At 35.7% G+C, this 72,089-nt stretch overlaps 3 protein-coding genes and 2 long non-coding RNA genes across 6 annotated transcripts; 4 read left to right on the top strand and 1 right to left on the bottom strand.

Moving 5' to 3' along the window:
* Positions 1–8,557: 8,557 nt before the first annotated feature.
* LOC145674859 (uncharacterized) lies at positions 8,558–23,529 on the top strand. The gene is made up of 2 exons (XM_081745094.1): positions 8,558–9,344; positions 18,145–23,529. The coding sequence occupies exons 1-2, from the start codon at positions 8,980–8,982 to the stop codon at positions 18,569–18,571; spliced, it is 792 nt and encodes a 263-aa protein (XP_081601220.1). The 5' UTR covers positions 8,558–8,979; the 3' UTR covers positions 18,572–23,529.
* A 5,341-nt stretch (positions 23,530–28,870) lies between these two features.
* On the top strand, positions 28,871–35,059 carry LOC145675917 (uncharacterized). Its single transcript, XR_014129239.1, has 2 exons — positions 28,871–30,116; positions 31,651–35,059. It is a non-coding gene; the product is annotated as an uncharacterized LOC145675917 (long non-coding RNA).
* On the top strand, positions 31,964–32,638 carry LOC145675381 (zinc finger BED domain-containing protein 4-like). Its single transcript, XM_081745783.1, has one exon. It carries the CDS (start codon positions 31,964–31,966, stop codon positions 32,636–32,638), a length of 675 nt encoding a protein of 224 aa, XP_081601909.1.
* A 5,321-nt stretch (positions 35,060–40,380) lies between the features above and the next one.
* On the bottom strand, positions 40,381–41,055 carry LOC145675380 (uncharacterized). Its single transcript, XM_081745782.1, has one exon. It carries the CDS (start codon positions 41,053–41,055, stop codon positions 40,381–40,383), a length of 675 nt encoding a protein of 224 aa, XP_081601908.1.
* Positions 41,056–44,290: 3,235 nt separating this feature from the next.
* LOC145675944 (uncharacterized) lies at positions 44,291–65,049 on the top strand. Of its 2 annotated transcripts, XR_014129246.1 has the most exons (4): positions 44,291–44,345; positions 59,797–60,038; positions 61,836–62,007; positions 64,917–65,049. It is a non-coding gene; the product is annotated as an uncharacterized LOC145675944 (long non-coding RNA). The 2 variants fall into 2 exon arrangements; XR_014129247.1 differs by lacking the exons at positions 44,291–44,345; positions 59,797–60,038 and having other exon boundaries at positions 61,715–62,007.
* The last annotated feature ends 7,040 nt before the right edge of the window (positions 65,050–72,089 follow it).

Here is a 72,089-nt window from a genome sequence, read left to right as displayed (position 1 = left end):
AAGATTGATAATCCTTGACGTTGTGGCGAAATGTATTGAATAAGTAATCTTTCGAGTTAGTGTTGCTCATGGAATTAAAATTTTAGTGAGAACTAACGTATGTATCGTAAATAATACAATTTAGTTCGAAACCACAAGAACGATTATCGTGAATATCAATCGTAATGGCAGCGTATAATGAATGAGTCAACGAAAAAATCGAGTGTGAACAATATATGTGATTATACATTCTGAATGTTCATGATGTACCAATACGTTCAATTAACTTAACTAATCTCTTTAGTAAATAATCCTAATATTAATGAAAGTATAGTAAAATATTCGCAGAAACACAAGCATATTGGAGTTTATCTGAATTTATTGGATTACAAGTAATTTGACAGTAAATCCTGCAAAGAGGAAGCGTGAGACAACATAATCCGCATGTAGGGATGAATTCGCAATCGCCGCATTAAGAAGACAAAGCTGCTAGAAATCCTTCTAAACAGAATTACTCCAAGTTCCCCCCTTGAATCCCCTGTAATTGAAGTTTAGTGCAGTGATGTATTCACTGAACCAACGTTTGCTAAGCGGTAGTGTATTACCAATCTTAAAATAAGCCAGCAATAATATATTATAGTGTTTTCAATTAATCTTACATCATTTTTATATTTTTTTACTATACATATATCAATATGGGCTAAAACGTTTTAAAAATAAATCGAAACAAGTTTATCAACAGAAATATATTTAAAAAGGGTGCACGTAAGTAAATATAGTATGTGAATTAGTTTTGATCAAATAAAATTTATCTTATGTATTTGTTTTGTTTCCAGTTATCTTTTCCGAGTCTCTTGCACGAATCATTACAGGAATTGTTGGTATTATGTACAGGTATTTGTGTACACTCTATAAGTATAAAGATTGGCGTGCCAAGGATGGTGGGTACGCGCGAGCGCAACCTCAGCTTGAATTTGTTTTGGTTTGTGATTTAATTAGGAGGCTTGCATGATTTTTACTCTAAGAACTACCACCTGCAGAGTGAAGTACTTATTTGTTCTAACCACTAAGACCCCTTCAAGATGTAAAATGGTAAACCGAACCTGGCCGGTCATAAGAATGGCTTGCCGAACAGAAACGGACGAGAATCGAACCCAGTCGGGTTATAACGTAATCCAGTTGGTATGCATTACTGAGCAAAAAGTGTACGCAGCAGCTGTAGACACCGAACTCAAAACATGTTAGTAAGTATACAGCTAAAGGAAGTTGCTTGCAAGTTTCAGGTAGTCTAAAAATATCGAGGCTTTGTAGGGTAGAATATAGAGTATGTTAGTTGTGATTAGAAAATATAAACCATATTTGCACCAGTTTAGTCAACGACTTTTTGTCATTTCTTCGGCAACACCGTAATCCCGTTGCTAGAGACCTTCTGTAGTTTCTGGTCAAAAATTGTGACACATGGTTTCAACAGATTTCTTTTTAAATCTTAAGTTACACTGCTCTAGGAGTTTTCCAGATATCGAAACAAACAATAGTCTAACAGTGCCATGTCCGTGCTATACGGTAGCAAGACAGCTTTCGGCCAGTTGGTGCGTGTGTGGCTTTAGGCTTTCTACGCCTGCTGTATAACACGTGCTTTCATACAATTTGCCTTATGTTGTACTTGCATGCAATATTTTAGATGATACGCAGAGCGTCATAGCATCACTGGCAGTTCGTTAGCTTATTGGCTTGCTGCCAGCGTAAAACTCTTGACTCAAGCTTAAATGGAACACTGAATGCAAGGTGTCACCCATGTAACTTTGTTACTGGAAACCAGTTTGTGGTATGCTTGCAGGCTTTCCAGCCAAACCGGATGCAAGCTTATCGATTTCCAATGCAAGTTTACAGTATGCAGTTTGCAAGTTGTCTTTTCTCGTATGGTCATCTATTCTGAACCGAGTTTTCTCAGTTTCTGACAGGTCAAGTATGTAAGCGCACTACTGATGTTAGCCTGGTTTACTACACTCTTGCTGTTGATAAGTTCCAGCCGTTTAATTTGAATTCCTAGGCACACTCGTATTAAGTGTCGACAATGTCCGAGTCTGTCGTTCTGCCCGACATCATCAGTTCGTGGTGCAAGATACTCTTTCAATTCCACAAAACGCACAGCTTAATCTACAGTGGTGATGTGTAAGCTTTGCCAGAGATTGTAGAACTTCTGGTCTCTTTGACTTCAATCTTTCCCGTATATTGATGTTGTAGGTTATCAGCTTTTCCTCACTTGTGATCAACTGTATCAGAAATGGTTCGAATTCGTTACGTTTCAGTAAGATTTTCAGATAAAATTTAATCGTGTATAATTCTTTGAGTCAGCTCATATACCATTAAAGTGTCGTGCTCTTTTTTTCTACCTAGCTTTATCCAAATGACTTATTACTATTTGATGATGGATATTAGGTCATTGGTAATGTCATTAGCGCCGATCACATTTCTGGACTTCTCCCAGAATATCATCCACTTTTTCTGTGGTTGGTCGCTCACAGGGAGTTGCATTCTGAACATCAAAATTTCTGAAACGAAAGCGACTGAAGTATGTGTTTATTTTTTTAACGTATCTTGATCATAAACAACATTAATTTCTTTGCAGGCCTTCGCAACATTTACATCTTTATCGCAATAATATCGTAAGATGTAATGTAGCTTTGCCGAAAGCACACATACTTTCACGACATATCTTACGTCTGAATGCGAGAATTTCGATACATTTTCCATATACCTGCTTCAACCGTCGGCTAACGAATGATGTTAAGCCTTACTCGCTGAGACTTATATACCATGAGATTTGGGATACTCACACCATCTTTTGTGCAAAAGGCTCACTACTTTTGAGCTACCTGATAGTGAAAAAATGCCTCTGTTGCATCTTAGGACTTGAGATTCATAACAGCAAATTATTTTACGTATTCTCTTGGCCCTTTATCAATGCATTTTCTACTACTATACCGCTCAATAAAACGTTTTTTAAAGGAGGAAATGGGAGTACCTCGAGAAAATTCACGGACACGATGTTCTCCACGACAAGGTTACTTGGTCGGGGATGGAACCAAGGACCCTATGCACCAGAGGTATGTGCTCTACCGCTGTGTTTTCCTGTCCCTCATAGCCATGTTCTAATGATCAATGTAGTGGTAGAATATTTTATCAATGTAGTGGTGGATAAAATATGTGGCTCCAGGAGTGCCTGAAGTACATTGCTTAATAAATCTCAAGTGATGTAATGCAAAGTAGATTCAATTTTCTAATACTTAATTTTTTGAAAATATGAAATTCTATGTATCATATTACTTTTGTACTCAAAATGTGAATTATATCTTTTTCATTCCTTTCAGGCAGTGGGGAATTTCGGAATGGATACCATGGACAGTATTGCATGTATCTCAATAACATGCGTGACAGCAGTTTTACAAAAGAGTACTTTAAAAGAAAGTTGGAAGAAGATTGAATGCGGTGTCCTCTACTCTGTGACTATGGGTATCCGTGTAGAACACTGACGCCAATCGTTAAGTCCGAGAGAGAGAGGCTTAGTGGAGATATAAATAATTATTCACAAGAGGACAATAAATGTAGCCGTGTGATTATTTGGAATGTGAAAAGTAAATCTTCGTGTTTTAAGAAGGAGTTGTCTGTATTAGTAGAAACAGTAATTGTAAAGTTTTACATTGTACTAACTTTATAGACTGAAATTGATTTAAACTAGTCGCAGAGTAAACCAATACGCTTATTGAAAGAATATTAACGTGTAACAGATTTGCACTCTTGGCTTCATAGCAAAATATATTATTGTACATTAATTACAACTTGGTAGTGGTGATTATAATGATGAGGCCATGGAAATTGAACGTTTTATGTGAAATGTTTGGATTGTAAAATAAAAAAGAAATAAAAAATTAGTCTATTGAAATGTATGTAAATGTTATTTTAAATCTTCGAAGTTTGACCTTTTTAAATGGCATTATTTTATTTGATTGTATTGCATTTTTAGTATTCTCATTCTATTCTTCTATCCCGTCGGCTAAGTAAGACGATGGGATATAATGTGAAATAAATGTTCAGAGGCATTACATGATATGCATATTCTATCCTGCAGTTGCTTTAGCTAGCTTTAACATGTTAGACGGCTTTATTTTATTCACACTACTCTTAGGAGAGTGAAACTCTAAATATATATCACAGGCTATTATTAACTACATACAGAACTCTCTGGAATTGTCCATATAGATATCAATATAGTTTTTTTCATATAAATATTTTGAGTTTTTGTTGTATGTCATATATGGTGCATTGAGAGTACAAAAGAATCAAGTACTTTGGTTTTTGTTCCTTTTAGATGCAATTCATGTTTGAGATATTTAATTGAGGTTCCTTTCATTGTTTATAGTTTCATATCAAGATATTGTAAATACCTTTTCAATAAAAAAGTTTTGATTCTAACCATGTACATAAAAGTACCTACAAACAGGTTTCTCACTTTCTCAGCTTTCTGAAGACTTGATTCCGTTATGCTATGAAAGTCTCATGATATTCGTAAAAGATCACCAAAAACCAATAAATTTATTTGTTCACGAATTATTGTCATAATGATTTGTTTTGGTTAGCGCATGTCCATAACAAAGGTAAATGATGGCACCAGAAAGATCACTGATTATCTTCTGATATATTCTGCTCTCTTATTTTTTTGAGTATTGTGCATCTATTGTGTGCAAATTTATAATATGCATGCATATACACTTAGCTATATAGCATGAAGACTTCAAGAGCGAAAATCACGCACACGACTGCAAGATGCCCAGAAATGGTTCTTTATTATTATTATTATTATTATTATTATTATTATTATTATTATTATTATTATTATTATTATTATTATTATTATTATTATTATTATTATTATTATATCTAGTTCAATTTAAAGCAAAGGGAATTTGTGGAACTGAGCTCGGGTGTAATACTAGGAGTAGGCGAGATGAAAATGATAGGTTGATGTGGAAAATAACAAGAGTTTGAGAAACACACCCATACCCTATGGTAGGCGGTCTCAACAAGTAGCTTTGAGTCACAATCGCGTAGGAATGGATCGCACTGCATAAAGCCGTTTTTACGATATCAGATGACACATGCTTAAAATGAAGAAGGTGTCCAGTATTTAGAAATTTCCAAGTAAAATCAGTCACGTCACAACAAAAGAGTATGCAGAATAGTTACTTCACTCAGGCGACACAGCTGAAAAGTAATAGTGAAGAACTGACACAGCAAATACGAACACTATGTACAAAGTAATCTTCACAGAAGGAGCAATTGTGGACTGTCAAGGATGAAGTGCTTTTCAATCTTTTCGGAGGTGCTGTTACAGGCTTACAACCTGAAACGTGTCAAGCTAGAAAGGAACAGCAATATTAAGAGAAATTATATAGGTCACTTGTAACCATAGAAATGGTTCACTGCTTCTAATTGTAATCAGAACTAGCTTGTAGTGGACACCTTTAACAAATTAGTATTTTTCGACATCTTGCACGCGTATACACACCACAGCTAACGTGCCTCTTCTCTATGGACACACACGAGTTGGAGAATAGCACCCTATATATATATATATATATATATATATATATATATATATATATATATATATATATATATATATATAACAGTTCTAAGATATTTGCATCAAATTTTGCCGTTTTTAATAGACGTCAGTCAGTCTCCTCTCTCTGACTCGAATTTCTGAAGAGGTACTCGAACTTACATGTGAATTCACGCATGGAATTTCGAGAAATAGGCAGGAAGAAACGTCGTGTGTGGCAATGTTACATGCAAAATTAAAAAAAAAAAGGAAAGACATGCAAATATTGTGAACATACATATTTAAGCGCAAATGTTGACAAAATGGTGGGGTACCTGCGTTCTGGCAGTTACCCAACCTAAATTGTTTATAACTAACTCACTAACTAACTAACTCTATGGCCTATGGAACCCGGAGGTTCAGTGCCGCGTTCACAAAAGCTCTCCACTGACTTCTATCCTTAGCTAATTGCATCCAGTTTCTACTTTGTATTCCTATCTCTGCGAGATCCATCTTAATATTATCCTCTCATCTGCGCCTAGGTCTTCCTAATGGTCGTTTTCCTATGGGTCTACCAGTCAAGACTTTGAAAGCGTTTCTACTTTCTTCCATTCTAGCTACATGACCTGCCCACCTAAGCCTCCTAGACTTGATGACCCTCACATTGTTGGTTAAACCGTATAAACTATGTAGTTCCTCGTTATGAACCTTCTGCCATTCCCCATTCTCGTTTCTCTTGGGCCCGAATATTCTTCTCAGGATCCTGTTCTCAAATACTTTCAGTCTATGTTCTTCCCTCAGAGTAAGCGACCATGTTTATAACATTTAGAAATTTAATCCGCCTTATGCAAGGTCGTTTTGACAAATGATTAGCGTAATGCTAAACGCCCGACATCTGCAGGAAACGTATGTAAGACGAACGCTTTAGTATGGTTCTAATCACAAGCCAGAAGGACTCTGCATATGGCCCAGTTTTCTTTATCATCTCTGACGGGTATTATCATTTCTAATTCATTTTCGTACTCATTGATAATTAAATTGCATCAAAGTGTTCCAAATCACTCATCTTCTGCTCCAACTGATATTTGATTCTTAAATCTGCGTTTTAGTTTGTCTTTTAACAATTCACTTACATGAAGGAGGTTAATGCCAGCACCCCGCCCCATTTTCTCCACACTGACCTAACACTAATTCGAGCTTACAACGACACACTGACCCGCCAGACTGATCCATCACTCAGCACCTATAACGGGGAATTGAACTGCCAGTGTTTCGAAGGATAGCTGGCGTTGTCGGCGGGGAAGGAGTTTTACACGGGAATGACTTATCATACAGTGTTTAGTACTTAGTCCTGTATATGTATACCAAGTTTTATGCCGATCATCGCGTTCTAACCGAAGCATATCCCTTGTTAGAAAAAAATCATATGACTAGTTATATAAAATACAGTCAACGAATTTCAATTTTTTTAAACCTCCAAATTGTTTAAATCCTAGAAGTATATCATTATAAATGAAAATAAAGTAATTTGTCATACTTTTCTTATAATTTGGAAAATAAAATAAAGAAATGGAAATAAATTCCTTCCTGGAAATTGTAATGCAAGAGAACAAAACGGGAATATTCCCGTTTTTTATTTTCCTTTCCACCGGAAATATTCCCACTGCCTATCACTACTCTTGAATGAGTTGACATTGGTAAAAGTTAACATTTTACAAATACAATAAACGAAAAAAAAACTAGTGCAATTTAATTTACGGTGGAAAACAATAATGATATCAAAACAAAAGTGCAAAGAAAACACCAACCACTTTTCGTTCATTGTTACGCATATTATTATTATTATTATTATTATTATTATTAATAATAATAATAATAATAATAATAATAATAATAATAATAATAATATATAAAGTCAGTGGTAGCTCTTGCCTTCAACAAGTATACAACAGTGGCTTTAAACACATTATAAATTTCTAATGGTCTATGTCAGGTCGGGCTTTATATTTGTGAAGAAGGAGAAGAAGAACTAATTTTTTTAATAAGCAATTATTCTGTATCATATTAAAACCTGATCGTATATTTGATTGCAAGTACCGTCTATAATTGCCGGGAGAGTATCCTTGAAATATCGATTAGAGTGGCCGTTATGGCGAGTGCATCGTGCTTAGTTTGTCCTGTGATGACGAGAGTTGTGTGGGGTTTTCTATACATATTTACTAAACTTACACACTTTTTCTTTCCTTTACACGTTCATACATTCCCTTCTTTTTTCTACACCTTTTCCCAGTCATTTTACACTCCTCACTTTTCTCTACTTCTTGTTCTGTTGAACTTGGCCTTCAGCCCCCTTTGTCTGTTCTAAATTCTCTCCTTATTCTATCCTTTTCCTATTGTACCATACTTCTCTCCAAAAAATCACAGAAGAAACAATTAAAGAGAAAGCGCAGGAAAAGTGGTATGAAGAAGGTGTCAAGAAGAGCAGTTTGAAAGGAATATACACATATAAAAGGCGTTATGAGAAAATAAGTTATATGAAGAATGATTTGCGAAGCATTTTACTTTTCAAAGCCAGGTCAGGGAGCCTTGAAACAGGGATAAGATTGAAAAAATTTAAAGAAGTGAACGAAAAATGTCAATTATGTTTTAACGAAGATGAAACATTAGAACACTTATTGTTAAAATGTGAAGAAACCCTAAAAATCAGGGGAAAATGGAAATGGATCGATGAAATGAAAAAGGAAGGAAATTTGGTTAAATTTACTTGGAGGCTAGGCTTTAATGTAAATGCAAGGGAACTAAGTGAGAAAGAAATAAAAAAAAAACAAAGAACTTCTTGAATTTTTGTGGAAAAAGAAAATGGAAAACTCTAAATGAAAAAGGAACAGTACTTACTTTCTCTTTTTTTTTTATTTTTTTCCCCGAACCAAACTTCCGAAGAGAAGGAAGGAAATACCTTGAACCTGAACCTGAACCTGAAATTTGACTTTTCTCCCGATTGCGACTTCTTTTTTCACGTATTTTCGCTTTATCATACTTACTACTTTCTATCTGTTTTATGACTTTGTACACATATTGTTACTTTTTTTATCATTTTTCAACTATTCTAATCTTTACATTTTACACGTTTAATTACCATTCTAAATTACCGATATTCTTGTTCAATACAGTGATAATGATACTATTCAAAACTTTTGTGATGCTAACTACAAACAAACTTTCAATTGCCGAGAGAGCAATTGTGGCCGATGAATAAGAATAAGAGGAAGAAGAACAAGATTGGAAATGTAAAGTTGCTTTTGTGAACGTACTTGTAAATGATTTCATTAACACTGGCAACGTAAAATATAAGGGGAGTATAAGAACAGTGTTAAATTCTTTTTATATTTCAATTCACAATGGCTGGTAAGGCCTCTATTAAGTTGGAATTGATGTGCAAAGAAGAAATTGCTTATGACTTACTTCATGATGATCCGCTCGAAGGGAGAGGGTGGACATACGAACTAAAGAATGACAACAAAGAGTTAATATTATCTACAACGGAAGGAGAGGTATCAGTGGACAAGGATACTGCTATGTGCTCTTTGGATGTGAAACTAAACGTTGATAGGGTGAAACCAGAATTAGCACTAGAAGAAGATCCTGCATTTGAAAGTAATATAGAAACGCTAAGAAAAATTGTGGTTCAGGAGACTTGCGCGTCGTATTCTAATGACTCCCAACAATTAACAACAAAAAGTTTAAATTCAGTTCGGCCAGAAAGGTAATGTTCAATTTTTCATTAACTAATTGGCTCAGATTGATAATACGGTTACATGGTTTAGGAAATTTTGTTGGTTTAATGCAATACTTCACGACAAATATTTAGGTATGGGAGATATCATGAACGTAAGATAGTAGCCTACAATTTGGAAATGACATGAGACACATAGACAAGCTGCATACCAAATAAAAATAATAACAAGATATATACCATCCATACAATTCTTATGTAGTTCATATCTTGATAAAAATAATTATTTCTTTATTATTGGTTACACATTTCTCACTAATTGTTTCACATATTTAAAATATGGGTGCTCGACGATATTGTTTTATTTATATAGAGACTTATGTAAAATAACAAATAATGAGAATGGTAATTATCCTAAAATTCTACAAATGTAAACCTGTAATGTATTATATTCGAACATAAACTTTGGACGTTTGTGATTTTATTTAGGATTTAGCCCAAATGGGTCTAGCCTCATTTTTCCGGTGGGCTTCGAAAGACATAAGTAAAATACAAGATAAAGAATATTTTAACCAACAATGGATGTTCATTATTTGTAGAGGTCCATACATCAGTCCAATTCATAGCTGCACTCATTTTTTGAAGGAAGTCGACTTTTTACATTCCCAGGAATCTTTTTTAGGGTATGGACCTGCATTTCTCAATATGGGATCACTTTAAAGGCTTGGTGAACGTACATAATATATGAATTATTGTAAAAACAACGCTAACCAGCATGTGCTAGATGGACGGTAAAAATAAGATTGCTATGCAGATTAGGGCATTACGCAGAATGTGGGTAAACAAGGATAGCGCAAAATTCTGTATTTAGGATGACGCACATGTCTTACGTGTTGAATGTGTTCTTGTACGTTCCTAAGTATTTTATAGGTAACATGCTGAAAAGCTTTCTTTGCTTGTATATTTGTGTTCCAAAGTAACACAAGACATTAGGGACGTAACTTCTTAATTATATGGATCCCTTCATTCCCAAACATTTTCATAGTTTCATGTTATGATTTGCCACACTAAATTTTGATACTTCATTTCGCTTACAGTGGTTACTAGCTACCTTGACAAGGGGTTACTTTGCACATCGGGCATTACTTCGTACAAAATATGAAGAGAGTTTCACAGTCCTCCGTCAGTAAAACCATGAACTGTATACACGAAGTTTCAACTACCACCTACGATAGAACATGTAACTTTATTTTGGTGTTAATGTTGGGGGTCAGCATCAGTTCTAGTTACAGGGAGAGTTTGTTGTTGTAGTGGTATGGAAAGCAGTCACTGTAAGGACCGCCAAATATTAAAAGAATATCCGTTAATGTTAAGTCAGTTTCGTTATATTATACAACGTAACTTGCATTATACAACGTAGCTAATAACCGTTTGAACATTTTAATACAAATAAATTAGTTAAACGGCGGTTAGGCTTTATGAAGCGCCATTTTGTGCGTAATTAGTTGACAACACAGGTTGTAAGTCATTCATAAAAAATACAGATTAATGAATTGGATTCTAAAACCAAGGGTGCTGACAATCTTTTACAGTTGAGACCTGCAGGGTCCGTGACGATTCGAATGAATCGCTTCTACCCTAAGACCTTACATACCACCGTAGTTGCATGCCTTCGGCATTCAAGTCATGACAAATCAGGGTTAATTTCCGAACCCCAATTGGGCTGTCAACATTCAGGCCTTGAGGAGGCATTTTAAGAAAATAAATATAATGAAGAGGACGACAAGAAATACACCCTGGGAGGAGATTTAATGCTACAGCCCCACATTTCAATTCATCAATTTTTTAATCAATTTTATTACTTCAAGCCCGCTCGTACCTACAAAATTGGTAGGTTTACAAATGTAACCTTTTAAAGAGCGCTAGCTAATACTTATGTGTGACTTACTAGCAATTGCACTTACCTTTATCGAGAATAAAGTCACATCCGAGAGCATTTGTCACAATAGTGAAACACAAAATAACAGTAATATTAACTTGTTCATTAAACATTTTTGTTGTTCAGGGCCTACTCGTACGTAGCAATCTTAATATGTTCTCATAACATAAACCTTAATTTTACCATATACTGTCTAACTGACGTAGGCACTCCGTACTATCGATACATCATAGTATCCGGTGTTTATCGTAGTAAAGGGTACCGTGGAACCGTAAACGGGCTTCCCTTTTTCTTTAGATCGGTTTATGATTCCCGGCACAAGAATACAAGAGTTTTTTTCAAACATCAAAAAGAATAACATTTAATTTACTTTCTTTAAATCCAAATCAAAACCCTTATTATTTTCTATAAATCCAAATCAAAATTAATTATTATATCAAAATCTAAAATCCGAACATCAATTTTATTACTATTATACTTTTCTCTAATTATGCCAAACTTTAAAAGTTAGAACAAAATTTGGAAATTTTAGTCAATTGCCGAATCTGCATATTAGCTGGGACCCAACCAGGCGTCGCACTGGTTTCATCACTTTAATTTTATAACGAAAGTAGGGATGTCCCTAGGGGATGAACTATATTTTAACCTTCAACTCTTCTTAACTTATAATATCGCTTTCTCTGAAGTGAATTAACTTCAGTTATCATTAGTCACCTTGAATCCACATTGACTTTTCATAGTAGACTGCATATATATATCGAACGACGAACAACTCAACGAGCAACTTTATCAAATTCAAGGTTATTGTCAATTACTTTCAATATTATACTAAATTGTGTTTAACTTACAGTATTTTGACGGCCACTTAATCTTACATTACAAATTTCGCATATTTTCTCATTATACAATCACAACATCAGATGAAAAAATTCACTATCTGAAGAGCACATTTTTTTAATTATCCAAAATTTTAACTTTATGATTAATTGTAGTTATTACTAGTACTTCTCTAATTATGTTCGTAATTATCTCTAATTGCCTAACATGTCTCTAAATGCTTGATTGTATGGGGACAGTTAATGTTAATATAAGCATAAAGGAGAATGATTAAAAACTCAAGCAAAATTTGATAATAAAATTTTATTATGAAGTATGGTTCCCAAAACTGGAAAGACCTGAAAAAAAAAAAATACAAAACTTAAACATCCTAATAAGAATTCGATACTGAAGGTCCGCATCCAAAACGGGACAGCCATACTTTTCAAAACTGGTGCTGTATTATTACAATTTCAAAGTCCGAAATCGCGTTCTAAATCAATTACCTGTTTAAAATTTCCAATGCTGTCTTTCGTCTCCTTTCCACATTCATCTTTCATCTCCAAAAGCTGTAAGGAAACCATAAAACATGACATCTAAGTAATCGTACCTGATATTAGAGCGATTTTGATGGTTTCTTGGACTGGTGCGTCAATGGCGGTGGGCACACACTTTGATTCTGAAAAGTAACCTTCGAAATTCGGGGAAATAAACAATAATCCTTTTTCATAATGTAAAAGTTTAAAAGTTCAAATTCGGTATTTGTGATTTCTCATCTCTTCCGGGGTTTAGCCCGAGTTCGGGTGAAGTTCACGCTTTTTTTTTTGTGCCAAGATTTTAATTTTCCATCTGTGCCGGTTACGCTTGTGAGCTGTAATTTAGCACGGTTACGTGTACTTTTCCAGTTAGTTTGTTTAATTTCGGTACTTTTTTCCTTTTTACAGCGTATTTACTAAACTTTCACGTAATAACACACCTTCCTTTACGACGTTTGGTTTTACGCTGCATTGCGATACCTGTCATAAATTTCTTTTTAGGTTTGCGCTTATTGTTACTATATTTTGCCATGTAGTTTACTATATTTAATACAATGTTTGTACGTGATTTCGCTTAAGCTTTTTAGTATTCTTCGAGGTCGTTGTATACTTCTTCCGCATGTTTGACTCGAAATAACCTCGCCTACAGCTCGACTTTAATTTGCATGTAGTTCGTCTTTGACCGAGTTTAGTGCGTTCCGAATTACGCTTACCAAGGCTCTTTCCTTTTATTTTCAACTTATTTCCTACTCCACGCCTAATGTGTGGTTGTGCGTGCTCAGAATACGCTGTACGTGGAGGTCGACGAACATTGTTTTCATCATGAGCAATCAACTGGTCTACATTTTGAGTAGCACTACACTTAAATTTTCGCTCTTTACAATTTCGCAAAAGTGAAGTACTAACTTGAAAATTCAAACATTTCGGCAACTGAAAATTAATAAATGTTGCATCTGATGTACTGATATGATCACGTATGCTCATTTTAATTCTACTGATTATGCTCCTCGAAATCGAGTTTACGTTAATAATGTATTACGAAAACTCAACTGGGTATCATTGGCCTTCTTATTTTCTTCTTAACCTTGCTGTTACATTTCGGTTCTATAACGGAAATATACTTTCGACTACGTGTGCTTTATTGGAAGTGTTACTTTTACGCTTGTTTCCGGTAAACATTTCCGACCGATATTTTATATACGAGACCTTCACTACGTAAAACACAATTCGCTTGGCGGGTCTATTGTGAATTTGAAGTCGTTTCCTTCTACAATACTCAAAGCTGATAAAGTCGGAATAGATTTGCAGCACTAAAATGCAACTTACCTTAGACATACACTGTTACAAAGACAAATTTGAATTTGTTATGTCGCGCAAAACCATTTGCCTGCGACACAAAACCGACAACACTGTAACTTCGTTATCACACAAAATCATCAATTGAACTCTCTAGTCTTCCCTGGCTTTTTCGAGAGGGCGGATACGCGCAACCTGAACGCTACCGCTTATCATGTGTGAAACATCGGTATTCCTTGCCGGCAAAACAATTACATTAGAAACAATTGTCCAGAGGTACGCGTAACGATTCTTCTTTTTAGCTATCTATACACTGCATATTTCCTTTTCCTGACTGTAATCGACTTTCATGTTTATTTGGCACATATCTTTCCCAACTTGGGCCGCCTTGAATTCAAGAGTATTTACGGTTTCTTTTCGCCTTGCACTCTTTTAATTTGTTGGTTTGCCTACACTCAAACTGTGCCGTTCGCATGTATTCATAGAACACAGTGAAACCTTTCTTTCATTCCGCTACACTATTTTTAAACTCAGCAGTTACTGAATCAACATGATTGGCCGCGTTAACTAATTCAGAGCGTACTTCAGTTAAGGAGTTATTGGCTACTTTGATATCATTACGTAAGCTGTCTGCTTTGGCATTCAATTCGCTCTTTCCAATGCTCCCAAATCGTTTCTGTTACAGGGTTTGAAGTTCACCTACTGATTCATGTATTTTTTGTCCTAGACATCCAATATTCATTACCATTTTTGAGCAATGGTTTCTAATTGTTTCTCTAATTCCTCTGTCAACATTGCTTGAAAGTGTTCTAAAACACTAGCCTCCATATTGATATGAATTACGTGCAACTAATTCAAAGTACAAAAACATAAATGTCTGAGTTTAATACGAAAATAAGAAACATGCACTTAAAACATGAAACACTATGAATTTTGATATTACGACCATTACCAACCAATCCTTCTTTTCACAACTCAGGTTTCACTTTGCGAAGTGCTTCAATATAAAATTAACACAGATATAAACTAGTACCATATATAAAATATTTTCTATAACTATTCTATCAGTCCTTGATTCCATTTTGTACTAATACACAATACCACACTCAGCAAGGCCATGTGATAATATTTGAAAAACAGTATCACGTGACAGTTTGTACACAATAACTGCGTCTTCATCAGACTTCCACTCCTTCTGGCTGCTAGGAGTTGGTCATCACTTATATATACTGTACGGAGATAAATTTTTATTGGGTTCCGCCCCTTCTTTAAAAAGTTACACTTGTCTGGTTTTCACTTTCACTTTTTAGCTGCACACGTGTCTAATTAAAGGTTTACTTTTTTCCGCTCGATGCGTCCTGTCCTCTAATTATACTTATTTTCCTTGTTATTTTGTTTCGTTTTCTTTCTTTCTCCTTTGTATTCCTTCTTCTTTAAGCAGAATCTTCTCTCACTCCTTATTTATCGAGAATCCTGCATTCCAGTTCATCACCTTGCCTCCTGCTTTCATAATCTCTCTGGCTTCCTTCTATTTTCTCACCAAAGTCCTGTTCTCTACTTTTATGACCTCTGCTCCTTCCCACCCTATCCTGTGGTTTGTTTCTTTCTGATGCTTGTATATCGCATTGTTGTCCATTTTCAATCTTACATCATCCTGGTGCTGTTTAATCCTTTTTTTGCATTTTTTTGTTTCTCCTATGTAAATTTTGTTACACTCCTCGCATCCTACTTTATATATTAATCCCCCTTGATCTTTGTTCACTATTGCTTTTCTCTTTTTTCTTCTGACTAGTTCAATTATTCTGCTTCTTCTTTTCCTGTACGTCCTAATTCCTGGTTTCCGAAAAATTCTCTGTATGTTCTATGTTTGTTTGCACAGTGAATGTGTTGAAATTGTCACGTGATACTGTTTTCTTTTTACATATTATCAAACAGCGTTGCTCAGTGTGTATTAGTATTAAAACATTTACTGTTATTCATAAATGCACATAAAGGTGCATAGTGTAAATATGTATATATGTGTGTATACTCAATCAGCTGTTTGCTATCCACTCACATCTACATAGAATGAAAAATAAACAAGAAAAATTTTTATAAGCTACATTAATCTCTCTGTTGCCCTCAAGGTCAAAACATATTTCCTTAACTTACATGAAAAATCTACATTACTCATTTCTTGTTTTTATCTGTCACTCTGCTTTATTTTTAATTAATTGTGTTCGCCGAAGATCTGATGGAAATTGACTGTCGACACTAGGCTAATCAGATTCAAAACTCAACACGTTATCTGTATAACTAATGGTATTGTAAAAGCAGTTGTAGGAAGATTGCTATAATTTAATCCGGAAAACGGTCGCCATGTGCTTGAAATCGTGTTCTTTGGTAGTTGTTAGGTTCTTGTAAATATAATCGTAACCTTCAGATTGATTTTCGTCTATTTCCCAAGATTTGTCACTTGTTTATTGCATTTATCCCAGCTTTGCTACGGTAGGGGAACGTAATATTGAGGTCTCAAATATTCAGTAAAAGTCATAATAATAATAATAGTATAGGTAACAAATTCCGTATGAGGACACATTGTATTAAAGCCTGTAAGATAACCGGTAGCGTAAGGCATAAGTTACAAAATAGTCGGGATTGGAGAGAAGTGTCAGGAGCAACAGCACATACCCTCTCGATATGTTCCTACAACTAGCTACATGTTAAAACGGAAAGTTTCCCTACAACGACCTAAATATTATAAAGGAAAGTTACATGTTATAACGGAAAGTTTCGAGGTAATTTTCTTGTAGAAAGTAGGGATTCTGAACTCACAAGAGCCGTAATTACAGTTGTTTTTAAGTAATGGTTATGCTGGCTAAGCTACAGAAGATGTCGAAGGGGTTTCGGGAAAGGGGTTACGTACCATCATGAGACACCTCTACAGCTACTCAAATTTAAACGAAAGATTTCGGCTAATATTTCGTGTAGAATATATTCTACTGTACGTTTTCAGGAAAAAAACTGTAAAAAAAAAAAAAAAAAGAACTGCATATAATTGAAAACTAAAGCTTGTAATAAACTAACTTGTGAAGTTTGCAGATGTAATTAAAAAAGCTTTGCTACAAAAATATATACACAGACCATAATTCAGTGAGCTCTGAAATACAAACTAACAAAACGATGAATAAGATTATGTCTACAGAGCAATTGTTGCTTACACTATTTCTAGAATCGAGATAAGTTTGAGAAATGTTTACGATAGTTTTGGTCTCGTATCGATTCTCATCTCCAAAGCATGACTATAGTGTGAGTTAACCTTGTCCCGTCTCGAATGAAAATGTTTCATCCCGATCTTGTTTGGTTTGTTTTAGAATCGAGATGAGAAATTCGTCTTTTCATGGGCAACATTACACAAAACTAAAATATTTTTTTTTTTTTTTTTTTGCCTAATATCACGTTTCTGCTTGTAATGGTACGACCTGAGCGATAATAAGTTTTTCATTTTTAAATATTCTTCGAGATAAATGTTGTTATTAATAGTATTACTCCTGAAAACTTGATATTTCAAGTGCTGAAACAAACGAGTATTCAAATATTTGAATGTAATGAAGCGTGTGTTATCGCCGATCTATTTCCATCAAAATTCCTAAAGTAAAAAAAAAAAAAAAATGCTTGACGTGTATTCGATCGAAGATCCCCGAGATAACTGGTCAAGCTACTAGACCACTGAACCACGATCACAACGCTGTAAATGATTCGTCTTTAGTCTTGTTACTTTAAATTTCTCTGCCTCAGCTTGGAAAGTTGTATGTAATTTTTTAATTGGTTTCAAAACGCCTTTCGTGTTCCTTTTATGATGATATAAGTGAGTGATCTTCCGTACAGTTTCTATTAATACGTTGAGTTGTTCTTAAACCTTTGGATCGCAAGTTGTTTTTTTCTCCACACGAAACTACAGATAAGACAGATTTAATTCTCATGCTGTGCTTTTGTGTCAAGGCAGCCGACAATACCTGGTCATAGACTTATGTCCGCCACGATATAAATGATAGTTTAATTTGATATAGTGAAACAAACTACAGCAACTTATTTTGAGTCAATAGTGATATGGTACTCCATTTCGTATTTCTACAATATTTAATGTAATAAAACATGTAATATAGCGTAACTTTATCATGTAATATAGCGAATGATTACATGTTTACTTGCTACTTAATCATTATCTCAATTTACATTTCATTGTTTGTTGAATTTGTTACAGGCGCGATAACATCTTTGATTTCCACGGAGAAGGGAATATGTTTACTACATTGAATAAAGACATCTCTCATTCTTATGAGGAATCTGATACTTCGACGCAGTTTGGCAAAGGATTTCATCGATCACGTTTGACAACAAATATGGTGACGCACGAAAGTGAAAAGCGTCGTACGTACCATAATAGTGATAAGGAATTTAGAGTATGTTCAAGTTTCGCTACGCACATGGTGATTCATACAGGAGGAAAACTACACACGTGTCAAGAGTGTGGCATTACATTTAATCAACGTTCAACTTCGGCTACACACATGTTAATCCACACAGGAGAAAAAGTTTACACATGCCAAGAGTGTGGCAAGGCATTTAATCAACGTTCAAATTTGGCTACACACATGTTAATCCACACAGGAGAGAAACCTCACAAGTGACAAGAGTGTGGTAAGGCATTTACTCGTCGTTCACATTTGGCTAGACACATGTTAAAACACACAGGAGAAAAACCTCACACGTGCCAAGAGTGTGGTAAAGCATTTAGGCATCGTTCACATTTGGCTACACACATGTTAATGCACACAGGAGAAAAACCTCACACTTGCCAAGAGTGTGGTGAGGCATTTCATCTACGTTCAACTTTGGCTACACATATGTTAATCCACACAGGAGAAAGGCCTTACACGTGCCAAGAGTGTGGTAAGGCATTTAATCATCGTTCAACTTTGGCTCGACACATGTTAATACACACAGGAGAAAAACCTCACATGTGCCAACAGTGTGGAAAGGCATTTAATCATGGTTCAAATTTCGCTGCACACATGTTAATCCACTCAGGAGAAAAACCTCACATGTGCCAAGAGTGTGGTAAGGCATTTAATCAACGTTCAAATTTGGCTAGACACATGTTAATCCACACAGGAGAAAGAACGTACATGTGCCAAGAGTGTGGTGGGGCATTTACTCGTCGTTCACATTTGGCTACACACATGTTAATCCACACAGGAGAAAAATCTCACACTTGCCAAGAGTGTGGTAAGGCATCTACTGAACGTTCACATTTGGCTAGACACATGTTAATCCACACAGGAGAAAAACCTCACACTTACCAAGAGTGTGGTAAGGCATTTAATCGAGGTTCCAGTTTGGCTGCAAACAAGTTAATCCAAACACGTGCCAACAGTGTGGTGAAAAATTAATTCAACCTTCAAGTTTTGCTACACACATGTTAATTCTCAGTTGAACAGAATATCACACAATCTACGAGTGTGATGACGAATGTAAATATCGTTTAAGTTTCGTTACACACATGCTAATCCATACAGGAAAAAAGGTCACGTATGCTAAGAGTTTGGTTGGAAGTTTAATCGAAGTTCAACTCTGGCTACACATGTTAATATCCATTAGAATATGCATTAATATGCCCTGAGTGTGGTATGTCATTTGATATACGTTGAAGTTTGGCTAGAGACATGTTAATGCACTCAGGAGTAAAACATCATACATGTAAAGAGTTTGGTAAGGCATTTAATCTACGTTCAAAATTGGCTACACATATGTAAATACACACAGTAGCAAAATCTCACCTTGCAAAATTCCTGGAATAGAATTTATTCTACGTTCATACGTGCTGAGCCACACAGGATCAAAACCTCACGCGTGGGAGGTGTGGAAGACGATATAGTCTACGCTCAAAACTTGAAATGCAGTTGAACAGAAGTCAGTCACGAAAGAGATGCAAGGAGCTTAGCAGGGCATTTACTCAAGGTTCACATATTGCAAATTAAATGATAATCCACAAAAGACAAAAATCTCACACGTGCGGAGAGTTTATATGAGTTGTCGCATTCTGTTGGAGGAATAGAGATGGTATAATCTAAGCTGTTATTTTTACTCGTGCTATGAAAATTGTACTATTCCAAATTGAGTGCTTGAGTAGAATAGTCGACAAACGGATGTCATTTGTGTCTGACGTTATCCCATGTTTATTAAAGATCCCTATCTAAGCTCAAGTTATAGTCACCAAAATGAACAACTTTGTCACCTTCTGACAACATCTGGAAATGATTCGTGGCATCTTTCAAGTAAACTTTGAGCACTGTTCCTATATGGTCTGCAGAAACACCCGACGAAGATTGTTTTGGGACACACTTACCTCTGCTCAAATAGTTTCACACTCACATACGAGATCATTCTGTGCTCTGCTGCCCCATTAATTTTAATACTACAAACAATCCGCCTCTATGGTCTTGCGGTCTTATTTCTATGTAGAGAATTGGTTGAGAAACGACATTCCATTGTTCCTTATCGATATTTTCAGACATGTTTCGCTCAATACTAAACAGATATATTTACGGCAGAGTCTGTAAAATTGTTTGTAACACTTTGTACATTTTTGTAGTATAGTTTAAAGGTGGTTTTCTGTTCACTGCACTTTTGAGCAGCATTCTATTGTACATCACCACATTAAACGCAGAATATAAAACATCTGATTTGGCACACTTCTCTAGCGTGGGATCACGTTGTCCAAGTCACTCTCACTCTTTTCTTGCCATCTGAGTTGAACATTGTAAATTATTTTAATTGAGTGTTCTCTACCAATAAATGGTAACGATATTTCACTGCATCTCCAACTGTCAAACGCAGATTCTAGCCGTTGCCTTACTACTGAGTTCACAATGGAAATGATAAAGCATAGATCAATGATAGCTCAAATATTTTTCGCGAAGCAGTAGCTCGAACTTTAACTTTTCTGCGGTTTGATGCCGTCTTTTTGAATTTTATGCATAGACGATCCTAAGTACATACAAAGATTTCTTACTGCCAAACTTAACATACAGATTTACAGTGTGGATAGCTTCATTATTCAAAATCTATAAAAAAACTATTACCTAGTCCCACTCTGGAGCTATACCAATGCATAACTTGTCCATATTACAGTAATATATCGAAAAAGTAAATCTCACGTATATCAACAAACGCTTCCAAACTCAGCACCCTTTATTCATGCAATATATACTACCTCACTTTAGACCCCACACCAAATCGCTATCAGCATACTCGTTTTCCCTAATATTTACGCTGTGCCAGTACACTTTACCCTCGTGAGATTCATTGTTTCTAACCGTATAGTGGTAAGGTGAAAAAAAAAATTTATGAATGGTAACATTTTGCCTCATGGACCCAGAAACATTTTTGTCTGATAAGATGTGAACTAGGATTTAAATTTGTATTATATTTACAATATCAAATACAAACACCAGACAGTGGATGCGCTTTAAGCGAAACTGTACATTTTTATTGACGCAATCCCTTTCTTGTTAAAATTAAGTTCGATAATTATGTGACTATTTTATTGCTTAAATACCGGTACTGAAAATAAAATATTTATTAACTAGAAAGAAGTAAACCAGGATTTCTCCTAATAGCGGTATATTCACGTTTCAATTCTGCAGCAGTCTCCACACATCATTTTTGCGTGACTTAGGCAAAACCACTTACAGCACTTTTGGCAAGATATCTGGCCTTACTGTGTTTATACATGTAACATCGTCCTCGCTTTCCTACATGAGGAGCTACAGAAGCATCTTCTAGAGTCAATCCGAAAAACTTGCTGTGTTCGCTGAATGTATAACATTACTATTAGTCGGTTCTACATTTTAGAAGTGATAAAATCACGTTATTTCCCATCGTGTAGTATTTCTTTCTTCGTCATATTCAGTAGGTATCTGGTCTACTATGTCCACCCCACCTTTAGTATCGTTGTAAAATGTGACGATATCTGGCTTTCTGTTATCTCTGGTACTCTCATCTAATTTGACGTCATTGTGCATACTTGAGATCAGCACTAAACACAGATTTTTGTTAGATGCATACGAACCAATGGTGCAGTTCTAATGAAAACCAAATACACTACTGTATTCTTTCCTCCGTTTGGCATTCACAAACGCGGGGGCAACTCTCTTGCTTTTACGAATTGTCCCTATAATAGTTAACTTACTGTCTCATTCAATTTATTTAACCAAATTGCAGCTTGTAAACCGATTATTGTAAAAAGTTTCTTTGCAAGATGAACCATGAATCTGTTGACACAATCTCTTCACTACTTCTTCAGGTTTGTTATCTATCTGGAACGGGCCTTCTGGTTGTGTTCTCACATACACTTCTATATTTGTTGTGTAGTATAATGTTTCACCAACAAGAATAAAAATTTTAATTCCACATTTTGGAGGTCTTTTAGGCATATAAATACGAAATCCACATCTTCCCTGGAAACCGACAAGTGTCTCACCCAAAGTTGCTAACATACCAGATAAGAAAACTGATGTTGCAGTTGTTTACAAATAATTCAAAAAAAGTCACGAATTGGGGCTAATCTGGGGCTGAAGGTTATATCTGATTATGTTATTCATTAGCATCTTCCACTTTTTCATCCATCATATCCTGCACAGTAATCACTTTCTGCTCAGTTTGGCTTCTCCGTTTCCCATCATCACATAGAGATGACCCTACGCAAAAGACACATTCATTTTTCTGATTAACAATACACATGTGTTAACTTGTGCTTCGCACCTCCCCTCATTCTCCGTCCTCGTTATCCCTTTACTCATTTTTTATTTTCTCTAATTGTATTGTATTTATATTGAATCAATCTGTCTATATTAAGTTGTGTTATATATGTTTACTTTCATTATAATGCTAAGGATCAAAGTTCCATACGCCCATTTTTCTTTTTCTTTTTGATTTTTTGTTAGTTTTTATACCGTATAATTGTAAAATTTCGATAGAGCACAGATCTCCACTTACGCTTTGTAAATTAATTCTTTTCCATCACTCACGTTACAGAGAGCGTAACCTTCTCATAGGTTGCTAGCCACTTTGGTTTGCCGGTAAAACGTAGTGCATTCACATACTTTCTCAGCTGGCGCGCATGTAGTGAGGCGTAGCTGCCAAGTCTAGACTCTATTGCACTCATGTGGGCGCACAGTGATGCTAATTCATTAACAGGCGACAGGTTGCAAGAAATTGAGAGTTTTCACGAGCGTACTGGCTGGAGTACACAAGTAGTATAATTTTTGATCATCATTATGATCATTTTCACTCTTATCCTGTTCTCATCTCATAGTTTTGGATACTGTTTCAGTTCGGTTATTAGACCGCATATGATAATTGACGATGGAAAGTCTTTCATACATCCTTTGAAGATAAAATTGCCGGGGTGGCTCAGTTGTAAAGCGTTCACCTCTGGTGCATGGGGTCTCGGGTCCAAACCCTGCTCCCGCCAAGTGAACTTTGTGGTGGACAAACACCGTGTGCTTGGGTTTCCTCGGAGTTCTCCAGTTTCCTCCCACTTTCTTCATTACACAATTTCATTCATGCTCAGCATACACTGAACCAAGTTCCCAGAGTTCTCGTTCTCCGATCACTGGCAACCACCAAGCATCATTAACGAGTTCACCACCATTTAAGAAGCATACAAATGCACATAGCATCTTGAGCTCCGACTCTGACTTCAACCAGCTTATCCTCCTCTGCAGCCTGTCTAAAGCTAGCTACAGCAAAACTACAATCCAATGTACTTTAGTTCGAAGGTTTTACTGCTCTAACTTCTCCAGTATCGGCAACGCAAAGATATTTCGCAAATGGTAGAAACAAAACAATGGATTCATCATTAAATCACAGTCGGCTAACTTCGCAAAATAATTCGTGACAATCCAGTTTCGAAATGTTCAGGAAAACTGAAACTTTAACTTCTCTCAACAACATCCGACACCAGCAACCTCAGCCACATACCATGTCAATAGTATTACGAGGGGTCCCTCTATCTATAACACTTGATATATAGGCTGAACTTCCTGAAGTGGGATACACCTTTAATAATGCATCCGTATTCGGAACAATCAGGACCAACGTACATAGTTCGAATTCTGAGAACATCACAGGATACTATCAACGACCTTTTGCATAAACAAATCTTAATTTTCAAGAAGAGACGCCGATTTGAACAATCCTGCTCATTACGACCAATTCCTCTCCCAGGCAGTGTTGACACAGTCCTAGCTCTGGAACGGGCTGAAAAATAGTACCAAATTGGAACAAAAAGGGCTGAATTAATTACTTTATACCAGTGTAATACATGGCTCTATAACACGAAACTAAATGAGGTAAAGTTCTAGAAGACCCCCCCTCTTCCAAGATTTCAAATCAATACACCTCTTTTTAAAAATTACTTTTCAAAGGCATCCAAGAAGCTCCTTCGTGGCTAAGCGGTTAGCGTACGCGCCTTTTACGTGGGAGACCTGGGTTCGATTCCCTGCGGGAGCTCATATGATTCGAATTCCACGTTAATCAGTAGGTCCATGTCTCATATAGCCTCGCTGCTGAACGGGACGTTAAACTCAAAGTCAACTCAAATACATCCAAAAAGTAGGGCCCCGAAAAACCGCGGAAGTAAATGAAACTTTTCTCACATGTAGGAAATATAACAGAGGCCGCAAATTAAAAGGGAAAACGCAGTGTCGGATCTACCTAGGTAGAAGGTAAAAACGGGGGCCAGGCAGAACTCAGGCTGTGATAAGTAGTTATATGATGAGTTTACTATAAACTTTCAAAAATGTATATGTAATAGATTAAATTATTTTTGTCACCTAAAAAAGTGGAGGCTAGGCCCCGGCATCAGGCTAGATCCGCCACTGGTAAAACGGTTATCTTCGGTATGTATTGTAAGAAAATCAAACCCGCCTTTATTTCAAAGTGAAATAAACCAAAGCGGCATTCTGGTCATATATGAAAAATATATATATAAAACGAGGAACAAATTAATCATCTCCGAGTTCGTGTGTAAACAGTACGTTAATATAAAATAATAAAGTATATTTATCCACCGTATTCTCGCTTATGTTAAGACCGAAGGAGGATAATAGACTGTAAGGAGAATATAAGGTAAGTAAACTGACATAATGTAAAACCGGTTCAGGGTCCTAGAACCTTCCCTGAAAGACATCACAACACATTATTATTCATTTTAAGTCACAATGGTATGAGTAACGTGAGCTGTAGGAAAAGTCTTACTGACACTTTTGAAAATGTGACAAGTACTTGTTAAATGGTGCTGAATTGAGTAGAATTGTACCAACTTTTTCACAAAAAGGGCTGAAAATGCCAGCGTGGTACCAACAGGCCGATGAATGACAAAAAGGGCTGAATTTGATACAATTGTACCAAGTGTGGCAACACTGCTCTCAGGTAAACGCTGTCAAGAAAACAAAGTACATCCTACTAACAGATGCAACCTATGAACCTGTTATCCTACAAAGAGGTGCACACTTTTCCTTTTCCTATGAAAACTGTCCGAATCTGCAACAAGTTCCAATCTGCAAAACTTGGTATCAATTCCCGCCTCCGAGATACAGCTACAATTGCAAGTCTCGGCTTGCTCCACAAGAATTCAAGCCGAAACTTGTAGTACCACTATTGACTCATTATGTTCAAAATCGAAAAGGTGAGACGTGGGTGCACTTTCATGTATCTCCACCCGAAACAACTATTTAACTTCATAGTGATCATATATCTAGTTATTTGACTATGACTTTTATTTCTATTTCTCAACATTCTCTAGTACTTACCTCATAAACTCATATTTTAACAACTATTACACGAGGAACAATTTGACACATTACTTATCAGTAAAACGCATCTCACTCCCAAACTTAATTGCAAATTTACCGGCTATCAACTCATTCCACACGATATGAAGCTTCCGGCTCGATGCGCCACTAGCGGCGTTACAATACTATTTTATTCTTACACATGTAATATTTTCCATAAGTAGAAGCTTTGCTTTATATATACTTAAAAACAAACAAAATATTTGCTGAGCAAAACACTATATTCACATAAAAATATTACTACGTGTTACAGTTTCGCCAACTAACATTTTGGCTTCATCAGACACTATGAGATACATGAGAAACGTGCAGTCTTATATACACACAAGAGCTGAGATATCTTGCTTGTGATTGGCTCCTGGCAGCAGCCAATCCACTTCAAGTATTCTAATTCGTATTTACCTATACCGAGGCTTCCTATCTGTTGTAAATTACACACACACATCAAAAGGACGATCTTAGCACAAATAATCGAAACTAACAATTAATTGGCATAAAGAATTAAATAATATTATAAATATATATAAATACACATAAATAAATAAATATATAAATAAACATACAATTACTCATACGCTTAAAAAGGCGACACACACATACAGTATATACTAGTGGTAGGCACAGAAACCGGTTTTTTCGGTTTCCGGTTCCCAAAGAAAACCTAAACCGGTTTTCAAAATTTTCAAAAAACCGGTTTCGGTTTCCCAAAAAAAACGGTATCGGTTTTCTACTGAAACCGATTTCGGTTTTCTTCAAAGCCGGTTCAGTTTTTCATCAAAACCTGTATCAGTTTTTTCAAAACTGGTTCCATTTCTGACCAGAATATTTTTCGTTGTTCTCCGGAGCCCATTTCCTTTCCACAGACAATTTTATGTGTTTACCAGAACAGTTTTGAGTTTTAGTTTTTACTAAAATCATTGCGATGTTTACCGAATCCAGTATTGGTTTCTTGAGAATCTGCATATGTCTTAGATCTTCAAATCGGCTTAGTTTTCAATCAAAATTGGCTTCCGTTTTCCTCAAGAACTACCTTTGAGCTTCTACCTTAATCCAGTTTGAAATTTCATCAAAACCCAGTTGGGATTTTTGTTATAACGGTACTTTATTATTATTATTATTATTATTATTATTATTATTATTATTATTATTATTATTATTATTAGTTACGCTTAACAACATGTTTTTCCTTCGATTCAGTATTCACTCTTCTGTAAATCTCTAGTTCTTTCGAATACAATTACCTTCCTTATTATCAATAGATTTTCAGAACCTGGATTTATTTTAATTAGACTAGCTTAACCTGCACTCTCTACACAGCGCATCATTCACATATGAGCATGAATCTCCTTGTCATTCCTCACAACATCTGTACATGTCGCCTTATAGACACAAATGAAAGACGTCTTGATAAAAATCGGCAAGGGGTACCACAAAGGAGAGATTTTTTCAATATCTCGCACCGTTTGCATGATTGAGCCTACTTCTGGTTGGAATTTCTAATTCATATATGATCAGTGCTTTCTTTCTTCTTGCATGCAGTATGTAATAAGCAAATATATTACCTACACAATTTATTACAATGCCACTGATATATGGTGTTCATTAGCAAAACATTCTCAATATTAAAGATTCTCCATCACTCGAGAAATAGTTTTCTTCGATTTTCATTATCAGTTGGTCATGAAATGAAATGAAATGAAATCTTTAAGTTTTACGTCCCACGGTTATGCCGGTTAGGCTAAAGGAGACGGTGATAATGAGAGATGAATGAAATGGTGGAATGAAGAAAGTGGGAGGAAACGGGAGAACCCGAGAAAACCCACGAGCACGGTGTTTGTCCACCACAAAGTTCACTTGGCGAGGGCTGGGATCGAACCCGGGACCCCAAGCAGCAGAGGTGAACGCTCTACCACTGAGCCACCGCGCCCCCTGGTCATGAAACAAACGCCTGATAAATATACAACCACTGTATACAAACATGTTGTGTTGGAGTGTATAACTTATAGAATGTGTTATTTTTTAAAATGTCAACACTTCCAGTGTACCCTAAAAAATGTATTAAAGAAATAATGGCCATGCTTTTTAAATATTCAATTGGAACTGGGCCAATCTACACAAAATATGGAATCGACCAGCAAAACTGGCACGTTTCTAGCACTTGTGGTTTTCGAGATCTCATTGTCAAAATGATTGGAGACAAACATATAAACTTTTCTTTGCACACAAACATATAAACCTAGCGTTTTAATATATAGATATTTATAGTCACAAGTGATCAATTTAATGGGGAGAATACTGAAATGAAACACTATGCCCTGTATGATAGAATTGCGTAATATTATGTAGTAGATAGAAGAAATGGTAATACTAGTACAAAAATTGCTTGATTAATGTCTTCACGAATAAAGACAGACGGAGGCATTCCTTTGCAGGCTCATCAACCGCCTTTTCAAAAATTACTGTGTATTGTTTCTTTCAAACAGCTCTTTCTTAGTACCGTCGTTGAATTAATCTACTATAGCGAACTTTTTGGCTTGTTTGAAAACTGGATACCAAAAGTTCGGATAACTATTTACCAGTAAGAAATTGAAATGTATGTAGGCCTATTGGTGTTCATTTCCTGGACTCAGAGTACAAAATTATTGTGTAAATCAATCTTTTCAAGCGCTCTGAGCCCTCATTCACTAGCGGTTTTCGAGCTCGACACAACGTAATATTTGCGTTTAGTTTGCGGTAATGAAAATAAGCATTAATAAATAGCTTTTTCCAGTTTTGTATTGTGCTGATGTACGCACATTTTGCTTTGCATGAACACAAATCGCTACCACGCAGTGGTCTCATGCAATGACACACATCATAAATGGAGTGTTATGTCGAAGCTACAGATTCTTAAGGATGATCCTATTTCGTTCCTGTACAGTTAATGGAGAAATTTTGTCTTCTTTACAGGTCAAGTTGCTATGATCAAAAATACAAGAATTTTAAACCATCTAAAATGTTCTAATTTGGGAGTCATAAAAAGGGGTAAAAGTGGATCTGAAAAGGTAGGAGGACGGTAGGTAGCAGCATGACGTCACGCTTGTTCCCCCTTCCTATATTTCTCCATTGTATTTTTTTTAGGAACTGGGCGACGCCTACATATTTTTTCGAAGTCGGGACGGAGTCCCCCCGCGTTTAGAATCTATACCCTAAGTTGCCGTTTATATATATATCAACGCACGAAATATTGATTTAGTCTCTCATCGTCAAACAGTTTTGAACAATGGAATAACAAGGCTCCTTCTACGCGGTATGTTCTTCCTCATATAGGTATTATTTTCTCCCTTAGTGTGATTCTAGGAAAGTGAAGTGCATTTGATTTTAAAAATAGGAAAATTAAAAATAATAAATAAGGAAAATAAAAATATTAGGTTCATTGTAGTTCTAAACTGGCTATGATATGCTATACCACCAGTTACGGTATCGGATTTAATTTCTTGGGGACACAATCGAAGGATGGATCCATTTTACTTGAGGGGGGTTATACTGAAAAGGTTAATTTCACATTATTTGCGCAATATTAATATTTACTACCAGTCTGGGGTGCAGGTATAGCCTACGGGTACCGCCCGCCTCCTTGGCCCCCTTTGGCAATGTTACTTGTACCAGATTTGATTAACAACTCCAGGTAAGGAAAGTTCTATTAATATTTTATTTTGTTTAAAAGATGCTAGCTTAAAACTAAAATATTGTTGTATTAAAAGATGTTTCGATGTGCACAATAGCTAACATTGTTAAAATATACTGGTAATCAAATGTACGAAAATGTCATTTTCTGTAATATATAAAACAAAATGCTAAACAACGTTTTTGATAACGTATAACGTCCTCAAATGTACTTTATTCTAATTTGAACGTTTTGGAACCTAAAAGTCTTAAGCCTATAATGTGTCGAGCTTTTGATAGTAAACATTTGCAGGTGCATATGGTGCAACGATTGTCAAGGTCAACTGCGCAAACGCACTGAGCAAGCATTTAATATTCATTTCAGTGACCTGCAAGATAAGGGTGAAAGCAGCAATTAAGGTGAAGCAAATCACAATATGTCACGAAGTGAAGTGTGGAAATACTTTGAACGTGCCAAGACTAGAGAAGAAGCTTAATGCTTCTTGTGTAAAAAAGTACTTAGATGCAAAGGAGGATCGACAAGTGCTTTATTATCGCACTTGAGGACTAAACACATGTCTTGTATTAACAAAGTGATTGCACGGAACACTCAATCAGAAGATGATGACGATCCTGGAATCTCTGGTTCTACAAAACACATCACGTTAAGGTAGGAAGATTTAAACACTTTTCTTTCTTATGTAATTTGATTCAAGGGATAGATACCGTCGTATGTTTTATCATGTAATATTTCATTTAATATTTAACTTTCGTTATTTTGGACATCCGCTTGGTCTAGTGGCTAACAAGCTTGCCTACGGCACGCGTGGATTCGGTTCCCGGTGGGATACACTTGAACGGAAAAAGTGGTTCAGATTCCATTATAATCAGTAAGTCCAAGTCTCCTTTAGTCATCATGGCATAACCGTGGGGTGGTAAACTGAAACAAACCAAAACTTTCGTTATTTTATTTTACCTTAAAAGTGGCTTTAAGGGATAATGTTATGTACAGTAAGGGCAATGTTTAAATTCGTAATATTTCCTTTTTTGAATTCTAACGAGGTTCTTGTAACTTGGACCACGTTCTAAGACTTTTGTTAGTAGAAACATCGTCTTTAGTTTTAGTTAGTTTAATCGTATGTCATTATACTCAACGTTTAATAAAATATCCCAGGATTTCTTCAATTTCTTAGGGGTGACCCTTGCCCCGCCCTGTACCACATCGAGTTGTGTATTAATGGAAACTACGGCTAAAAATAATAAACATTCTTTTTCCCCCAACTTCGATCCGACATTTCGTTCTCAAGTTATTTATTTATTTATTTATTTTATTTATTTATTTATTTATTTATTTTGCATCTTCCGACAGATTTTTGGCTGGTCATAGTACCGAAAGGAAGTATTTGTACACCCAGGTTGGTCTATACTTTTTGTCTTATCTTGGTGTCAGCAATCTGCTCCCAAACGTTGTCAATGTTGTTTTGAAACACTGTATATTTCTATCCTGTATATTTCTATCCTTTTTCTGATTAGCTTCTGTCTGCTAAGCACCTTCCAGTTTTCCCAAAACAAACCAAAAGTGAACTACATCCACTTCATCGTCCCCCTCCCCTATGCTTTCTTGTTGTATAGTACTTATTAAATATTTATATTGTAGTTGACAGAAATTGAAAATATTGATTAAAATATCTGGTTAAAATGCTAGTAGAGGAATTCTCTCTTTAGTGCAGAAATTCCCTCCTTGTGTCTTACCGCCATTTTAGGCGAGAAAGGATTAGGCAAGATGTGAATTCCCATCTCACCTAAAATAGCTGACATTCTTCTCTTGGAGATATCAGTGACTGATAAATCGTTAGGCGAGATGGAATGGAATCTCCTTTTTTATGGAAGATATTTTTCCTTCTCTGATAACTTACTACAAGGATGCTGGTGACCAGAACGGCATCCAGTTTCCCACCACCCTAATTTCAAGACAGCGGAAGTCCGAACAAATCTCCTGAGGCAAATTTGTCAAAACAACTGTTGCATGCATACCCAATTAGTGGCTTGATGAGTCAAATAGTAATACACTAAAACAAGTTTCAATGCTTATATTCATAATTTCTTTGCTTTTGTCTTTAAAATAAGTTTATATTTAATTTGTTCGTAGAATTACATTGTGATTTTGCCTAAACATAATATTGTGTCATTTTCTTTTTCAACAGTACCTTTGTGGAAGCTTCCTATTCGGATACTTCTGAAGATTCTCCTGGACCATCAGACTCTGTTGAGGCCACAAATATGTCAGAAGATACTACTGTGAAAGTTTCCTGTGAAACTGTCACCAATGACGAAACGCGTGATGATGTAATTAGAGTTTTTCAAACACAATAAAAAGCGAACGAATGAACGAAGATCAATAGTAAATTATCTTAAAAATAGCCGGCCGTGCACACCAGAACATGAAGATCAGATTGCGTAAAGGATTGCAAACACGATAGTAACAGATCTACTCCCAGGAAAGGGTTTCGGGAGTTAATGTCCTTTCTTGAACCAAATTATAGCGTACCGTCTAGGCGGACACTATGGAGACGATTGCAGCTTTTTTATTCTGAACTGAAAGAGCAAGTACAACAGAGGCTACAAAAAGCAGAAGTAGTTGTTTTAACGACAGATATATGGACGTCTCGAGCAACAGATTCTTACATTACAGGGACATGTCATGCTCTGTATACGAACTTTTGTACAGAAGATTTTGTTCTCAAGACAATTGAACTAGAAGAACGACATACAGCTGAAAATGTAGCTAATGCTATTAAACTGTGTGTGGAGGAATGGTGCATCAAAGACAAAGTAGTTACATTAGTTCACGACAATGCATCGAATATGATTAATGCTGGACGTTTGTTGCCGGTTTACAATGTATCATGTTTGGCACATACATTGCAGCGATCCATACTGACCAGTTTAGAGAAAAGCGAGGTAACAAATATCATTTCAATCTGTAGCAAAGTGGTAGGGCACTTCAAACATAGCACCACTGCTTCAGTCGCGCTTGAAAAGAAACAAGAATTTCTGAAGTTACCAAAGCATCGCATTATTCAATATACAAAGACTCGCTGGAACAGTGTATATTGGATGATCGAACGGTTGCTTGAACAAAGAGAAGCAATAAATGCACTGTTCTCTGATAGAAATGTCACTAAGCCTTAGGATGCAAGGAATTTACAATGAACTGAAGACAAATGGCAAATCATGGAAGATATCGTTCGAGTACTGAAGCCACTGCAAATGGCTACAACAGTTATGTGTGATCAAAAGTGTTCCATTTCTTTTGCTTTACCATTAGGCTATGGTCTTATTTCTAACCACCTGAAGGAATGTCCTTCAGATTCTGAAATTGTTAAGAACTTGAAATCTTAAATATCAGTTGACTTAGGAAAGCGTCTTCAGCTCGATGCATTATCCGATTCTGAATCATCAGATTTTTTGTCAAATAGTGTTCTGAAATGTTACCTCTTAGCAACATTCTTGGACCCAAAGTACAAATCATTACCATTTCTGAATTTTAAAATACAAACAAAGATCCATAGATTGGTTCATGATGTGCTCGTAGAATCTGAAGGATCAGAAGATGATTTATCACAGCAATCGTCCGGTGGGTCATCAGCATTAGACTATTTGCTTGGAATATTTCCATCGTGTTCAAAAAGTCCTAATGTAACAGATGAGCTTACTCTTTATAAATCAGATCAGTGTCTTTCGCAAAGTGGCAACAGCCTTGAATGTTGGAAACTTAACGAACATCGGCTTCAAAAATTAGCATGTCTTGCTAAAAAAAAATTCATGGTGATCTAGACTTCTCCCTGAAAATGCAGATATATTAATATTTTTGAACAAAAATCTAAAAACTCTCGCTTGCAAACCGCAATAGGTTGGCACAAGTTGCACTGGTGAATTAAATTTTAAATAAAAAACGCTTAAAATGCAATATGCAAACATGATTTCACAATCAAACTCAACTCGTAAAATTTATGTTTAGTGAAAGTGATAGTTTTTCTTAAGCTATATCAATCAATACCATTTTAAGTTTCCTTTCGGCATATTTTTTATGTTTCTTTTCTTGTTTTGAATTGATAGAATTCACTAGTGTTTATCTAATGAAAGTCGTTGTACTTAGGGTTTATTTTATGTAGGTTTAGTTACTGGCGTAAGTAAAGTATTCAATTTTAGGTGAATGAATATAATTATTTGATATCTTTGTTTAGTTTTTGATAACATTCTATTATTTTCCAATTGAATGTTACCGAACATTTTTGAACTTGCTTCATTAAAAGAAAACTACAACTGTCCGTTAACTTATAACTTTCGCAAAATATGGAAATTTGAAGCATGTAGTTTGATTGATGCTACTTAAGCAGTGTCGCAGATCGAGAAATTTCGTCGATTTTTGCATTGAATTTTAAGTTGACATGGGAAAAGTATGTATAAAATACAGAATGAATACGGTAATTTTCATAAAGTACAAATTAAACCCATAATAAATAACGTTTTCTTATTTCAACTAACTGTTTCTATCGCTTTCAATCTCAATGAATCAATGCATATACATACAGTTTGTATTTGTTTTTGTTTGACTAGTATTGGCGGATGGCAAATGCTTCACCTGCAGATAAGTTTAGGGAGCTTATATATCAAACTTTGGTTTAAGCTCAGGGTAAGAACTACAGCACTTTTTTTTTCGCTGCGTAAGTAAACAGAAGTGTAGTCCTTGGTTCTATTGATGTATGTGATGCATGTGAAATATTTGCATAGGGCTTTATTATTTCGCCGCACATACGGTATGTTAGTGGATAAGAGTAATATTAGTAATGTTACATTGTTATTGAAACTTGTAACAGAGAAGAGGCGCTTTTGCTATTTTGATCTAATGTCGTTAAGAAGAATAAAGGTATGATATATCCATGAATTTGTGAGATGTATTTCAGTTTTCTCTTTTGGTTTTTGGAATTTTAGCAAGTTTATGTAATTTATACATTATTTCAAATAATGCCATTCCCAGGCTTGTGATCATAAATTTGCATGCAAACAAAAACATTTGTATATATAAAGAGGCAGTTCTTGTTTTCATTATCAGTGCATTTTTAGGACAAAAGCTGCTATCTAAAAATGACTTTCAGAGCTTCATATTGTATCTTCGTGAGTGACTGTAAAATTTATTAAGAAATCTGGTTGCTGGACACTAGTTGTGTATAATTATCAATTTCTTGTAGTGTATTTTTTTCTGTGTGAAGTCTTTTTGAAAATAAAATAACTAATTACATAGCACAGCATTAATATTTAGAAAGAAACTTTTTCATAAAATGAAATACCAACTTCATTTCTTTGTAATGAAGAAACTTGATGTATTTCGAGTTCTAGAAACTTGATGTATTTGGAGTTCACAAATTTTGTCAATGTCAACGCGTGTTCTTTTATCTTGCTTTGATTCTAGATGTAAAAAGTTTGAATTGAAGTATATATCTATTACGTATGTATCTTCCTAATAAACTTCTAAAGTGTACCAACAGTATATATAAACATTTAAAAACAAACTAATACAACTCTTCTATCTTTCAACACAAAACTCCACAATTTGCAGACAAATAAAACCGGTTTTGAAGCTTCTAAATAGTTTTGTAATTTATTTCGTACTTTCTTTCTACTTGTTTAAGAGCATGTAGGTTAAGAGATAATATGAGCGGCAAATTTAAACGCATAAAGAAGTATGAAGGTACTAGCAAATGGCTCCACGACACCACGTATGGAGGATATCTTAGCGAACCATTCTGACATTTTTTAATCCATTCTACGTAGCTAAAATCAAAGAACGCTGAAATACGTATTTGTTTGTTTTAAATGAGAGGTTCAAATTACATGTGTGTAACCTCAAAAGTTTACCTCACATTTAGCGATACTCACCGTATTTTTTATAATTTTATTTATTTATTTTTTAGTGAGGTTTAACTGGATTGTTGACGGAGCTTACACAATACAATATTTTATGTTTTTGTTTGCAAATAAACCTACATCTGTTTTATTTTCTGGTTATAATCACTATAATTTGCATCGCTGGTTTCTTGAGCAATGAAGAATTTGTATTTTCCATTGAACCGATGTTCTACGTAGTAGGACTTTGCTAGTAGTAGCTTGTAATTCCCATCTAAGTGCTTCACATCGTTCGGACTTAGCACTACAAATTCTCAAGACTGCGTTTCGTTCAGTTTGACGAGCTGTCGTGATTGTCTAGTCAAGTTTTCGGCTTTTACTAGAACATCTAAACGATTGGGTTTATTTATCTTTGCAAGCAATTCGAAAGGGGGGAATAGAGCTCGATCCCAAGACCTTTGGCATGCAGTACAACTGCGTTTACCACTCGATCATCTGTCTTGTGTGATAAGCAGCCTCTTATTAGGCTTTTATATTTAAAATATCAACTTGGTCCAAATTTGATTATCCGTAGTTCGCTAATGGTATATTTCCACAAGGCGAGTATAGGCTCCTTCTTAAGGTCTTAGTAAATACTATGGAAAAATATAATAAAAACTCAAACATCGTGTTTTTTTTAAAAAAAAAACAAGTAAATTTTTGCATATTTGCGTACTTTTCCCGTAGAAGATAATGTTTATTCCAAATTCAATTTTCGCGCCTCTATTTGCCCATTACCCATAGTAATATATACAGAATTCGTTACGACAAGAGATTTTGATCTGAATAATAACACGTATTCCCTGCTTTTAATCGACATTTAATTTATTCGTGAATATGGTTTTCGTCTGTTAATATTGATCCCAGATATTTGAAAGTATTCACTTTATCAAAAGTATTATTCCATATTTTTACGCATCCATAAGTTGCAGTATTACGATCCTCACGAACTTCCATGTATTTAGTTTTCTCTGCATTTACTTCTAAACCTATGACCCTGTAAGCGTTTAATAAGACCTCTCCATTTCCTTCTACTGTTTTTATCATCCCCAATTAAATTTACATCATCATACGCCATAACCTGGTGAATCCCATTTAACTCTAGGCCCTGGTTGCTATCTTGCAAAGTTGAATAATAATGGCGACAACGCATCTCCTTGTTTCAGGCCATTCTCGACGTGAAAGCTCGTGGATATAAATTTTCCTACCCGGACTTTACTTTGTTATTCATTTAAACATACCTTAATTAATCTAATTAGCTTCTTCGGTATTTCAAATTATGTAAGAATGTCCTACAATGCTTCTCTTCTAACCGGGTCGTAAGTCTTTCTAAAATCAATATAGAAATGATGTACCGGAATATTTACAGTGAGCTTATGCCCGGTTAACTTTTGTCCGCTTTTGCATTAATATAGGTGTACTTATGCTCGGTGAGGTTATGTCCGCGACCCGCCACTACATTCAAGAAGAACATAAGGATGGAAAACTTGCTAACTTAATTTCAAATATCCATATGTTAATTATAAAAGATCACTTTGGAAGAACTGGGAAATAACGAAACAACCCCTCCCCCCTCAAATCAGCCTTCCAGATAGTGGTGTGCAACGAACAAGCGCAAATGTGTCGCCTGGGGCAGAATTCAAGAAATAGGGGTCTCCTTAGGAAAAAGCGAACTTTTCTGTATGTACAGCTTCCGACTTGCCAGACGAACAACAAACACAGTCCCAAAACTCTAGTATTAGTGATCATCTCATAGGTGACTTTCCCTCCTCTCGCTCCATTTATTCTTAAGCCCTGTGAGTGAAATCTCCTCGTAGTGTTGATAGAACAACCATGCGTCAGTCTTCGGCAACAAATTTCCCAGGAAAATCAATGTACTTGCCAAAATGAAACATCTCATTCCAGTAGAAATGTTGATTACAAACAATGCAAGCAATGCAAAGAATGTGCGGAAACAAGTAAAGGGGGTGGTCATGGTATTGAGGTATATATATATATATATATATATATATATATATATATATATATATATATAGAGAGAGAGAGAGAGAGAGAGAGAGAGAAGTCTATTTACATCAGCAGTGAATTTTGTTTCGAGAGAGGTTTGAGGAACGGGTAAAAATATTTGTGTTGTAAGTGTAATGCGAAAAAATTATCACAATTTTTTTTCGGGAGGGGGTTGAATCCGATAACCACTCCTAAATACGCTACTGTACATGAGTCAACTGTTCCCATATTATCTAGCAGCAACGAAACAAATTTTGAGTAAAAGCAATTTTAATAGCTATCAATATTCGAGACGATACCGATTTTCCGAGACTAACCTAAGTCTCGTCTCGATTTATAGAGGTTTATCTCGGTCTCTGTCTCGTCTCGGTATATAAAAGTCTTGGTCTCGGTAGCATCACTACTTTATTTGCCATAGCATCTGCAAAGCGAATATAATTAAGTTTCCTGCCTACTAGCTACTAGAAAATGTCATCTTTGGTGAAATACTTTTTTGGTGTTTCTTCTAAATATACAGGGTGTTTCAAAACAACATCGATAACATTTGGGAGGTGATTCCTGACACAAAGATGAGACGAAAAGTATAGATGAACCTGGGTGCGCAGATGCTTCCTTTCGGAGTTATAGGCTACTGAAAACATGAAAAAATGAACTTTAAAGGTCCATAGGTCCTAAACTATGGGACGTACGGTTGTCGGGTCAAGACTTTACTTAGGCACTAATATGTGCCCTATGCAAAAATGCATGTTTCAAAATCCTAAGGTAATCAACCAATAATTTTTATAGAGAGAGTTTGGCTACAGGCATATAAGTTAAAGTACTCACGAATTACCTCTATAAAAATTGTTGCGGAAATGCCCCAGGATTCTGAAACATGGATATTTGGATAGGCAACATATTAGTTCCTAAGTGAAGTCTTGACCCGACTACAGGACGGCCCATAGTTTAGGAGCTATGGGCCTTTAAAGTTCATTTTTTCATGTTTTCGGCAGCTTATAACTCCGAAAGGAAGCATTTGTGCACCCAGGTTGGTCTACTATTCGTCTCATCTATATGTCAGGAGTCATCTCCCAAACGTTGTCGGTGTTGGTTTGAAAACCCTGTAGAAGTTGGTGAAAGGCAATATCTCTGTCAAACTTCCTTCCAACTGTGCTTGCCTCCGTCATTTCAACTCTTAGTGTAAAGCATTCTTATATTTTTTTCTAGATAAATGATTTACTTGGCGGAAGCCAACTCAAACCAACATAAACTGCATTTTATCTTTCTCTTTACCCGATAACTTGAAGTAACATATTCATGTAGTATGTAGTGTCTAATAAATTAAATTCTCTCTCTCTCTCTCTCTCTCTCTATATATATATATATATATATATATATATATATATATATATAATATTGATTGTATATTTATTTTAGGTAGTGCAATTAATATTCCTGATCAGTGAACTGAAGGCTAAAGCTAGCATACATAACGTCTATCTGTAGCCGCGGGTTGGATTCTACTCGTAGTAACACTGATTTCAAACCTCATGCCATTTTGAGGCATGGCTTTTTAACATAACTTGAAGAACACAGAAAAGGCTTAAAAACCAATATCTTAAAAAAAACTGCTTTTGTTGTAAACGGATCCGGTTTACGAAGAACAACGAAACTCCACTCTGGAGAGAAACGAAACTGGGTTTGAAGAAACTTGAGACCAGTTTCGCTTAAATCCGAATCGTTTTTTTAGAAATCCGAACCGCTTTTGGAGAAAAAACCGAACCAATGTTTGGAAAAAACCGAAACAGATTCCTAAAAAACGAACCGGTTTTGTAGAAAACCGAAGCCGGTTTCGGTGAAAAGCCGTAATGTCGGTTTTTCGGATTTCGGTTTTTTAGAAACCGGTTTTTATTAAAACCGGTTTTGCCTATCTCTAGAATATACTCGTATACTATACAACCACATATATATCTATATATAAATATATATACTATAACATATATACATATACACACACACGTATATAGAAATAACTAATATGGACTAATAAATACATAAACACGTGTAAGAAAATCAATATATATACCACAATATAATAGATATGTGTATTCATATCTTATACTTTAAGCTTTTTCAAAAACCTATTCCACTGTTGGTCGATGATCAGTCCTGAGTTCCCGTTCATAGCTTTATTACCCTCCATTTCTATAAACTGTGCCTCCTTCCATTTCCTAACTATGCCTCTTTCTTCCTGGCCTAAAATTTTTACTTCATTTTAATTAACTGAATGTCTCGTGTCCCTTACGTGTTTGTAGACCGCATTTTTGTACCTTTCTAGCCTAACGTCATCCTTATGTTGTCTTATACGCTCTCTTAGTCTCTTTCCAGCTTCCCCAATATAACACATATCACACTCACCGCACTGAATTTTAAAAATCAAGCCTTTTTTCTCCATCATTACCCCTTGTTCTTCTTCTGTCTTCTTCCTTCTTTTTTCCCTTATTACATCCAGAAGCCTCTTGCTCCCTTTTCTATAAGTTGAGTTGCCCCCATCTTCTTAAGCATTCTTTTAATGATTTCTGTTTCTTCTCCCAAACTTTCTATCCCCCACCACATTTTTCTTCTTTCTTCTATTCCTCCTTCACTTTGCTCTCCTTCTCGGCTTATTTCTTTTTCTTAGTTTATCTTCTCCCATCTCCTTCTGTATTTTAGCCTCTTTCTGTCGTATCCATTACTCTCCACCTGCTTATGGAATGACTTTATACTCTGTTCCGCCTTGTCTCTTTCACTGGTTATTTTCTTAATTCTATTCTAAATGTTAATGATGAAATTCCTGTTGGTCGAGTAATCTACATCAGTTCGGGCGTGGCAATAGTTTCCCGACGCGCAACTTTTTTGATACCATTCTGTGTATATCACTCCCTGTTCCCTCCTTATTCTCATATGCAGGAAAATTATAGCCTCTTCCTTTTCTACCTCTAGCTCCAGTTGTATGCCTTTCTCTATATCCTCAATTTCTTTACAAACTTTTCCAATTGCCTTACAGTTCCTTTCCGAATCCCCAAGCAATCGTCCATATATCTAGCAAAAAACACTAATCTGTCACTTCCTTTCATTTTTACTTTCTTCTCCCAGTCGTTCATAGTAATTTCTGCTAGCACTGGACTCAACCTGGAACCTATGCTTAGTCCTTCCTTGATTTTCAATAAATTATCACCTATAACACAATAACTGTTATTCCATATAGTCTTCAGGGCCTCCTTCAGTCCTTCTCCACTCCAACCATTGATCTTTCTATCCTTCATCAATTCAGTGATGACTTTAACAACGTTGTTTCTTCTTAGACTTGGAAACATAGCCTTCACATCGACACTGAAAATGATTGTTTTAGCTTTGCTCTGTCCTACTTCCTCCAACCTTCTTCTAAACTCAACCGAGTTTTTCACACTGTTACTGTCTTGTTGCTTCCTTAACATTTCCACAACCTTCTTTAACTCCTCCTTCAATGGTTCAAATATATTTCCTCGGCAATCTAATACTGGTCTCAGTTTTACCTCCTCCTTATGTACTTTTGAAAAACCTTTCATTACCGGTATCCTACCTTCTTTATTAAGACCTCTTTCAAAACCTGCTTTTGTTAGTGATACTAAAACTTTTTCTTTAATTTCCTCACACATAGATCTTTCACCTATCACCTCGTAAGTATCATCACAGATATCATTCAATGTTTCTTTGTATCATTGTTTTTCCATCAACACATTGGCACCACCTTTGTCCACTTGTTGGACACATATGTCTTTTCGCTTCCTTATATCCTTCAACACACTGTACTCGTGTTTTGAAAGGTTCCCCTTTGGCTTCTTTATGTTCCTTTCCACAATCACCTTAGCCTTTCTCCTTATCTTATCCCTTATCTCCTTGTCCTGAACTTGAACTATGGCTTGCTCTACCGAGTATATAACCTGTTCTGCGTCCAATCTTTGTTCTTTCACTTTAAACTTATAGCCTAAACTTAACACTTTCTTCTCATCATCCGGCAACGTCACATCACCTATTACTACCACATTTTTGTCAATGTCCTCCCCCTGATTTGACTTCCACCCTAACCGCCTTCCCTTTTCCATTAATATTTTCTTCACTTTCATATTAAATTCCTCTTCCCACACTTCAAGCCTCTTCATAACTATATCCCCAGTAAATATCAACAAACTATCACTAATGTCACTTTTTAACTGGTATACACATGGTATAGTATTGACTCTCCATCTAATATCCCAGAGCATCTAATCACAACTATTTATTACAAATCTTTATGTGTCACAGTGACATTCATGTATGTTCTACCAGGTCGTCCTATTCCCCTCCCATTCCAATATATTTCTAATAATTTCCGACATTACCTGATCTCTTCCAATATTAACATCCATAGCCGCTCAGACCAAGAGAAATTGCTTTTAACAATTGTATCACTGCCTCCACTATAGGCTTGATTCACCCATTACCAAAACCAATCCGTTCCTGATCTAACACTACTCCTGACATAGTGATCACATGATCTCCCGCCCACAGATTTTTCATCTACATTCTAGATCCTCTGGAATGTAGATCGCTACAAAACTTACTAATCTCATACAATGTCAGCGACCTATCCTCCTTTTACTGAAAATGAATTTAACCCTTCGAATACCAAGACTGGATCAATTTGGCCCAGATGATGTTTTATAAAGAAATACTACAATATCAAAGAGAGGTAGTGGGCTAATGTTTTAGGTATTCCTCCATTAACCATTCCGCAAGCTACGTGATTCTTTACTCCTCAAAAGTATGTAATCTGTCACATGCTTGCTTTCAAAGCGCACTGCACCAGCAAACCGCTCTGCAAGGACTGTCAGGTGTAATCAAAATACAATGTGTGACAGAATTTATTCCTAACAAAGACAGCGTATTTCTATGTATAAATTTCTAATGTTACCGTACTATAATTCAAGTATTGTTTGAAAGAATCACGAGCCACCACTGACAGTGTATACTGCGCATAAAATGTACTGTAATATAAAGAACGATCAGGTACATTGCCCTTTCCATTGTACGTTAGAAATTTTAACTCCCTGAATGAAACTTCATATATATATTTTACAAGAGGCAGGAATGGGTCAAAATAACTCACTTTACCTAACATTGTAAGCTTGGTATTCTAAGAGTTAATCCACTCTAATCTTTACCACCAATCATTCAACTCGCAATTGAGCAGTTCATCTCTCAAACCGCATATATATCACCTCATCATCCTAAAATTCCTCCGCGATACTTTCGTCTAGTTAAACACTCACGTCAAATCTATACAGAATATGTTTGCACTGGCAACCACGAAGCTCTTTAGCATCATAGGGCCCTCCACCGAACAGTGTTTAATTATCTTAACGTATACGACAATGGATTAAAATTTGATACCCAATTTCTGCCATATCATACCCTTCGCAATATTAGATGCGTTTCAACGCATTAGCTGGAAAATTTATCCAAACCTTTTATCCTCTCTTACATCACGATCAGGAATTGCACAGAGACCAAGAAGAAGCTAAAACCTTTGCTTCCTAATTATAGGAGATTTTCATACCTCTATCATTCACTTAGCATTTTAATTATCATCCTGTAGACCATTTCAACTTCAATTCACCACATATTCATCTTCAACCCAATATATCTACTCACAAAGCACTCACTACCTTCATTTCTACCACGCAAATGACTAATGTCATCTATCATAAATGTTATAATGACCCTGAAATCAATAACATCTATCGACATGTAAGACAAAGTCCACTAATACTGCTCAATCTTAGAAATCATCCAAATTTCTCTTGTTTTTTTAAAATCAAGAATACCGTCCAATACAGCTCAACAGAATCTTCACCAAAATTTTAGAAAAAAAATATCGTCAAATGACTTTATGTTCATCTTTCTCATTACCATCTTTACCACACCATCAAGCAGGCTCCCGCCCACAAATTAGCATCAACGATCAGCTTCTGCATCTCCTCAACTGCATCCATAAGCAGTATAATACCACCAAGTCATCCTGTCTGGTACTCTTTAATTTAGAGATGGCATTTTTTGACGTGTAGCGTTAGGATTTGCTTTCAAAACTGCTACATTTTTACCTTCTAATCGCATATATCCGTTTTGTTTACAATTTCTTGTTTGGCCACCGAACTTACGAATACATTAATCCACAGTCATATCAAACAATATTCATGCACTCAGGCATATCTAAGGCTCTTTACTTTCACCCTCTTTATATCTACTTTATGTTGTTGACATGCCTCTTCCCCCACAAACTATTGTTATATCCATACGCTGATGATACAGCTTTTCTTGCAATTTGCCGTATTATTCACTAAGTAAACAAAGCCTTACAACAAATAATACACACGTTTGTTCTGTGGTGCAATAAACGTCAACTGAAATCCAATGCTGCTAAAACCGAAACTATAGTAATTCTGGCTCCTAAGAAGCGCTCCAGATTTCACAGTAATTCACACTTACTTCCATCGCTGTTAACGACAATCGTCTTAGAATCTCCAAAACTGTTAATACTTAAGACACACCATAGATAGATACCTCAGATGGAAGACTATGTCCAGGACATCAACAAAAAGGCATATACCCTAATAGCATGTTGGTTTGCAGCAAGTCTTTCATTATATTTGATTTTAACTTGCTAGACTTTCCGTGCACTGTACACCTGCTGCAGGCTTTTTGAAAGAGTTACCCGCAAATGTCGTAATTTGATTTTCACTTGCTAGATTTTACTAGCCTCGGAGGTTTGATGGAACTTTGTAGCAAATGTATCAGTTCTAGTTTCTACCAAGAGGTGGCACAAAATCTAATCTTAGAAATCTGCCCGCCAGGTCGCCATTTGTACAGGTGCTAAGTGAAGGTAGAAGTGAATAATTAAGATAATTACGTAAGTATCCAGATGTAGAGATAATTTATATTTTAAACGTGTAATGTTTGACTAAGTTGTTGAGAAAAATATACTGAGTGTATTTTCGTATACAGTGAATAATGGGTTTGTAAATGGCATACAAAATTAATCAGTTTGTACAGCAGAATATGTCTTTATATGCGTAAAAACACACACACATATCTTAATTATCTGATATGAGCCGTAATTCCTACTGTCTATTTTCAGTTGTTACTATGAACTGGACAGTCAGGACAAAAAAAAAAAAAAAAAATTCAAAATAACTTATCACTGGTCCATCTCTATCATTCGATGTTTCTATATATTGGTTAATAAAACCAATGTAAAAATATGTTTTGTAACATTGACGCAATGTGAATTGTGTTCGAACTGATGTTTAAATACTGTGCTACTGCAATTTCGTGCTACTGCAGTCAAGATTTGCTGTGAAGTTTACTTGCATAATACCCTTGTGTACATTGATAGTTAATTGAATACTTATGTAATTGTAGCTTTTTGATCCTGATTTCCACTCCATTAAAATCGAGAACGGGGGAGAGATACCGATGGTAATTGCAAATAATGGCTCAACTTTAATTATTCTCCTCCACTATCAAACCAAGAAAAAAAATCGAAATACATAATTCACAGAGTGTGTGCTACTGCAAGTGAAGATTTGATGTGAAGTTTACTTGTGTACGGGGGGGTTCTAGATTAATGGTCCCCCATGTAGATTAGTAGCTGGGTAGGTTTTTTTCTGTACTTAAGTTTATACATTTAACTTATACAGTAGGCTATTGCCGAGCGAGCGTTAGCGAGTGAAGGAGGGTTAGAGTCCCGCAGGGCACGTTGTTTTCTGTCTTTATTACTGCTCAATGGGAAGGGGGACCAGTAATCTAGAACCTTGCCCTTGTGTACATTGATAGTTAATTGAATACTTATGTAATTGTAGCTTTTTGATCCTTATTTCCACTCCATTAAAATCGAGAACGGGGGAGAGATAACGACGGTAATTGCAAATAATGGCTTAATTTTAACTATTCCCCTCCACTATCAAAAAATCGAAATACTTAATTCACAGAGTACTATTACCTTTTAGATGTATCCCTGATCTATCAAACCTACGAAATAGTTCAATAGCCTACTTAATTCACAGAATATTGCCGAGCGAACGAAGGTGGGTTAGTAGCCCCGCAACGCTCGTTGTGTTCTTTAAATTCATTACCATGGTAGTAGTAGTAGTAGTAGGGTTAGTACTAGTAGTAGTAGCAGTAGTAAGAACTCGAAATTACCATTCCTTACCTCATTTCTCCTACAAATTTTGCAGATGTCTTGTCAAAACGGAGGGGAGTAACTAAAGTTAATCCAAAATAGTAGTAGTCCCCCGTTATATTGCGTCGAGTCAGCAAAAATTTTTGTGACGTCATAGGTCAAAGGTCAATGACCTCGGCCAGGGGTCAATGACCTAGGGGTACATAGGAACACCCCCTCTAAATTTTGGCAGGGGAACCATGGCCCACCCCCTAAATTTTGGCAGGGGTACATAGGACCACCCCCCTTAAATTTTGGAAATTGCCAAATCTAAAAATTTGGTGTGGTAGCCTAGGACCATAGTATGTACCTCTATCAGTATTGGGTGTCTATGTCGTTCCCTTTCATGGGTAAAAAATTTGCCAAAAATTCAAATTTCGGGGGTTTTTGACCTTATTTATCCCCTTTGATGAGGTATTATTACCCTATATAGTTATATGGGCGTATACAGGGGTTCATTACCTTTCATAACATATGGGTATATTAATGCACCCCTTGAAAAATTTGGGAGGGGTACCTTGGCCCACCACCTAAATTTTGGAAATTGACCAATTTAAACATTTGGTATTATAGTACAGGACCCTAATATGTATCATGATAAATTTGGGTGGTCCACCTCGTCCCCTTTTAGGGGTACAAAATTGCCAAAAATGGTTTTTGGTCGATTTTACCCCCTTTGATGAGGTGTTATTACCTTATATAGTTATATGGTCATGTATAGGGGTACATTCCCTTTCATAAGACATGGGTATATTAATGCACCCCTTGAAAAATTTGGGAGGGGTACCTTGGCCCACCCCTTAGATTTTGGAAATTGACCAATTTAAACATTGGGTATTATAGGACAGGACCCTAACATGTATTATGGTAAATTTGGGTGGTCCACCTCATTCCCTTCTAGGGGTACAAAATTGCCAAAAATATAAACGTAAGCAATACGTTATACCACGTGTTTGGTGTTTAGTCGATTGTATCCCCTTTGATGAGGTGTTATTATCCTATATAGTTATATGGTCATGTATAGGGGTCCATTACCTTTCATAAGATATGGGTATATTTGTGCACTCCTTTAAAAATTTGGGGAGGGGTACTTTGGCCCACCCCTTAAATTTTGGAAATTGCTCATTTTATATATTTGGTATTATAGTACTGGACCCTAACATGTATTATGATAAATTTGGGTGGTCCACCTCGTTCCCTTTTAGGGGTACAAAATTGTCAAAATATAAACGTAAGCAATACGTTGTACCACGTGTTTGGTCTTTTGGCCCAATTTATCCTCTTGGATGAGGTTCTATTACCTTATATGGTTATATGGTTATGTATAGGGGTCTATTCCCTATCATAAGACATAGGTACATTTGTGCACTCCTTTAAAAATTTGGGAGGGGTACTTTGGCCCACCCCTTAAATTTTAGAAATTGCTCATTTTATATATTTGGTATTATAGTACTGGACCCTAACATGTATCATGATAAATTTGGTGGTCCACCTCGTTCCCTTTTAGGGGTACAAATTGCCAAAATATAAACGTAAGCAATACGTTGTACCACATGTTTGGTTTGACCTAAGTTATTCCCTTGGATGAGGTTCTATTACCTTATATGGTTATATGGTTATGTATAGGGGTCTATTCCCTATCATAAGACATAGGTACATTTGTGCACTCTTTTAAAAATTTGGGAGGGGTACTTTGGCCCACCCCTTAAATTTTAGAAATTGCTCATTTTATATATTTGGTATTATAGTACTGGACCCTAACATGTATTATGATAAATTTGGGTGGTTCACCTCGTTCCCTTTTAGGGGTACGAAATTGCCAAATTTTAGTACAACCACGTGTTTGTTTTGGCTCAATTTATCCCATTGGATGAAGTCCTATTACCTTATATGATTATATGGTTATGTATATTGGTCCATTCCCTATTATAAGACATGGGTATATTGATGCACCCTTTAAAAATTTGGGAGGGGTACCTTGGCCCACCACCTAAATTTTGGAAATTGCCCAATTTAAACATTAGGTATTATAGTACAGGAACCTAATATGTATCATGATAAATTTTGATGGTCCACCTCGTCCCCTTTTAGGGGTACAAAATTGTCAAAATATAAACGTAAGCAATACGTTATACCACGTGTTTGGTTTTTGACCTAATTTATCCTCTTGGATGAGGTCCTATTACCTAATATGATTATATGGTCATCTATAGGGGTCCATTTTCTATCATAAGACATAGGTACATTGATGCACCCCGGGAGGAGTACCATAGCCAATCTCTTAAATTTTGGAAATTTTTCAATTTAAGCATTCGCTATCATAGTACATGACCTCAATATGTATCATGATAAATTTGGGTGGTCCACCTTGTTCCCTTTCATGACTAAAAAAAATGCCAAAATATAAACATAAGCAATATGTTGTATCACGTGTTTGGTTTTTGGCCCAATTTATCCCGTTTGATGCGGTCTTATACCGTATATGGTCATATGGTCATGTATATAGGTTCATTTCCTATCATAAGACATGAGTGCATTGATGCACCCCCGGGAGGGGTATCTTGACTCATCCACGCAGTTTTAGAAATTGTTTAATATAAGCATTTGGTATCTTCGTACAGGTCTTCAATATGTACCACTATAAATTTGGATGGTCCAAATCGTTCCCTTTCATGGGTAAAGAACTACCAAAAATCAAATTTCGGAGGTTATTGACCCTTTGATAAGTATTTAGCACGTTATATGGTTTATTACCCTTATATGTTTATGTTCTCTTTTAAATTTGGGAATTATAAAATAACATAATTTGGTAAACGTTTCCTAGGACCCATTGGTGTTCCTCTTATGGCCAAATATTCAAAATTTAAAGGTTATTGACCGGCTTTATTATTAAATGAGTACAGGATTTATTACTTTTTTTATAAGACACAGGTGTATTTGTGTACCAATCTTAAATTTTGGGAGGGGTACATTTCTTATTGTCATATCAATAATTGGTAATTGTTCTTAAAATTGGATAGTATTTCATTCATTGGGTAAATCATTATGATCACGTGATCAGTTATTGACCTATGATGGGATTGGGAGTCCAGGACATTGGTACATTTAAACTTTGTAGGATAATTTGAGAATGCGTCATTGGTTTCGATTATTACAGCCAAATATAAACGTAAGCAATACGATGTACCACGTGATTGACCTTGATGAGGTAATGTACAGGGATACATAGCTGACCTTATTGAAACTTATGACTCATAGTCCTAAGGGAATACATGCTACAACACTGGCAAAGTTATTGTTGATGCAATTTGATTGATTGATCACTATCTTTCGTGCAATCTGATTGGCTGATCACTATCTTTCGTGCAATCTGATTGGTTGCTGATTTTCAAATCTTTGCTGCATTCAGTTTTGTTTTAACATTTAAAAAGTTTTGAATTTTTTTTTTTTGTTTGAAACTTTGGTTTGACATTTTTTCGTTTGATATTTTTAGTTTAAGAATTTTTGTTTCGAAATTTTTGTTTGAAAATTTTGTTTGAAACTTTTCGTTTGAAATTTTTGTTTGAAAAAAATTTTGTTTGAAAATTTTGTTTGAAATTTTTTGTTTGTAAATTTTTGTTTCAATTTTTTTGTTTAAAATTTTTTCGTTTGAAATTTTTCGTTTCCAAAATTTTTTTCTGTTTAAAAAAATTTTGTTTGAACAGTTTTGTTTGGAAAATTTTGTTTCAAATTTTTTTTGTTTGAAAATTTTTGTTTGAAATTTTTTTTTTGAAATTTTGGTTTGACATTTTTAAAAGTTTGTGCACTCATTAGTAAAGAACCGAAACTGTTTAGAACTAAAACCTCTGGCAACATTATGGTGCACGTCAGAACATGATAATGCAACGTCATCAGTTTTGCATCATATATAAGTATCGTTGGAGTTAGTATTCATAATATCGTCATCATGGCTACTTGTCTGCAGTTTCTAAACACACGTGATGTGATGAAATCATTTACCAAGATTACTGATTTACAACAGAATGTACCTTATAGAATCTTAGCTAGCCAAATGATCCCTACAGAGTTTGGATTAAGAATCGTAGTGAAGCTTGAAAATGATAAGAATATAATTTTACCAGCAAGATATTTACCCATGGAAGCATCAAAACAAGAAGAACTGCTGCGTTTCTTAAATACTGGATCTGTATCTTTATGCTATAAAAGACTCTTGGGTCGAAGTCATCAACTTGAATTTAGTACACAGCCGGATTCGTCAGCAATTGTGATGAAATCATGAATTCAAACGTCAGCACATCAGACATAGTTGTATGAATGTGGTTGGTCAGCATGACGTCAGGAACTGTGATGAAACCATGAATTCAAATGTCAGCACATGACGTCAGTCGTAGTTCTATAAATCAACCAATACCGTGAAATCATTTGAGCAAGTGCTTTTCAGGAGGAAAGATGTGTACTTCTAACGATAAAGAATTCATCTTCGCAAGCTATTATCCAATAAATATATTTCAAACAAAACATGTGATGATTGGTATCAGTGCTAGAACATTTGACCCACTGATTCGATTGGGCAAAGCAGAACAATTTGGTGTACAACTGACCTGTGAAGAATGGCACGAATCGACCAAATGAACGATGAGCTAAATGTGACCATAGTCAAATCATTAGGCTCAAATCATGAAGTGGTGCTGCGTACAGTCCTCGAAGAGAAGATGGTGCTGTTACGTAAAAAGAGTACATTTCATGTCCCTTGCAACATGGTGTATCTAACGGAAACAGAATGGAACAAATTCATCAGCGTATTTCAGTGTGCGAAACATGCAGTGGAAGTGTGTAACAAAACAAGTATATTCCTGAAAAAGTACTATTTTGAAAAATGTGTTATGCATATTGTACAACATGTATCTAGATATTGTGATGATTGTCAACATCGTTCGTGGGTGCATACCTGTATTGATAAACAGTTTATTTGTGATCAAATGAACATTGAGTTTCCACCAATTGATATTGCAATAGACCTTAAAAGACTTCAATTGGAATTAAAATTATATGCTAAAGACAAACTAGTGCAAGAAGTTCAAAATACATTGTACCGACAATATCCAGAACCACTATCTGGTATGGATGTATGTGGAGTGTAATAAAATGATCCATTTCAATGAATTGTGTTTTTTTTCATTTCAAGTACAACCCCATGTTCTGACGTGTACTATTGCACCACAATGCTGTCAAAGTTTTTTGTTCTAAACAGTTCCAGTTCTTTACTAATAAGTGCACAAACTTTTAAAAATGTCAAACCAAACTTTGAAACAAAAATTTAGAACAAAAATCTTTGAAACAAAATTTTGAAACGAAAAAAATTCAAACGAAAAATTTCAAACAAAAATTTTAAACAAAATTTTCGAACAAAAATTTTCAAACAAAAAATTTCAAACGAAAAAATTTTCAAACAAAAATTTCAAACGAAAAAATCTCAAACAAAATTTTCAAACAAAAAAATTTTCAAACAAAAAATTTCAAGCAAAAAAAATTCAAACTAAAACAATTTTACGTTTCACGGTTAACCGTCAAACTTTATCCGGTTTTTAACTATTCGATTAACAAATAAACGGTTTTGATCATATTTATCAGTGAGTGCAAAATGTTGAACGAAACCAAGATTTTTAAATGTTAAACAAAACTTAAAACTGAATACAGCAAAGATTTGAAAATCAGCAACCAATCAGATTGCACGAAAGATAGTGATCAGCCAATCAGATTGCACGAAAGATAGTGATCAACCAATCAAATTGCATCAACAATAACTTTGCCAGTGTTGTAGCATGTATTCCCTTAAGACTATGAGTCATAAGTTTCAATAAGGTCAGCTATGTATCCCTGTACACTACCTCATCAAGGTCAATCACGTGGTACATCGTATTGCTTACGTTTATATTTGGCTGTAATAATCGAAACCAATGACGCATTCTCAAATTATCCTACAAAGTTTAAATGTACCAATGTCCTGGACTCCCAATCCCATCATAGGTCAATAACTGATCACGTGATCATAATGATTTACCCAATGAATGAAATACTATCCAATTTTAAGAACAATTACCAATTATTGATATGACAATAAGAAATGTACCCCTCCCAAAATTTAAGATTGGTACACAAATACACCTGTGTCTTATAAAAAAAGTAATAAATCCTGTACTCATTTAATAATAAAGCCGGTTAATAACCTTTAAATTTTGAATATTTGGCCATAAGAGGAACACCAATGGGTCCTAGGAAACGTTTACCAAATTATGTTATTTTATAATTCCCAAATCTAAAAGAGAACATAAACATATAAGGGTAATAAACCATATAACGTGCTAAATACTTATCAAAGGGTCAATAACCTCCGAAATTTGATTTTTGGTAGTTCTTTACCCATGAAAGGGAACGATTTGGACCATCCAAATTTATAGTGGTACATATTGAAGACCTGTACGAAGATACCAAATGCTTATATTAAACAATTTCTAAAACTGCGTGGATGAATCAAGATACCCCTCCCGGGGGTGCATCAATGTACTCATGTCTTATGATAGGAAATGAACCTATATACATGACCATATGACCATATACGGTATAAGACCGCATCAAACGGGATAAATTGGGCCAAAAACCAAACACGTGATACAACATATTGCTTATGTTTATATTTTGGCATTTTTTTTAGTCATGAAAGGGAACAAGGTGGACCACCCAAATTTATCATGATACATATTCAGGTCATGTACTATGATAGCGAATGCTTAAATTGAAAAATTTCCAAAATTTAAGAGATTGGCTATGGTACTCCTCCCGGGGTGCATCAATGTACCTATGACTTATGATAGAAAATGGACCCCTATAGATGACCATATAATCATATTAGGTAATAGGACCTCATCCAAGAGGATAAATTAGGTCAAAAACCAAACACGTGGTATAACGTATTGCTTACGTTTATATTTTGACAATTTTGTACCCCTAAAAGGGGATGAGGTGGACCATCAAAATTTATCATGATACATATTAGGTTCCTGTACTATAATACCTAATGTTTAAATTGGGCAATTTCCAAAATTTAGGTGGTGGGCCAAGGTACCCCTCCCAAATTTTTAAAGGATGCATCAATATACCCATGTCTTATAATAGGGAATGGACCAATATACATAACCATATAATCATATAAGGTAATAGGACTTCATCCAAGGGGATAAATTGAGCCAAAACAAACACGTGGTTGTACTAAAATTTGGCAATTTCGTACCCCTGAAAGGGAACGAGGTGAACTACCCAAATTTATCATAATACATGTTAGGGTCCAGTACTATAATGCCAAATATATAAAATGAGCAATTTCTAAAATTTAAGGGGTGGGCCAAAGTACCCCTCCCAAATTTTTAAAAGAGTGCACAAATGTACCTATGTCTTATGATAGGGAATAGACCCCTATACATAACCATATAACCATATAAGGTAATAGAACCTCATCCAATGGGATAACTTAGGTCAAACCAAACACGTGGTACAACGTATTGCTTACGTTTATATTTTGGCAATTTGTACCCCTAAAAGGGAACGAGGTGGACCACCGAAATTTATCATAATACATGTTAGGGTCCAGTACTATAATACCAAATATATAAAATGAGCAATTTCTAAAATTTAAGGGGTGGGCCAAAGTACCCCTCCCAAATTTTTAAAGGAGTGCACAAATGTACCTATGTCTTATGATAGGGAATAGACCCCTATACATAACCATATAACCATATAAGGTAATAGAACCTCATCCAAGAGGATAAATTGGGCCAAAAGACCAAACACGTGGTACAACGTATTGCTTACGTTTATATTTTGACAATTTTGTACCCCTAAAAGGGAACGAGGTGGACCACCCAAATTTATCATAATACATGTTAGGGTCCAGTACTATAATACCAAATATATAAAATGAGCAATTTCCAAAATTTAAGGGGTGGGCCAAAGTACCCCTCCCCAAATTTTTAAAGGAGTGCACAAATATACCCATATCTTATGAAAGGTAATGGACCCCTATACATGACCATATAACTATATAGGATAATAACACCTCATCAAAGGGGATACAATCGACCAAACACCAAACACGTGGTATAACGTATTGCTTACGTTTATATTTTTGGCAATTTTGTACCCCTAGAAGGGAATGAGGTGGACCACCCAAATTTACCATAATACATATTAGGGTCCTGTCCTATAATACCCAATGTTTAAATTGGTCAATTTCCAAAATCTAAGGGGTGGGCCAAGGTACCCCTCCCAAATTTTTCAAGGGGTGCATTAATATACCCATGTCTTATGAAAGGGAATGTACCCCTATACATGACCATATAACTATATAAGGTAATAACACCTCATCAAAGGGGGTAAAATCGACCAAAAACCATTTTTGGCAATTTTGTACCCCTAAAAGGGGACGAGGTGGACCACCCAAATTTATCATGATACATATTAGAGTCCTGTACTATAATACCCAATGTTTAAATTGGGCAATTTCCAAAATTTAGGTGGTGGGCCAAGGTACCCCTCCCAAATTTTTAAAGGGTGCATTAATATACCCATGTCTTATGAAAGGGAATGGACCCCCTGTATACGCCCATATAACTATATAGGATAATAACACCTCATCAAAGGGGATAAAATCGACCAAAACCAAACACGTGGTATAACGTATTGCTTACGTTTATATTTTGGCAATTTTATACCCCTAGAAGGAAACGAGGTGGACCACCCAAATTTATCATAATACATGTTAGGGTCCGGTACTATAATACCAAATGTTTAAATTGGTCAATTTCCAAAATTTAAGGGGTGGGCCAAGGTACCCCTCCCAAATTTTTCAAGGGGTGCATTAATATACCCATATGTTATGAAAGGTAATGAACCCCTGTATACGCCCATATAACTATATAGGGTAATAATACCTCATCAAAGGGGATAAATAAGGTCAAAAACCCCCGAAATTTGAATTTTTGGCAAATTTTTTACCCATGAAAGGGAACGACATAGACACCCAATACTGATAGAGGTACATACTATGGTCCTAGGCTACCACACCAAATTTTTAGATTTGGCAACTTCCAAAATTTAAGGGGGGTGGTCCTATGTACCCCTGCCAAAATTTAGGGGGGTGGTCCTATGTACCCCTAGGTCATTGACCCCTGGCCGAGGTCATTGACCTTTGACCTATGACGTCACAAAAAATTTTGCTGACTCGACGCAATATAACGGGGGGACTACTACTAAAATAATGGAGAAGTCTAGGAACGCCCCTCTAGTTTCACTGTGCAAAAATGCGGCATTACTCGAGCAGACGGCTCTACCAAATTTTCACATATTTATTGCGTTTTCCGATTTCTTCTTGCAGAGCATGCACTAAACGAGGAGCTAATGCATAAACCATGAACTAACCATTTGTGCTAGGTGGCCACTAAAAGCACGAATGCTATCTATCCGAGTCAGGGCAAGAACGCAGCAGGGGGACCGAGGGGTGCGTCCGTAGGGAGCAGGCGCGTCAGCGACGGGGGCATACGCATAAACAAGGATAGTGGAAAAATACATAAGACATCCGCAATAATTTTCATCTTAAAAAACAAATAATTCTAATAACTCTTACTTTCAAAATGGCTTCACTGGTTTCCCGGGTACAAATGGTCCGCTGCGAGGAGAAATTCGTTTGTTTTGAATTTTTACTTCTTTTCCACACGTCACATAGTTGATTTTACGTTTTAACACACCATGGCGCTCCAAAAACTTTATAATATGACACTCCTTATTCCCCAAACGACATAAGTGTATTAACCGCTTGCCCGGAACACCGACATATATTGCCACAAAAGTGCCGAAGCCCCCCTTGCCCATCCTGCTTGCTCTGGGACGAGGAGCAAGGTTCTAGAACACACTCCTTCTCCATTGAGTTAAAATAAACGTAGAAGCAACGTACCCTGCGGGGCTCCAAACGCGCTTTCACTCGCTCGGCAATAGTGCGTGTGGATTAAGTATTGATTTTTCTACAGAAAGCAGTGAATCTGACTCACGTGAGAGGACCAGTGTTCTAAAACCTCCCCCGAACTAAGCTAACTGAAGCTCGTAATTTGTTTGGGAACCATGGATCCGCTTCCAAATTACCCGAGGGCAAACAGAGGCACAAGATGATCGAGTCACCATAGGAAACCAGGAAAGGGGGCGTGTGTTAATTTTAGTCAAATTTTTGAGAAAATTACCGTGCGAAATGGAGAATTTGTCGTTTGTATGCTTAATAATACGTGAAGTTTTATTTCTTTCATAAGTGATGATGGAATTACTTAGCGGAATGTTACAGCATCGTTGGATTGTGGGAAGTTTCCGAGCGGTACGTGCTAATATTTAAGAACGACACCGCGTTTGCTAAATCTAACAGTTATTGAACGAGGTCCAGCAAAAGGTGAACTATTTGTATTTTCCAAAATACAGGGAAAATATCATAGTGAGTTTTTTTTTAGCTACAATAACTCTTGTCACATCTGTTTACACAGCACATTTAAATAAATAAATAATATGCTATGTATTAGCAGGTTTGAAAAAACCCGGGCTTTTTTGAAAAAGCCCAACCCACCTGGGCCCATATGGTTTTTTTTCGGGTTTAGTTGGTTTTTCTCGAAATTTTTCAATGTCTTTGGGCTAAAAGTGTTAAAATGTGATTTATATTTCAAGATTGTCATTGTCATAACTTGCAACAATTTTCTACTTAGTGCTCTTTTGAAAAAAATGCCGCCATTTTGAAATTTTACATTCGATTGCCGAGAAAATCTGTACAGCAAATTTAGCGTAACTCGTGCTTTCACCATCGAAATTTCAACTTAAAAGACTGAAAATTGCGCTTCGTACCATGGATACTCGCTGTTTTGAAAAAATGGCCGCCATTTTGATATTTTACGTTGGTATACCGCCAAACTCTATACAGGAAATTTAGTGTGTCTCGTGCTTGTACTCTGAAAATTTTAACTTAAAAGGCCGGGAGTTGTACCCTGTAGTGTGTGTGGTAGAGGTAGACAAACGAGTTGAGTTGGTTTTATGTTTAACGTCCCTTTCAGCAGCGAGGCTATATGAGACGGGACCTACTGATTAACATGGAATCCGAACCACATGAGCTCCCTCCGGGAACCAGACCTGGTCTCCCACGCCGAAGACGCGTACACTAACCGCTTAGTCATGAAGGAGCTCGGCAGACAAACGAACAAGTATAGATCAAGTCATCCAGAAGCCTGACTGACGTTTGCCAAATATGAATACCAAAACTGGTCTATTAATTTACAACAAACATACAATTCATGTTATATGAAATAAATAAATGTTTCAAAATGTTTTACATGAAATTAATATCTTCCAGCGTAAATGAACTTCCCATATTTTCTCCATGAGAATACGGACACCTCAGATCCCCCTTTCAACTTTCCAACACAATGCAATGAACTGTAGTCTGGTTATGGACAAAAGTATAATAGGCCGCCGTGGCTCAGTGGTAGAGCGTTCACCTCTGGTGCATGGGGTCCCTAGTTCGATCCCAGCTTGCGCCAAACACCTTGTGCGTGGGTTTTCTGGGAATCTTACGTTTCTTCCCACTTTCTTCATTCCGTCATTTCATTCATTTCTCATCATCATCGTCACCTTGAGCATAGCAGGCATAACCATGACACTAAAACTAAAAGATTTAATTTATTTTTTTTTTAGAAGAATATAATAAGCGAAAGTTCACTAAGCGCCTGCTGCTTTTCTCTCTTCGTACCCTGCAATTAATTGTACGTACTGAAGATGCCTAAGAACTTAAGATGTGCTATAAAAATGCTTTACAGGAAAACAATATGCAAATTATTTAAATCAGTGGTACAATCTACCTTCAATATTCTTCGCGCGTTTAGCAATATTTATTTACATGGCTGTATTTGCCAAAATTACGTTCGTCAGTTTAATCTGATGAAAAGCTGATTTTTCTCCTTGTGTCGTGTGTAATTGTCAGGACCAGATTTACATTTTTCTAAGACCTGGACCAAAGCACAATTCTGTGCCCTAGCCTCTGAAATAGATTATAATTCTTGTTAACTTATCTAATGTGTTGCTGAAGAAAATGTTAGTCATCTTCCCTGTGTTTGTAAATGTAGAAACACTCAAAGCCATTTTATTTTAATCCGGAAAGTATCAGAGTTTCCGTAAAGTGCAATGGAAAAAGTAGCATTGCAAATTTCGCTCGCTATCAAGTCGAACAGGGTGGTGTAATAACTTCTTCGAAACTGTTACCTGCAACAGCGCACTGTTCATTCACTAAATACAGGATTTCCAGCCAGTCATATTTCACTTTTTTTTCACTTTTCGAATACGCTGATATTGATAGCAGAAATGGAACGGAGTTAAAATACGGGACATTTCCCTGTCACGACTGAATTTACGGGGACGCGGTACACTCGGCCCATAAACGGGACTGTCCCGTTTTTTACGGGACGTATGGCAGCCGCCTCCGCATAAACCCATTTCTTTTAAAGTTAATTTTGCGGACTGTCTCATCAGACGTTTACAGGCGCATGGGATATAATACTGCCATATTCTTCTCTGAGTACGGGGCCGCGGTGGCTTAGTGATAGTGTTCTCCTCTTGTGCGTGGAGTCTGGTTCTATTCCAGCTTGCGTTAAGTGGGCTTTGTGGTGAACAAACACCATGTGTAAGGGTTTTCTCTTGGTTGTTCCGTTTCCTCCCACTTTCTTCATTTCACCATTTCATTCTTATCATCACCGTCTCCCTGACCAGCCACTTCCATTTTCATGCATGTTTCAGAGTTTGGAGTAAAGAAGTTACTTTAAAAAATAGTTGAAATGAAATCTTTAAGTTTTACGTCCCACAGTTATGCCGGTTAGGCTAAAGGAGACGGTAATGATGAGTAGTGAATGAAATGGTGGAATGAAAAAAGTGGGAGGAAACGAGAGTACCCCGAGAAAACCCACGCACACTGTGTTTGTCCACCACAAAGTTCACTTGACGGGGGCTGGGATCGAACCCGGAACCCCAAGCACAAGAGGTGAACGCTCTACCACTGAGCCACCGCGCCCCCCCTTAAAAAAGTTATGCAACCTGGAGTAATCATCAGAACGTAATCGGCCATGCAATTCTAGTTCCACTCATTCGAACGTTATGTCCTGTTGTCATTTCACGGTTCGAACGACGCAAAAGTCATTGAAGTGTTCTATGACCGATTAGTTTCAAAAACCTGCCACTAATGGCGCTCTGATAATTAGATAATCCGTGTTTCATAACTCCTACTTTTTTATTTTATTTTATTTATTTATTTATTTTATACAATAACTCCTCCACTCCAAACTCTAAAACATCCAACAATTTTTACTCCGCCAAGCGTTTTTCGTATAGTGTAAAAATTGAACTGTTACATTGTGTTGAGGAATTCTGCTGGACTTCAGCTGGTCGAATTTGACGCTTGGTAATCTTTAACGGGCAAGTTTGGCTGACATATTTCTGAAGGGCCTATTGTGTTTGCCTGGCTACAGTATCTTTATTAGCTGTTGCCACTCAGATGGTTCAGTCATTTTCCTGTCAGCTCCATTAAAATAGGCGTGGTAAAATGTGGGTGAATAAGAGCCATAATGTTTTTTTTTCTCGTAATAACGGTTAACCTTCCGATTTTGATATGCCAAATCCCTGTAGGTGAAAATTATTTTTTTAAGGAGTGTAAGTTACGTGATGAACCGGGGATCAAACCTGGGACCTTCGAGCTTACGTCCAATGTCCTACCAGCTGCGCAGCCAATCGATCTACTTCTCAACCACATAACTCCCACTCTATAAAAAGTTGTATACTTTCTCTTTATTATTAGTCCCCCATTTTTTCTACGTAATTACATTCACCAAGCTTTTTGTTGCTGGTGTAACTTTTATTGTAAACTAAGATTATTCTATATATACAGTATATATATATACCTTAGAAATCTAAAAAGGAACAGGTTAGTGGTAGCTCATATAATTTCACGGAATGTATACACTTTGTGAACGTTACAATTTATTCAACTTTACACTGACGTAATTGAAATTACCTGTTGCAGTACATGAATCGTTTTCGAATCGACAGTGGAGTATTCTACAACAGTGGATGATAGATTTATCAAACAGTGTAAACAATCTGGATAAAAAGGTGAATAATATTCGAGGCAGTAAGGCTATATCAGAAAAAGACGAGAATGACGACCATTTTGCTTCTTTGGGCGTGCTACCGTTGAAACCATTGGAAGACTTCCATAAGTTTGAACAACAGTTGAAGGACAACTCTAAACTCAGATTGAAATTGGTAAGCAACATTTTTCTTTGAATGTAGCTGTGTGTATATTATATTGTAGTTGGAGTTTATTCTGAGATCCTAATTCTACAGGTACCTGTTCATCGATATGTCAGGCGTTGCTTTTTATTTTATATTTATAGGTTATACCTTTCTAGCTTGTAGCGAGTGCTACTTTCTTTGATCTATGTTTTTCTATTCACTGACAGAAGTCATGGGGAACCTTCCCGATATTTCCTTCTCTCATACAGTCTGAAACTACTTGGCACATACATTATGTGCTTCCCATCTAATGCTGTATGGTAAACCGTATTCCTCAAAATACTGTTTACGTGGGCCTGTTCGAACCAGGGGCCCATGGTGGCTCAGAAGTAGAGTATTCACTTCTAGTTTCAAGGATCCGTGTTCGATCGCAGCCCTGCCAACATCGTGCTCGTGGGAATTATCGGGGATTTCCCATTTCCTTCCACTTTCTCATTCCACCATTTCATCCATCCTTTGTCGTCTCCTTCACCCTAAGCTGGCACAACCATGGGGAGCTAAACTAAATATTTAGTTTCATTTCGCTTAATTTCTTTTTGAAGCAATGTTAGCCTTAAACAGTCGACGGAATCGATTGAAAGTTAATTTTAAAAGGCGTGGAGCGTTGGGTAATCATTCGCTAGGTTGTGGGTTCTAATTACGTTTATAGTAATCCTGATTTTTTTTAAGTTTTTTATAGTTCCACGTAGACATTTCCGAAGTTCATCACTGAGGAGAGACGGAGGCTTAGTAAACCCAAGATTTTTTTTGAGTTCGACAGTTTCCACTATAGCTTGAAAAACAGAAGGGCAAAGATTTGCATGTGGGAATTGTCCAATCAAATTTATTAGTGCCTAATAAATTATGGAATACTTCTATCTTTCTTTTGTAGATGCTAGTGATAACATGAGCAACAAGCACCATATTGTTGACATAAGTATTGTATATTATTATGATGATGATGATGATTGTTTGAAAGTTTGCTCATGTCATGTAAGCTGCGTACTAGATTTTTACGAATAGAATTGGATCATGCTTATTTTTAGGCAAATACGATATTTTATTTCTGTAGATATTTTTAGTTTACTAGAAAAGTGAAAAGATAACTAATAGTTGAAATCTCTGTATAGTCTTTCTTAAATAGGTTAATGATCTAGCTGCTTCTGTTGCATGCTTGCAAAACCTGCAGAAGCTTATTCGGAAATAAGCTCTATTGAAAATTTTTATTACATTACCGAGCTCCAGTTCCTTTACTGTTGCTTGAAAAGGGCAAGGAACTATCTCCGATTTTCAGTTTCTGCTGATGGCCTTCACTCGTAATGATTTTATTTGTGCACCGAAAAAGAGAGAGCTTATATACCAGATGGCTCTACGAATAGATCACAGAAACCTCTCTGTATTTTTTTTAACTTGGTTCAAAATTTCAGAGAAGGAAGCTCATAACCATGTAAAGGGTTCTATTTATTTTCCATATTCTCAATTGTTAAAATCAGTTGACTGATTCGTGATTAGCAAATAATTCAACAGTGAAATTGTTGCAGGAATGAACAAAATAGAAAATCACAATGCGCCACGCATGAAATCGTTTATGTGAATAGGAACAGCCTTCTTTGCAAGCTTATGTTTTAATTTGTAATAGCCACTTTTGTTTAATGTGAGTGGGAAAAACACGTTTTAGAGGAAAAAGATAGTTCTTAATAAGACAACTTTAGTCTCTTACATGTAATATGTAAGCTTGTAGTTGCTTATTGTGAAAAATAGAATCATTAAATATCTGCATTTTTTCAGGTTTAAATGTTAATCAGTACTGGTGGTCGTGATGAGAAGACGCTCATCAATAATATGCTCCGACGCCTCTTACATGATGAATTGGCCCAGATGTTCACTTTAAGTGGGAGATCGACGAAGAAATTGGATAAGAAAGCGTTCGTTGGGACACAAATTGGGAATATTGTATTACGTAAGTACTTTAGTTTGTCAATATGTCTAAGATTTTAAAAGGTGAGGGCAGTAAGCTATAAATAATATGCATTTTAAAATTTTTGAAAGATTTTACAACTTTGTTATGCTATCACCCACATCGTATATTGCACCAAGACACCAACATAGCAATTCTTCATTAAGATGTCAGGTAGGTGTTGCTGAAAGAAACTGAAATAATTGCTGGGAGTAAATTAACTTTGGAACATCGGTGATTTTTGACGCTATATCCGAATTATTGAATTAGGCAGCTGTTTAGTGTGATTTCATTTTAAATAAATATTGCAATAGTTGTCATGACTTATGACTTAACCCTCGTATAAAAAGAGGTTCCATAAAAATATTAAATGTAATTTTTGACATATTTATATAGGATTGCGCTTTACTCACCAGAAGGAAGACATTTTTCAGTTTTACCTATATATTGTCTGTTTACCAGAAATGTGGAAATCTCTGCAAATTTGTGTAGCTATCAATATGTGGCCTGATTTTTTAGTCGTAATTTTTAACAAATGACAAACCTGTAAGACGAGTCCGAGTTTCTTTCAACAAAATGTGTCGTTGGAAGTTTACATATTTCCTATTCTTTTTTGTTACTTTATACGTAAGACGACCTTTGGCTCTTAGAAGTTGTCTGTTGCCGTTTAAATAAGTTTTCGGGGCTAATTTACTGCTGAAATATTCGCTTGTCGCCTGCGGTGACGTTAGGGTTGGGAAGTGCTTCCTCCCATGTACAACAATGATCCGGTAACTTACCTTGATTCGAGGCTTTGTTTGCCTTTAGAGGCGCTTCAATATTGTCACTAACGAAGACGTAAACACATCCGCTTCTAACTTGAAAATACGAATTTGAAAGAAAAATCTATATATATAAAAAAAACCGATTATCGAAATTGGAGAAAAATCTTGCGAGTTTTTCTCGCTTTTAGAATTTCAAATTTGATCTTTCTTTGAAAGGTAAATTCGTGGGAAGCGTTCTCATATAAATCAAATAATAAATCTTTATATACTAATGATAGTGGTCTCCACGCTTTTCCCTTCGAAAGTTTTTTTTAAATTTTTATTTTATGTTTAAACTTGTTTTGCATAGTTGTTTATAAGAATTTAGATTTTAATTCTCACAGCCAATAGAATTACATATTGTATGAATAAATTTTATAATTTTCTTTTCGCGCTATAGTTTACAGTTTGTAAACTATGCAGCAATGTCCGTGGTGCTTACCTTGTATTTTTCATCTAAAATGGGAAAAATAAAGAGATGGAATTAACTCCATGTCCAAGCTGCTTTTTACAGTATGAATAAATAATTCCAGATCTTTCTGTCCTTACGAAAAAATGTCAACATATTGATGTAGACTTGTTCATAAAACTTCGTCCTTACCAGTCTCTTGCATTGCTGTGTATACTCAAATACAATTTTATAAAATTAATTATTTCTGTTTTGACATGCGTGTAAGAAAGTGTACATTAGTACTACTGATGAAAAAGTGAAAGAAAACATAGGCGATTGGCTGCACCAAGCTAAAACTAGGTTGATTAGGCTGTAAGTAGTATGCAATTTTATAATTGATGGGTTTGTAAATGAAAACTAGATTTTGGGTTTCGTAAAAGGAAACTAGACTGGATATTTAATAGATTTCTTAATCGCGTCAGCGACTGATCAAATATCATATAAGGGTAATACGTACTTCTGCTTTGTAGTAAAAGTTATGCGTTTCGCTTCTTTAAGCTGATTCGTTGAATGGCTCGAGGGCTGATTAGATACGCAGTACATCTGTTTAATATATTGTCGAGGACTCAAGTTTTGTCCTCGAGTGTACCAGCTAGATTCAGAAAGATGATGAAGTCGGAGTGTAGTACTGAAGTACAAGATGGTCATACAGGTGTCTTATTTAGAATTGAATTTAGAAACAAAAGTAACAAACTGGATCTCTTTTATCAGTTTGTAAGAATGAAACGGAAACACACTTGAGAATAGGTGATTGTTTGAAGGGAAAGAATATAGTAAGCTGACTGGACATTCATGAAGTCACGTTTAGGTTTCTTAAACTGAACATTTCAAGAATACAAGACTCGGAGAAGTAACAATAGGTGACGAAGATAACACGCGACAGTGTTGTCCACCACAAAGAAATTATTAAAATCCCTGAAAAGGACACACAGGGGCTCATTCTGGTTCATTTTGCTCACTCTGACTCATTCTGTACATTCGCGCTTATTTCCCTCATTCGGATTCTTAAGATTTCAGTCTCTACACCGAACTACAGTCTCTCCATATCCATTTATAACCTGTAGCAGTACAGTAAACAACTCTATTGAACCGAGTATCTCAGGGAGCGGATTCAACGTCTTTACCGCCGATGCAATGGAACAGCAGACGTAGAAGATACAAAAGATGTCAGTGTTTATTAACCCTCAAGAAACCTAAACTGTGTACTGAATGTCTCATTCCTTTAAACAATTACACGTTCTAAGTCTCAATTATTAGAAATAATAATCACAGTCTTTAATCACTCACTTCTCAAACTAATCACTAGAATTTAGAGAAAAAATATCTAGCCAGAGAAAGAAAAAAGGTTTAGTTTGTATATAATATATTAGATTCGGGATAGCGTTGATAGATACTACTTATATAAGATTTAAGATATAAGGTAAAACGCTGAGATAGTGATGAAGATATTGCACAAGCTGCGTGGGTGGACAATATATTGTAGTAGGCAGTACTTCTAGTAGAACACTCGAAACATAAAAGTAAACTCCAGTAGACACCTTGATTAGAGACATTGTGGAATTAATAAAGCGAAAACTACTTTAAAATTAATTTAATGAAATATGTAATAAATTTATAATATAAGAAATTGATGATTTGCATTTCCTTTTATATTTCAGTAAGGAGAAGCAGCAAAAAGAGGAAGCAGCTGCAGTTGGTGGGGAACAAGTGGAAGAATTAACGTAGTACTTTGAAAAGCAAATTTTGTATTACATATTTAGCCCATGGACGAAAAAAAAATTAACTAACAAGGGCAAAATATAATTAATGAAACTAAATTAAGCGTTGTTCATTTATATTATTTAGAATGCTTTTTTTATAATATTGAAGTATTAATTTCTTTTATGTTTTTATTTAATTTCCTTTAGAATATGAACACGAGCCTATAAAAGTCGAAATATTTTTAAATAGACATGAAAAGAGCTAAAATCACCGGAAAGCATTCCAGTTTTCACCCTCCGACGTGTGCTATTAAGTTAAAAAAGTATTTCTTGCTGTAACGTAAGTCTAGGGTGAGCTTTTTCAATTGATATCAAAGGTATAAAAAAAAAAGGGGGAGGTATTCTAGAGTCTTATTGATGCATCCATTCTCAGAAGATCAAGGTTTACGCACTAGCGTTTAGTTATAGTTTTGTCGAGGAATTCCATGTGGTTGGATTCTAACTGCTATAATCAGGAAGCTTACACAAATGTTAAAACTGTTTTAACGAACCACAATGCAGATACAAATAATAACTTGATTTTTCACGGTTACAGCAAAAGAATTTTTAGATTATTTTGTCACATTTTGCTGTTGCAGAATTTTAGGCCATATTGTCATTTTCTTTGATATCAATTGGATTCTTGTATGAGTGTAAATTTGCATGCAGTACCTTCTGCAAGCGTTTCACTTCCGTAAGTCAGCAGGCAGTGGCGAGATGAGCATTAACCTTCTCGGCCTAGACCTTCCATTGTAAAAGAAAAATGCATGTTTTATTATTTCTTTTACAAGTACATCACTTGGTCTCGCCAAGTGGTATATTTGTATTGTAGCAAAATAATGCACTTTTCTTCTGCAATGAACATGCAAGCTGTACTCGCTAATGCATCCTTCAATGTGCTATCACTAGCAGAAGACTTGCAGAGGAAGTAAAGTGCTTGCTGCAGGCTTGCTATGCTAAGTTCCACACACTTGCAGTAGACTTGCAATACAAGTATATACCTGCAGAAGACTTACTACACTCACTTGATGAAAACCTGCTGTAGCCTTGCAATGCAAGTATATACTTGCAGAAGACTTACTACAAACTTGCTGTAGACTTGTTAGGGACTTGCAGTGCAAGTCGTATCCTTGCAGAGACTTGCTTTTAACCTACACAAACTTGTTGCCAACTTGTTGTGCACTTGCAGTGCACGTGATATACTTGCTGAGACTAGCGTCAAACCTGGACTAACTTGCTGTGCACTGGCAGTGCAAGTAGAAACTTGCTTTGCAAACTTACCATACATTTGCACTGCAGGCGTGCTGCAAGTTCGAAGAGCGTCAACTAGGAAGTTTGCATTAAACTTGCATCAAACTTGCAGACTTGCATCACAAGTCTGCTGCAAGTTTGCCAGACTTGAATTGCAAATCTGCTGCAAGTTTGTTGCAAGTCATTTTTGCTATCTGGGGTGGGTGGACAATATATCGTAGTAGGCAGTATTTCTAGTAGAACACCCGAAATATAAAAGTAAACTCCAGTAGACACCTTGGTTACAGGCATTGTGGAATTAATAAAGCGAAAACTACTTTAAAATTAATTTAATGAAATATGTAATGAATTTATAACATAAGAAAATAACGGTATGCATTTCCTTTTATATTTCAGTAAGGAGAAGCAGCAAAATGAGGAAGCAGCTGTAGTTGGTGGGGAACAAGTGGAAGAATTAACGTAGTACTTTGAAAAGCAAATTTTGTATTACATATTTAGCCCATGGACGAAAAAAAAGTTAACTAACAAGGGCAAAATATAATTAATGAAACTAAATTAAGTGTTGTTCATTTATATTATTTAGAATGCTTTCCTTATAATATTGAAGTATTAATTTCTTTTATGTTTTTATTTAATTTCCTTTAGAATATGAACACGAGCCTATAAAAGTCGAAATATTTTTAAATAGACATGAAAAGAGCTAAAATCACCGGAAAGCATTCCAATTTTCACTCTCCGACGTGCGCTGTTAAGTTAAAAAAGTATTTCTTGCTGTAACGTAAGTCTAGGGTGAGCTTTTTCAATTGATATCAAAGGTATAAAAAAAGGGGGTATTCTAGAGTCTTATTGATGCATCCATTATCAGAAGATCAAGGTTTACGCACTAGCGTTTAGTTATAGTTTTGTCGAGGAATTCCATGTGGTTGGATTATAACTGCTATAATCTTGAAGCTTACACACATGTTGAAACTGTTTTAACGAACCACAATGCAGATACAAATAATAACTTGATTTTTCACGGTTACAGCAAAAGAATTTTTAGATTATTTTGTCACATTTTGCTGTTGCAGAATTTTAGGTCATATTGTCATTTTCTTTGATATCAATTGGATTTTTGTATGAGTGTAAGTTTGCATGCAGTACCTTCTGCTAGCGTTTCACTTCCATAAGTCATGTGTAAGTTAGCAGGCAGTGGCGAGATGAGCTCGCGGCCTAGACTTTCCATTGTCGAGGAAAAATGCATGTTTTACTATTTCTTTTACAAGTACATCACTTGGTCTCGCCAAGTGGTATATTTGTATTATAGCAAAATAATGCACTTTTCTTCTGCAATGAACATGCAAGCTGTACTCGCTAATGCATTCTTCAATGTGCTATCACTAGCAGAAGACTTGCAGAGGAAGTAAAGTGCTTGCTGCAGGCTTGCTATGCTAAGTTCCACACACTTGCAGTAGACTTGCAATACAAGTATATACCTGCAGAAGACTTACTACACTCACTTGATGAAAACCTGCTGTAGCCTTGCAATGCAAGTATATACTTGCAGAAGACTTAATACAAACTTGCTGTAGACTTGTTAGGGACTTGCAGTGCAAGTCGTATCCTTGCAGAGACTTGCTTTTAACCTACACAAACTTGTTGCCAACTTGTTGTGCACTTGCAGTGCACGTGATATACTTGCTGAGACTTGCGTCAAACCTGGACTAACTTGCTGTGCACTGGCAGTGCAAGTAGAAACTTGCTTTGCAAACTTACCATACATTTGCACTGCAGGCGTGCTGCAAGTTCGATGAGCGTCAACTAGGAAGTTTGCATTAAACTTGCATCAAACTTGCAGACTTGCATCACAAGTCTGCTGCAAGTTTGCCAGACTTGAATTGCAAATCTGCTGCAAGTTTGTTGCAAGTCATTTTTGCTATCTGGGGTGGGTGGACAATATATCGTAGTAGGCAGTATTTCTAGTAGAACACCCGAAATATAAAAGTAAACTCCAGTGGACACCTTGGTTACAGGCATTGTGGAATTAATAAAGCGAAAACTACTTTAAAATTAATTTAATGAAATATGTAATGAATTTATAACATAAGAAAATAACGGTATGCATTTCCTTTTATATTTCAGTAAGGAGAAGCAGCAAAATGAGGAAGCAGCTGTAGTTGGTGGGGAACAAGTGGAAGAATTAACGTAGTACTTTGAAAAGCAAATTTTGTATTACATATTTAGCCCATGGACGAAAAAAAAGTTAACTAACAAGGGCAAAATATAATTAATGAAACTAAATTAAGTGTTGTTCATTTATATTATTTAGAATGCTTTCCTTATAATATTGAAGTATTAATTTCTTTTATGTTTTTATTTAATTTCCTTTAGAATATGAACACGAGCCTATAAAAGTCGAAATATTTTTAAATAGACATGAAAAGAGCTAAAATCACCGGAAAGCATTCCAGTTTTCACCCTCCGACGTGCGCTGTTAAGTTAAAAATGTATTTCTTGCTGTAACGTAAGTCTAGGGTGAGCTTTTTCAATTGATATCAAAGGTATAAAAAAAGGGGGTAATCTAGAGTCTTATTGATGCATCCATTATCAGAAGATCAAGGTTTACGCACTAGCGTTTAGTTATAGTTTTGTCGAGGAATTCCATTTGTGGTTGGATTATAACTGCTATAATCTTGAAGCTTACACACATGTTGAAACTGTTTTAACGAACCACAATGCAGATACAAATAATAACTTGATTTTTCACGGTTACAGCAAAAGAATTTTTAGATTATTTTGTCACATTTTGCTGTTGCAGAATTTTAGGTCATATTGTCATTTTCTTTGATATCAATTGGATTTTTGTATGAGTGTAAGTTTGCATGCAGTACCTTCTGCTAGCGTTTCACTTCCATAAGTCATGTGTAAGTTAGCAGGCAGTGGCGAGATGAGCTCGCGGCCTAGACTTTCCATTGTCGAGGAAAAATGCATGTTTTACTATTTCTTTTACAAGTACATCACTTGGTCTCGCCAAGTGGTATATTTGTATTATAGCAAAATAATGCACTTTTCTTCTGCAATGAACGTGCAAGCTGTACTCGCTAATGCATCCTTCAATGTGCTATCACTAGCAGAAGACTTGCAGAGGAAGTAAAGTGCTTGCTGCAGGCTTGCTATGCTAAGTTCCACACACTTGCAGTAGACTTGCAATACAAGTATATACCTGCAGAAGACTTACTACACTCACTTGAAGAAAACCTGCTGTAGCCTTGAAATGTAAGTATATACTTGCAGAAGACTTACTACAAACTTGCTGTAGACTTGTTAGGGACTTGCAGTGCAAGTCGTATCCTTGCAGAGACTTGCTTTTAACCTACACAAACTTGTTGCCAACTTGTTGTGCACTTGCAGTGCACGTGATATACTTCCTGAGACTTAATATAATTTTAAATATATATTATGTTGTATTGATATTTTTCACGTTACGAATATTTTGTTCCGTTAAAAACAAAGGAAGGTCCTGAAATGGTGAAAGCAATAACAAAAATTTTAAAAATTACAAGTTGTCCGTATATAACGTACAAACAGATTTAGGGGGTAAATTTTGTAATTGTCATGCAAAGCAATTGTTTAAAAAGTATGAAATTAATCATTATAGTATTCATTCCGAAATTAAATGTGCTTTAGCAGATCGGTTTATATGTAGATTAAAAGAAAAGTTATCGTTATTTTACCGCAAAGAATTCTTATCGTTATATTAATGTAAATAATTATAATCAATCATATTATTAAAATATTAAAATGGCACCTGTACAAGTAAATGATTCTAATGTGAGTCAAGTGTGGAAACATTATACGGAAAGAAAATGAATAAAAACAATATAGCTCGTGACTTTAGTCCGGGTGATTATGTTCGTGTTAATAAGCATAAGCACATATTACAAAAACGATATTTACCTAAATGGTCACAAGAAATATTTATTGTTGATAAATGTATAAAATCGGATCCTGTCGCTTCTAAATTAAAAGATTGGAATTGTGAAGAAATTAAAGGAATATTTTATGCATACATTACAAAAGGTAATTATAAATTCAAAGAAAACATATCTAATTTAAAAAGTATTGAACGTAAAAATGGGTGGATGTATGTAAAATAGTTGGGATATCCATCAAGTGTGAATTATGGATTATGGATTCTGTTCAGTCGGCAAAATGAATTTGAACTTTACACACGACTTTTACGTTACTCTTCCTTCAAATGCATGCAACAAAATTTTTGATAATAATAATACAGCATCATTTCGAGTTAGATTAGCACAACCTATTAATTTAAGTGATGGGGAATGGGGCGTTGCATTAACACAAATTAATATTCTGTGGAGTTTTTATAATGTTGGTGAAAATGAAGAAATTATAATAATTACTCTTATCGATGAGAAAGTTGAACGTCATCATGTTCTATTAACACCAGAATATTATTAATCGATTGAATGCTTTCTACAGTTGATTCCTGAAAATGTTTGTATGTTACATTATTTACAAAATAAATATCAAATTGTTATTAAACATTCCTTAAAATTAGATCAATGTATGATTGGTTTACACCAGGATTAAAACATTTTTGGATTTATTAATGAAAATACACTTGATATTTAAAATGTTGTATACATAAAAGTTAGAAATGTTGATTTAATATTAACACGTGGAAATTTCCATGTAATATAGATTATAATATTTCCAATACAATTAATGTATGTTTTGATATTGTGAAACAACAACAAAATATAGGACCGTTAGTTCGAAAACTTAGTATATATAATGTACAACATGGCCATGTAGAAACTTTTGTTTCACACACCGCATTATGTTAAAGTTAAAAAGAAATATTTTGATACCATAGGAGTAATCTTAAAAGATGAACACGGGTTAAAATTACCATTTCGTTTTGGAACTACAAACCTGACAGTTCACATTAAACGAAAATGATTTCTGAAAGTATTGATGATAGTTTTTACATTACATTAGTTTCAAAAGTAGTGCACATGTGTATCCTACAAACAGTGGCGTATTTACGATTTTGTTTCGGGAGGGGCTTTGCTAACTTTCGGGGGGGGGCTTTGCCAGGAAATGGGAAAATTCTGCAACATATTTCCTTTACTTTACTATACTAAGTAAGATTTCGGGGGGGGGCTTAAGCCCGGAAGCCACCCCCCTAAATACGCCACTGCCTACAAATAATCCAACACATTTTATTGATCAATTAAAAATAATATTCTTTTATCAGAATCTGATTGTCAAGTAGGATTAAGTGAAGTACATATTTCATTACTATGTTATAATGTTACTGAAGGTGAAAGGCATACAGGTAATGTGCAAGGTTTTTTATGTATATATGTGTAAATAAATGCTGTATCGCATCATCAAGCTTAATTTTATATAAATCGTTGTTTCTTGAATCGTTCTGTAAATTTCTAATCAGTGACGTAGAATATTTTGCATACTCATGTGTAAATAATTGTTTCGTATATCGTTAACCAAAACTTACTCTCTGTATTTAACTGACAAAAGTTAAGATCTTACTCAGTTTGATAATTGATTTTTATAGTTATAGAGTTCAAGGAGTTATTCTTTAAAAGCAGCTATCTGTAAGGTAGCATAGCAAATTTAAACTCAGTAATAACAATGGGTTGTAGGGGGCGCTATATGAATTCTTTGCCCGGGTGATATTTTCCCCTTCAGCCGGCCCTGGGTGCACCAATAACTACCAGTACATTTGAATTGAATTGGAATTTTTTAAATGCCTTTACGCACCTGTGCACACGCAGCTGTGGTGTGAATGAGGAAATGCACTGGAAATCCTAA

Source organism: Thermobia domestica, chromosome 18, assembly GCF_964235325.1.
Source record: "Thermobia domestica chromosome 18, izTheDome1.hap1.1, whole genome shotgun sequence".
Classification (NCBI taxonomy): domain Eukaryota; kingdom Metazoa; phylum Arthropoda; class Insecta; order Zygentoma; family Lepismatidae; genus Thermobia; species Thermobia domestica.
Note: the sequence above shows the minus strand (reverse complement) of the source record. Positions and strands in the feature narration are given on the sequence as shown.

Excerpts from the sequence above, each read along its gene's own strand:
- LOC145674859 (XM_081745094.1), top strand. The coding sequence starts at position 8,980 with ATGGCTGGTAAGGCCTCTATTAAGTTGGAATTGATGTGCAAAGAAGAA. Across the intron at positions 9,345-18,144 it reads AATTCAGTTCGGCCAGAAAG|GCGCGATAACATCTTTGATT; the intron begins GTAATGTTCAAT and ends AATTTGTTACAG.
- LOC145675381 (XM_081745783.1), top strand. The coding sequence starts at position 31,964 with ATGTCCTTTCTTGAACCAAATTATAGCGTACCGTCTAGGCGGACACTA.
- LOC145675380 (XM_081745782.1), bottom strand. The coding sequence starts at position 41,055 with ATGTGTGAGGAAATTAAAGAAAAAGTTTTAGTATCACTAACAAAAGCA.